The sequence below is a fragment of the Mus musculus genome, chromosome X (genome assembly GCF_000001635.26).
Source record: "Mus musculus strain C57BL/6J chromosome X, GRCm38.p6 C57BL/6J".
Classification (NCBI taxonomy): domain Eukaryota; kingdom Metazoa; phylum Chordata; class Mammalia; order Rodentia; family Muridae; genus Mus; species Mus musculus.
Window position 1 is genome coordinate 12,560,328 of NC_000086.7, and position 72,089 is coordinate 12,632,416.

Consider the following 72,089-nt stretch of genomic DNA (forward strand, 5'->3'; position numbering starts at 1 on the left):
GCACTGTACAAACACTTTCGCTCACTTTCCAAAGTGCATTCCGTTCAACTGACAGTTTTTTTCTTTTTCTTTTTTTCCTTTTTTTCTTTTTTTTTTGGTTTTTCTAGACGTATAGCCTTGGCTGTCCTGGAACTCACTTTGTAGACCAGGCTGGCCTCGAACTCAGAAATCTGCCTGCCTCTGCCTCCCGAGTGCTGAGATTAAAGGCAAGTGCCACCACGCCCAGCTCAACTGACAGTTTAGCCATGTCTGTGACATAAGCACACTTCCTATTGATGGTGGATTTACAAAGGATAAAGTATTTGGGCACCCACCCCCAAATGTTTTGCCTTTATCTCTACAGATGCATAGAACCATACAAACATTCTTTGTTCCTTTTCATGAGTACACATTTATGTATATTCTTCTATGGATTCCCAATGGTAGCTTGAATGTGACTTTTTTCTTTTTAAGTTTGTGGTGGACGTGAAGAGATGGCTCACCAGTTAGGTACCTGTTCTTGCAGAAGACTTAAATTGGATTCTCAGTACCCATGTCTGGCTGCTCACAACCACCTGCAATTCCAACTCTAGGGCTTCAGCGCCCTCTACTGGACCCTTTGGGCACCTACACTCACATATGTACATATAATTCTTTAAAAAATAAAAATCATTTTTAAAACTTGTTTTCAGATCAGTCTAGACTGGCCTCCAACTTGCCATCCTCCTGCCTGAGCTCTGCCTCCCAAGTCCTGGGCTTACTGGCATATGGCAACATGCCCAACTTGAAAAGTATTACGTCTGTCTCTGACCCCTTTAGGGCCTCCTGCTTCAAGCTCAGATGTATTCTGGTTACACCACATGCCCTTCTCAGACTAAGGAAGCTAGGGTTGGCTAGAGAGCCTGAAGAGGGGGTCCTGAAGTGCTTGGTATTAGGGAGCAGCAAAAGAACCACTCAAAGGCAATTGTGGATAGAAGCTGACAGCCTTGTGTTCTGCTGGAGAAATCTCTCTAGAGATCTCCAGACAGCTCAGCTCTTGCAGACCAAAGCCCAGTCTTTTATTTACATATCAATTCAATTGTTCATCCAGGTTCCCTTTTGATTATCCCAGAATCCACATTTTATGACCTTAGCCCCTGAGTCTTAGAAAATAACATTAAGTACATTTTTTTTTAAAACAGGGCAAATGAATTCAGAAATTACCTGCCTTTGTAAGCACAGACAATAAGCTAGCTGAGATCTTGCCCTGTGATTATCACTCCCCAAATCTCTTTACCTCCTTCCTTAATATCTTTCTGACAACCTGGTTCATAGTGCAGCTGCCTCTGTTTTTTTAGGTCCATGGAGCCCTTCATATAATTCGTGTTGCTTCCTCATATTTTGTATCATTGGGAAATTCTGTTTATATATTTTTGAGCTCATGTTTTTAGACTTCTTTCCTATAGCCTTAAGGGCTGTCCTGAAGGTCACAACAATTAGCATTTTGCTAAGGGACATTAAACACACCCTTACCTCTTGGACACATGCTACTTCTAATTATCATGGAGTCATTAACCTTGGCTGGGAGAACTTCTCCCAGAGAAGGAACATAATGCGAATTATGTACATTATTATACAAACAAGTCTCACACCTAGCAACTGTCAACACTTGTGGAAGCCCATGCCCTACTGGCTCTGCTCCAGGGAACCATCATGACACATCTTCCCTTGCTTAGCCATGCAGGGCTCAGGAGCTTGCATCTACTTGGTTGCATTCCTTGAGAAGAAAATTCTGGGCAGAGATGAGTATGTATGTCTTAGTCCATTTTCAATTACTATAATAAAACCCTAGAGGGTGGGGAATATACAAAGAATAGAGGCTAATGTGGTTCACAGTTCTAGAGGCTGGAAAATCTAAGAGCATAGTCTTGGCATCTGATGAAGAACATCATGGTACTTTAGAGCATGACACAGGCCATCACCTAGAACAGACCTACTAAGTGAAGTCTCTCTTCCTCTTATTATAAATCCACCAAGGATGCCCTACCCTCACAATCCCATCTATATTTCTTTCCAAAAGCCTTACCTCCAAATACCATGGACACAGGATTTGAGAAAAGTTCCCAACACAAGAACGTGTTTTGTTTTGAGTTGAGGGTGGGTGTTTAAATTGTTTTATACTTGTTTGAGACAGTAACTTAATATATAGCATGGGCTAGCCTCAAATGCTTGGTTCTTCTGCCTCAGCTTCCTCAGTGCTGAGATTATAGGCATGTGTATCTGTGTCTACTGAACTCAGCCACACAAGAGCTTTTGGGAGACACATTCAAGCTTCTGCAACACAGGAGGCTGATGAAATATCCTTGCAAAGAGAAGGAAGAGGAAAGGGAGGTTAGACAGCCATGATACAAACCCAGGGTCAACCCCCACAGTTAACTATGGAAAGAGAATGGTCCTTCACAGCTGTCCCAAGATATCTGTGCTTTTGTACTCTAGGAACCATTGGTCAAAGAATGTAGACCACCCCCCCACAAAGGCTACAATTTAGATAAAGTTCTCTCTGAAGCTGAGGCAGACCCCAAAGGTACCTACAGCTGAAGGCTATCTGCCAACAGCTCTACTAATAGTAGCCGAAGCAACACACCCTCCCTTGAGGGAGACCATTGTGCCCATCACTCCTAGGCCACCCAGCTTGTGAGTAGCATAGGCTCCAGTTTGAGAGCAAGCCATTTGTTGTTTCAGATCTACAACAGCTTGACTGCCTCCTGTAGGCTTCAATTCTCCCAGAAGCTCTAGGCTAGGGGTCCTCACTTTCAGACTTTCTGTAAGAGAATGAGCTCTTTGGAAATCTAGATAACTTGCTGTTCCTGCTGCTACCTGAGCCATGTCACTTCCATAGCATCTGTCACCACCTTCAATTCTACCACATTCTTTAGTGTTTTACATGGTGGTTTCCATAGTGGTTTAAATGAAAAATGTCTCCAATAGTCTTGGATATTTGAACACTTGGTCCCCACTGTTTGGGGAAGTTTAGGTCATGCTGCATTGCAGGAGGAAGTATGTCACTGGGGATGGGCTTTGAGATTAAAAATCCCCTCACCACTTCTAGTTTCTCTGTCTCTCCTTTGTGCTTGAAGTAAATAAAGGATGTGGCCTCTCAGCATCCCGTTCCTCTGGCTGTGCCTACGATATACTGCCAAACTTCCTCACCATGATGAATTCTCCCTATGGAACCATAAGAAAAAATAAATTTCTTCTATTAGTTGCATTGGTCATGGTGGTTTATCACAGCAACAGAAAATTAAAGGTTCTTGCTGCCAACTCTGATGACCTGAGTTCTGTTCCCAGAAATCACATGCTAGGAAGGAGGATCGACTCCTGAAAGTTGTTCTCTGACCTCAACACGTGCACTGTCATGCATGCTGTGTCATACACACACACACACACACACACACACACACACACACATGCGCACACACATGCACACACGCACACACTAAATGTAGTAAAGCCTTGAAAGATGTTCTTAAGATAAATGAATAAAAATAGCATGTACTGAGTATTCTGCTAGCAGCCTTCAGATGAAGATGTAGAACTCTCAGCTCTGCCTGCACTGTGCCTGCCTGAATGCTGCCATGCTTCCCCCCTCAATGATAATGGATTGAACCTCTGAATCTGTAAGCCAACCCCAATTAAATGTTGTCCTTTATAAGAAAAAAAATCAGCATGCACTGAGTTAAAAGAACTTTCCCAAACCCTAAAGAAATCCTCAGTGGAGAAGCAGAAAACACTGGAAGCACATGGTGACACTCTGTACACTTATAAAGGAGAGTTCTCACTACAGGTTGACAGGCCAGCTGGCTGTGCTGCATCAGAATCTGGGAGATTCTCTTCCTCGGGTCTGTAGGTTTTTGGTTTTGCTTTTGTTTTTAAAAACATTTTTTAAAAATATTTATTTATTTATTACATGTAACACTGTAGCTGTCTTCAGACACTCCAGAAGAGGGCATCAGATTTTGTTACGGATGGTTGTGAGCCACCATGTGGTTGCTGGAATTTGAACTCAGGACCTTTAAAAAACATTTTTAAAAGATTTGTTTATTTCACTTACATGAGTACACTGTAGCTGTCTTCAGACACACAAGAAGAGGGTGTCAAATCCCATTACAGATGGTTATGAGCCACCATGTGGTTACTGGGAATTGAACTCAGGACCTCTAGAAGAGCAGTCAGTGTTCTTAACTACTGAGCCATCTCTCCAGCTCAGGTCTGTAGGTTTTATGCTCTTCCCAGCCTCATGAGCCACATAGTTCTGCACCCTGTCTGGAGTAAGTGACACAAATGACAAGTCACACAGGTAAAGCCCAGACATAACCACACTTTATCCCTCCTCTGGAGGACAGGCCATTCTTTTATTTGGCAAGAGCATAGTTCTGAAACTCAAGATAGCACAACTGGGGCTTCGGGGGTGTAGCATTTCTGGCTGGAGGCTGGACAGCCATGGGTGGGTTGAAGACCAACAGTGATGTAAGAATTGAGGAACAAAGGAAATCAAAGTGAGTCAGAGACAGAGAGGAGTTAATAGCAGCCCTTTGTCAGAGTCCCACACTATACAGCCAAATATTTCAGCCTACGAGAACCAGGACAAACCACACACTTGGTGGCATAACAACAGACAGACATCAGTTCATTCCTCTGGAGGCTAAGATCCAAGACCAAGATGTAAGAAGATTTGCCTGCTCTTGAGACTCTAAGGGGGCAGCTCTTCCATGCCTGTCCCCTAGCTCCTGGTGGTATGCTGGCTATCTTTGGGATTCCTTGTTTGTAGAAGTGCCATAGCATTTCTTATTCCAAACTTAGTGGGCATTCTGACTTTTGTCAACTCAGCATGCCTGGCTGTCTTCTTCTGGTAAGATAACCCCTCTTCTATGAGACTGGGTCCTCCTTTTAATATGGCTACCACAGCATACCATTCTATGGTATAGAGGAATGTTAATACAGCAACATGGCTGCTCTGATCACATCCAAAGACCTTCTAGGTCTGTGTGATCTGGCTGGAATGTTGACATGCCCTTAGTACACATCTTTAACCCCTCTGGAAGACTAATCAGAGAAAGATTTGATAGAATAAGTAAGAGATATGAAGATATGAGCCAGGCAGTGGTGGCGCACGCCTTTAATCCCAGCACTTGGGAGGCAGAGGCAGGCTGAGTTCGAGGCCAGCCTGGTCTACAAAGTGAGTTCCAGGACAGCCAGGGCTACTCAGAGAAACCCTGTCTTGAAAAAGAGAGAGAGAGAGAGAGAGAGAGAGATGAAGATATGATATGGCCAACTCTCAGGAAAAAGCTATTTGATGACCAGGAGAGAGAGAGAGAGAGAGAGAGAGAGAGAGAGAGAAGGAAGAAGAAGGAGGAGGAGGAGGAAGAGGAAGGAGGGAGGGAGGGAGAGAGGGAGGGAGAGAGGGAGAGGGATAGTTTAGTCATTTTTGTCAGTGAGTTGGGAGTCAGCACAGTGAGTGCAGCGCAGTGGAGTTGAGTTCCTTCGTGAGTTCACACAATGCAGTGCAGGTCAGCAGAGGCAGCTGAAGCCAAAGAATAAGGAGGAGTTAGAAGATGAGAACACATTGCTAGGGTTAGTATGAGACCAAGCAGAGCAATTCAGTCAGAGGCTGAGAGAAGCTAGATTCAATTAGTCAGCTTGGAGAGGAGTTTGAACCAGAACAGTTGACTTGAAGCAGCCAACTAGAGTTCAGAAAGAGCTAGAATGGGAGAGCTAACTCAGCAGTGGGCCTCCAAGATGACAATTACACCGAAGGAAATAAAAGGTACTTTTATAGTCTTGCTATATAGCTATAGGCATGTACCCCAAGTTGGCTGGTCAGAGTCTCCCTCTGTCTTTCTCTGCATTTTATAATATCGAAATACTTTAAAGCATGGATTGGGGAGCTGGGGTACTGAGGTTCCTCCTGGCTACGCCTGTCTGTTCGTGGTAGGTACCCACAGCAATTCTTCTGCCCCAGTCTCCACTGGGAGTACAGACACAAGTCAATGTGCCTAGCCTGTGTCTTAGTTTTCTTAGAGATAAAATATGATGGTATCAATGATGTTGAGCTCAGAGCCTTTTGTTAAAACTAAATTCGTTAGTTCTATTTTGAGAAAGGTTTTCTTGTAGTCCAGGCTGACCTTGAACTGAGAATGTAGCCAAAGCCGATCTTGAACTCCTGCTCCTTCTTCCTCTGCTTTCCAAACACTGAAATTATTATGGATGGTATGCCAACAGATGTGAGTAATTAAAAAAAAATTTAGACAAGGTCTCACTGCATAAACCAAGCTGGCCTTACTTGCTTTATCCACCTACCTGAATGCTGAGATGACAGACACATACTACTGTTCTCAGCTTGTTAAATTCAATTCAAATGGGGACAGAGCCTGAAGAATCGTCCGGGAGCAGACAGTCAGTTAAGTCTCACAAGTGACTTCAGCTTCATGTGCAGACAGAACTGAAATGTCGCTTGAGTTGTGCCTTAGTGTGTCTCCCATGATATTACAAAACACTTGAGACTTCAGAAGGCATGACCTGCCTGCCTGAAGAGCCACATCTGGAGAGTATCTTTTGCTCCCCTGCCTCATAGTGGCATGGCAAAGAAAGAGAAGGGTCCAAACTGCTTTTGTCTAGGTCCCACCCCCTGAATACATTCACAAGGGCTCTCTAGAAGGTCCCCTGACTTCTGGTAGTTTTCAGCGATCTTTAGCACTCCTTGGTTCAAAGACGCATTATAATTTCTGTCAGCTGTTTCATGTTCGTGTGTGTGTGTGTGTGTGTGTGTGTGTGTGTGTGTGTGTGTGTGTAGGAGACCAGAGGTCAATGTCAAAAACTCCACCTGTCTCTGTTTCCCTGGTGCTGGGGGTATAGCCATGTAGCACTGCACCCAGCTCTTACCTGGGAGCTAGGAGTCCAGGTCACGCTTGCACAGCAAACACTTTCTGTTGGCATTTAGTCTAGGGTATATCCCACAGTTACCTGGCAACAGACGGGTATGTCTGACTCACTATAAAAGGGGCTGATTGCCCCTCTTCTCTCTCTCTCTCTCTCTCTCTCTCTCTCTCTCTAGCCTTCTTGCTCTTGCTCCTGCTCCTCTTTACTCCCTCTCTCCACATTCCCCCCTTCCTCCTCCCTCTGCATGTGCTCATGGCTGTCTTCTACTCCTCTCTCTCCTCTCTTTCTCTCTCCTCTCCTCTCCTCTCTCCTCCTCCTCTTCTTCCTCTTCCTCCTTCTTTTCTCTTCTCTTCTCTTCTCTTCTCTTCTCTTCTCTCTCTCTCTCTCTCACTCTCTCTCTCACTCTCTCTCTCCTCCCCATGCCCTGAATAAACTCTAATCTATACTATACCATTGTATACTATAGTATGGGCTCACAGAGGCACCCCCTTCCCCCACACCGTACAGTGCCTTCCACCAAATGTATTCCTTCCTTCATATCTTTTTATAAAACACAACATTAGGGCTGGAGAGACGGCTCAGCAGTTAAGAGCACTGACTGCTCTTCCTGAGGTCCTGAGTTCAAATCCCAGCAACCACATGGTGGCTCACAACCATCTGTAATGGGATCTGATGCCCTCTTCAGGTGTGTCTGAAGACAGCTACAATGTACTCATATAAATAAAATAAAGACATCTTTAATAAAAAACCTACAATATTGGTGCCACTTTCCTCACTGAGTTATCACATAGTTTTTGTAATTCTTCATAGTAGAGAAAAACACATGATGTAGGCTTGTTGTGTCAGGAAGCATTTGTGAACCCCAAAAGGCTACCAAGGAGCCGTTTCTGATGTAATAGCATTAGGGTCTCTTTATTACAGACTCGGACTTGAGCCCTCCTCCAACCCAACCCTGATACAGCAGGACAGGAAGGGAAGGCGGAGCAGCCTCGAACCCTCAGCAGGACAAGTTTTTATAGGAAAATAGGAACAAGGGAGGGGGTGAGGGAGGGGGTGTCCACCCTGGCAAGCATCTAATATAGCCGACAAGTGGGTGCTCTGAAGCAAGATCATATGATCACAAATGATCTGAAAGAATCAGACTAATCTTTGAGTAACTGTTGTTACTCAAAGGAAGTAGCTAAGGAGTAACTCTAGCCAAGGACAAGCCATGGGGTCCTTTCTAGTATGTGGGTGCAGCTTGGGTTCTGCTGTGTGTCAAGTTCTTAGGCTTTTCTTCTTTTCTTTAAGATGGTCCCAAGATGGAGTAAGTTTGGCCTCTCAGGCTCAAGCCACCAGACATAGACTTCCATAACGGGTTTTTTCAGATGGGATAAATTAAAGAAGGTAGCTGTGGCATTGTGGTCAGTTTCCTTTGTTCTCGGTCCCTGTCCAGCGGGTGAGAGCCATCCCCTCTACATCTCCAGGTGGAGCTCCTGAATGACTACTGATGGGAACCACCCAATTTCTATTTGCATAACTGTGCTGGATAGTTTTATCTCAACTTGACACAGGCTGAAGTCATCTGAGAGGAAGGAGCCTTAATTAAGAAAATGCCTCCAATCAGATCCAACTGTAGGAAGACCTGTCAAGGCACTTTCTCAATTAGTGATAATGAGGGAGGGTCCAGCCCATTGTGGGTGGTGCCACCCTTGGGCTGGTGGTCCTGGGTTCTATAAGAAAGCAGGCTGAACAAGCCACAAAAAGCCAGCCACTACGCAGCACTCCTCCATGGCCTCTGCATCAGCTCCTGCCTCCAGGTTTCTGCCCTGCTTGAGTTCCTGCCCTGACTGCCTTCATGATGCAGAAGTGTAAACTGAATAAACCCTTTCTTCCCCCAACCTGCTTTTTGGTCACACTGTTTCGTCATAGCAATGAAACCTTAACCAAGACAATAACTAAGCCCTTTAGATTTTTTTTTTTTTTTTTTTTTTTTTTTGGTTTTTCGAGACAGGGTTTCTCTGTATAGCCCTGGCGGTCCTGGAACTCACTTTGTAGACCAGGCTGGCCTCGAACTCAGAAATCCACCTGCCTCTGCCTCACGAGTGCTGGGATTAAAGGCGTGCGCCACCACGCCCGGCGCCCTTTAGATTTTTATTTTATCTCAGTTTACCTTTTAGGCAAAAGTAAGGCCTCACACAGCTGAGGCTAACATCCAAATCACTGTGTAGCTAAGGCTAGTTTTCAACTCCTGATCTTTCGGCCTCTCCCTCCCAAGTGCTGAGATTACAGGTATATGCGACCACCCACAGCTTCCATTTACTGTTCCAATAATTCCTTTAAGGGTCAAAGAACATTCTGCATGTAAGAGAATCCTATGCCAAATATTTGTCATTATTAGAAAGACAAAAGTCTAGGAACAGGTGAACCAGCAAGGAGTTGTTAGGATTTTAGCCAATCATGCTTTAGAGAACTTGTATCATACCTTCTGTCCCACCTCTCCCCCCATCTTGCCATTATGCAGGGCCATGTGATTGATCCTGCCTGCTAGGTTTCTAGCTGAACGGACATGTTGCCAATACCTGGCTTAGAGTCAGGATGGGAGGACTCACAGGGTGTGAGGGCTGGAGCCATAAAGGTTCATTAGGGACCACTCATGGCACTCCACAACACTAGACTCATTCATTTAACCTTTCCCCAGCACTTGGAAAATGCTCTGGGGATAAAAGGGTAAGGAAGTAGGCATGGTAATACAGGCCCAGGCCCATCACAGAAAAAGTTGGCTTTCTCAGTCTATATCACCACGTTGAGCTTACTTAGTTCAGCTTATTCCTATTTGGTGACTTTCCCAAAGGTTCCTTCGTCCCTCCTATGGCAACTGACCATCTCAAGCTACCAGAGAAGAAGATTAACTTTGCAAACATGAGGAGCTGAGTCTCTGGTCCCTCAGTTCCTAGGGATCTCTCTGACTTTCCTACCTATTTGTCCTGGGACAGCCACCTAGTACCAAGAGTTCTCCCCCTTCTGAGAAAGGCCACAAGAAAGGCCTTGCCATAGCCCTTCTCCAGCAATGGCCACTCATAAGGTTTGTAGAGGTAAGGCAGGAGAGCCGAAGAGTTCCCAAAGGTAACCTGCTTCTACTTTGTGACAATTACCTTGATTGTCACCTTCACGGGATCCAGAATTACCTAGGAGACACACTTTTGGGAGGCATATCTGTGAGGGAGCTTCTAGAATAGATTCGCTGAGGCAGGGAGACCCACTCTGCTCTGAAGGTGGGTGGCAGCATTCCTTGGGCTGAGATCCCAGACCGAATAAAACGGAGAAAGTGAAAGTAAAATGAAGCGCCCACTTTCCTGTCTGCGTCCTGCTCCTGCCACCATGCCTCCCCACCCCCCAAGATGTACCATAAGCTCTTCAACTGGGAAGACCTTCCGTCCCTGGCTTGCTTTCACCACATATTTTGTTGCAGTAACAAGAGGATTAAACTAACACATTCCTCTTAGTCGTTTGCCTTCCGATTTTGGTTGTTTCATTGTTCATTCATGTCTTTGTATGAGTCTTGTATTTTTGCTTTTCAAACTTTGAAATAATGGGCTGGGGAGATAGCTCAGTGGGTAAGAGCACTTGCTGCTCTTGCAGAGTATCTAAGTTTGGTTCTGAGTAGCCACACTGGGTGGCTCACCTAAAACTCTAGTAACTCCTCTAGGCTCCACAGACACATGCATGCATGTGGTGCGTATATATATACTTAGGCACAAACACATACACATAAAAAGACCTTTAAAAAATATAAGAGAACAAAAGATGTATAGTTGACTCTCCATACCTATGGGTACAGCATCTGTGGATTGAACTTGCCATAGAAAAATACAGTCCAAATTGTGCCTTTATTGAATATCTCCAGACTTTTTTCTCGTCATTATTTCCTAAACAACAATCTAACAGCCATTTACAGAACATTTATATCATACTAGGCACTACAAATAACTTAAAGAGAGTTTAAAGGCGCTAGGAGGGCGCACATAGATCAAATGTAAACACTGCACCATTCCATACAAGGGGTCTGGAAAGGCCACAGATTCTGGTGTCTTCCGAGGTGAGAGAGTATGAATCTAACCCCTGAAGGATACTAGGGTCCTGAGGGACGGGAGTTACTTAGGAAATAGAGGGGTCATAATAAAGGAAAGGACTTCCTTCCACTACTCTCCCAGTTTAGATTTATGTTTCATTCTGCATGGTACCCAGGGATTTTGAGATCATTTACTAGACCACCTGCACAAGAGTGCTCTGGGAACCATCCCAAATGACACTGTTAGCATGGCTAATGAAGCATGCCTTAAACCCAACCTCCTCATGACCTATGGATCAGAGAGGGTCCCTTTGATCAATGGCCTTCTCTTGGCTGGCACTCCCTTCTCCACCTGCAAGCCTGAACAGTGTACTTTAAAAGTCTCCCCTCAAGGACAGATTCTGTGGCTAAGACCTAACCTTAGTTGAAGATTAAGTAACCTCAGAGCCACAAATCACTCACATGGCTGCCACTAAGGCATAAAGGCAGTGTCACTCAGCTCTCTCCAAGCGAGTCTTGCCTTTCTGGTTAGTCCATTTTCTAACTGTGCTTCTCGCTGACTCACCCTGAAGTTCTTTTTCATGATGGAAGTCAAACTTTAGACCATGCTTGTGTAGATGTCCCTAAGGCTCTGAAGAGAATTCTTGAGGTTGCTTAGCTGGCAACATTGAGCTGTCTTTCTCAATCCTGGTGACAGGACGACCGGAATAGACAGTGCTTCTCCCACCTCTCCCCTCAGCCACCTTGCCCCTCTCTCTCAAAAGTAAGCCATTTTATCAATTGCTTGTGCTTTATTCAGAGATGTCTTCTATCTGTCCAAGCAAAGATGCATTTCTATCTAACCATTGTCTGTCTGCTCCTTTGATAGAGGTAGTGGCATGCACTTCTGAAATTTTTTTCATTCAACACTATATCTTAACAATCAATCCCTAAACCTTTCTGGTTTTACCACAACTGTAGAACATTCCAAAGTGTGAATGCACAGTTGGCTCAGCCCTCTGTAGGCGTAAGCTCCAAGTATAAAGATTTAACCAATCCCATGTCTAAACTCTTACAGGAAAAAAAAAAAAAACCTGTCTTTCCTGAACCTGTACCAACTCTTTTTGTTAGCTTCTTTTCCCTAAACAACACAGTATAGCTACTTAACATTTATATTGTCTCAGAAATGGTAAATGATCTATGGGTCATTTCAAGTTTGCAGAAGGTTATCTGTAGGGTCTATGCAAACACTACGATAGAAGCAAATACTCTTTATAAGAGGCTTGAGCACCCAAGGACATTTGGCTATTTAAGAAAGTTCTGAAAACAAAGTCCCACAAACAGCAGAGGTGCAGTCACTAAGTTATTTAACTGGAAGTCCTTCATCAGTGGGGATGTGCAATCCAACTACTACTGATGTTGTGCTGAATACACTTATAAACAGAAGCCAGGCAACTTTGAACGAGCAACTGCCTTTGCTCAGATACCAACTGAAGTTCCAAACAGAAAAAGTATCCTGCTGTCTAAAGAAGGAATGATAAAGTAGTGTTGCACATCCAAAATCCCAGCATTCAGGGCCCTGAGACAGAAGAATGGAGGTGTTTGTGTGTATATCTGTGTGTGGTGTCTGTGTGTGTCCTGTGTGTGGGGTATGGTGTGTGGCGTATGTGTGTGTGGCGTATGTGTATGTGTCTGTGTTTGTGTGGTATGTGTATCTGTTTCTCTGTCTCTCTCTCTCTCTCTCTCTCTCTCTCTCTCTCTCTCTCTCTCTCTCTGTGTGTGTGTGTGTGTGTGTGTGTGTGTGTGTGTGTGCATGAAAACCAGGGGTCAACCTCAGAGGTCATTCCTCTGGTGCCATCCACTTTAGCTTTTGAGGCACGGTGTCTTACTGGCTTGGAGCTCATCAGTTCAACTCAGCTGTGCCTGGCTAATGAGTTCCAGTGATCCACCCATGTTTGTCTTTGCAGTGTGAGAATTACAAGTACATGCCATCACATCTGGCTTTTTCATTGGGTTCTGAGGATCAAATTGAGGTCATCACCCTTGTGTGTTAAACACTTTACCAACTGAGCCATCTTGCCCTCCCAAGAGGATAGAGAGTTTGAAACCATCCTGGGCTATATATAGTGAGACCCTATATACATAAATTTAAGATAAAGATAAATTATTCTGAAGGACCAGAAAAGTCAGAATTCACTTTCAGGTGGCCTGGGGGACAGGGAAGAAGATCTGTGTTGAGTATATGAATGGAATATATAGGAGGAAAAATCACAAAAGGATTCATTGAGGAAAAAAATTAAGTTACATTTTGGACTTGAATGCAGTTCAGCAGGAGAATATTTGCCTTGATTGTTCCAGGCCTTGGGATAGATTCTCAGCACAGAATAAAAGGAGTTAAGATACACTGAACTATATATCCAACATATGATTCAGGGAGGTGAGTTACGACTTCAGTGAAATGCTCTGTGACTTGAAGCCTCTAGTGTTAAAATGACAACATGGACTGCTTGACTAGCCATGTAAGTTATCAGGCACTCCAAAATAAATTAGTCCTACTCCAAAATCAGGTTTTAGAAATGGTTTTGTGGTATTTTGGTGAAGAATGTGGCTATTTTTGCCCTTGTCTGAAGAGTCTGCTTGAGGCTAAGGTGAGGGGTTGGAGAGATGGCTCAGTACTTAAGAGCACAGACTGCTCTTCTGGAGATCCTAAGTTCAAATCCCAGCAACCACATGGTGGCTCACAACTGTCTATATTGGGACCTGACGCCCTCTTCTGGAGTGTCTGAAGACAGCTACAGTGTACTTACATATAATAAATAAATAAAATCTTTAAAAATAAAAAGAGGCTAAGGTAAAGAGACTCAGATTAATTGCATTAACAAAGGAAGTCTATCAGAGACTTTGTTCTCTGGTTAAGTCGCATAAAAAGTGTTTTGAACAAGCATAACAAGCTTAGAGAGGAAAAATATAAAATACATGGTTCAAGTATTAAAGGGGCACCAGGAAGTGAAATGGACCTGAATCCTATGGTCTAGGAGATAACAGATTAAGGGATTTGAGAGATTTTACCCAGCTAAATTTAGATCCATGTTTGATGGGACACACCCTTAATCCCAAGAGACAGAGCCATGCAGATCTCTCAGTTCAAGGTCAATCTAAAGAGCAGGGAGTTGGAAAACAGAATTCTGGGAATAGAATAAGGGCAGGGGGCATGTTCCAGCCCCAGAAAGCAGGAGAACATTGAAGTTGCCTTGGAGACCCCAAGATGCTCAAAATGCCAGAGCCATGGACAGCTAAGAACAGCTGCTAACAGGGAGTGGAACCAGCCCAGGAGAAAGGAGTTTGTTGCAGTCAACAAATATGAAAAAAAAATTCGAGATCTGAAGACAACTTTGATATCAGCCATGGAGATGCAGATTTTGGAGTTTGCCCAGTTGGTTTCCTGTCTTGCTTTGGGAATTACAGTTAAGTTATTAGATGAATCTCAGAAGAGATTTTGAACTTTGGACTTTTAAATTGTTGAGACTGCTATAGACTATAGGGACTTTGGAAGTTGGACTAAATGTATTTTGCACTATGCTATGTTCAGATATGGCCCCTATAGACTCATATGTTTGCTTGAACAAGCCTATAGGGGCCAGGGAGTGGAATGTGATGGTTTGTATATGCTAGGCCCAGGGAGTGGCATTATTTGGAGGTGTGGCCTTTTTGGAGTGTGTAGTCTTCTTGGAGCAGGTGTGTTACTGTGGGGTGGGCTTTAAGACCCTACTCCTAGCTGCCTGGAAATCAATCTTCCACTAGCAGCCTTCAGATGAAGATGTAGAACTTTCAACTCTGCCTGCATCATGCCTGCCTAGATGCGGCCCTGCTGCCACCTTGATTATGACGGACTAAACCTCTAAACCTGTAAGGCAGCCCCAATTAAATGTTGTTCTTTGTAAGAGATGCCTCGGTCATGGTGTCTGTTCACAGCAGTAAAACCCTATCTAAGACATAGAACAATGTGGAATGCAGCAAAAAGAACAAGTTTCTCCCACAAACAGGAAATGTAAGTCTAACATCCTTTCATATTTTACTAGATGCCCTAAATGATTAAGTGGGCATTGGATATATTTTCCAGTGTGAGAGATTATATTTAACTTCCTATACTGACAGTTTGAGCTTTGGACCTTCCCAGGTTTAAAAATAAATTTGTAAGGATGTAATTTTGTCTGTATTTGTTTTGAGGGGGAAATCATACCTATAACAAAGATGGCAAATCATTTTAAAACTAACCCAGGGAGATTAAAAGCTAATTAGATCCGGACATAGTACCCTAAATAGGAACTAGGGAAACAGTACTACCTATGACTAACTTGTGGCACTTTCTTTTCCAAGTTCAGTGTTCCAGAAACTGCGTTCGGCATGTATGAGGAAACACGTGGGCCTTAGCATCAGCCAGAACTAGGTTCAAGTCTAGATTCTGGTTAAAAAAAATTGTAAGATGCAAAACTATTTGCAGTTATTAAAAAATTATGCAGATAGTTTAAAAATAGATTGTGCTTCAGCATTTCATGTAAGTACAAAATATTGGAAGCATTTTAAATATCTGTGGGAAAAGGTTTGGGAAAAATTAAATTATTAAGTATTATATTGTGAACCAACTGGAGCCGTTTCTATCGGGCATGCCTGAGCCGCTCTTGCAGCCACCATAAATCTGAGCTAGATAGGGCCAATTCTTCCTTCCCTGGACCCTCAGTTCTAGCGAAAGCAGGTACCTGACCCAAACAATCCACTCAGACAGAAACAAACAGCTAGGGCTCTAGAAGCTCTTCCCAGACTCAGAGGTAACCAAGTTCTAAGTGGAGGAGTGACTCAGTGGGAGAACTAACTGGGGCACTGGCTATAGTGTTATAATTGAGACTGTGGCTACAGCCTTGTACAAACAGGAAACTTTTAGCCTTTTAAGTTGTATTTGGAAAAAATAAATAAACAGAATGCCCAAATTCAGGGCTGGACAAAGAAGCAATTCAATATATTTGTTTTATGTTTGGCTTCTCCTGACAAAGAGTCTTACTATATAGCCCAAGTTTCCCTCAGACATAGCATCCTTTGGCCTCAGCTTCCTGGCAAGAGCTACCAAACCTGGATCCCTGTCACAGATCCAGCCTTAGATGCCATTGAGCACAAGACTACCTGCTAGTCTAGATTCAATTACCCTGTCTGCGAAAAAGTGAGCTGTATGTCTGCAAGGGTGCAGCGTGTGTTTCAATTTAACAAAAAGCAGTTTGTTTGTGATGTTGAAGATAGAGCCCCGGGCAATGAACACCTAAGGATGCGCTCTACCACTGAGGAACACACCCAGCCTAAGAAGACATCATTTCTAGTAGTCATTCTGCAGATTGGTCACTATCAAAACATCTAATGTGGTTGGGAGAAAATTTGTGGTATTAGGAGAGGCTCAGTACTGATGTTTGATCCTCCCTTGGGGTATCAGAAGGGCCATTGGGGAAATGTCTGAATGAGCTTAGAAGTCATCTTCCAGGTTAAGAGCACTGACTGCTCTTCCAAAGGTCCTGAGTTCAAATCCCAGCAGCCTCATGGTGGCTCACAACCATCTGTAATGAGATCTGATGCCCTCTTCTGGAGTGTGTCTGAAGACAGCTACATTGTACTTACATATAATAAATAAATAAATCTTTTAAAAAAAAAAGAAGAAGTCATCTTCCTTCCCTTTCACCCCACCTTGTGGCAAGGCAGTTGTTCCTCATCTCTTCCACCAGCCAAACTCATGAATGAAGACTTCAGGAGACTTCTGAAAACCCAGTCTCTACCATCTAAATCTCCTCAGCACGAGACATCAAGGGGGCATATTAAGAAGAAAGACCCAGCCAAGCAAAAGAGAAAAAGAAAAGTTATTATGTCAAGCTCTCTCAAGAAAGAGTTGGGAGAGGAAAAGGGATGTTGAGGAGCAGAGGGTATCGATACCACGCCAATGAATGGAGAGAGGGCCTGAGCCAGAACACCAGGAAGCCAAGCTATTTGGCTTATCTATGGGGCTGCTGCCAGGGCCAACCAATTTCTCACAGAGCAAAGAAACCAATTAGCCTCTGAGTCCAAATTGGATGGTAACGTCCAACACATCCAAAGGGTAAAAGGCTTGGATTTTGCTTTCCTTCAAAAAGCTCTAGAAGAAATTACCATGAAAGAACAAGAGGAAGGGCCGATGACGAAAAGGACCCAGAAGGAAACCCAGGAAGATGGGATTTCTGGAAATAAGAAGGAATTTAAAACATATCTAGGCCTCAACATTTACCAAGTAGCTTTTGAGAATAAAGCACATAAGCCAAATGACCTGTGGTAAACCTTAATGAGGATGGGGACGCTACCAGTAACACCTCCATCACTATATCCATAGCAGGAATGACTGTGTGAGCATTGAAGATCCAGACTGCACTGAATCAAAATGACATTGTCATCGGCAAGCTCATACAGGTCCCATCACATGTAAGATAGAGAGCCCTAAGCAAGAAGGCTAAAGAGAACCTGGGAGAAAAGAGATCTCCAAAAGCCAATATGGCCATTCTTGAATATAGTAGGAAATATATACCTTCTACTACCAAGATGCCTCATTACAAGGACTCAGAGAGATACCAGAAACCAGAGCATCATAGGAAGAGATACAGATGCTGGGCCTAAGAGTGGGAACAAGGACCAGACTGCCAGACAAAGAAGGAAACGAGGAGCTACAGCTGCTCTGAAAAATCAAAAGTGGTTGGTAAGCCCCTGGTTGTTGACAAAGGATCTGCTGCTGCCTGGGAGCTCAAGTACATCAAAAAAATGTTTGCTCATACAGCTGGCTGGAAGACACCAGAAGACAACACTTATCCAGGGTGCAATGCAGCCACAGTGGTTAGCAGAACTGTGGTTAGCAAAGAGGAGAAGGAGCACAGTGAAATGCACCAGGGCGGGCAAAAAGAAGGCTTCATTGAGACTTAGACAGAACATGACAGATGCATGAAAAACAAGGCTTAGCCCACATCTGCATCCCAATGTGGTGTCCAGATGCCTGAAGGACGGAAAACCAGATACTCTGAAGAAAGTAATGACTCAGACAAGCTGTCTCCCCAGGAGAAGAGTGATGCTATCATTAAAAAAAAAAAAAGGTGAAAATCACAAAACAAAAAGACTAACCTCTTTAGTTACTGTTACAGCTGCAGAAGCTCTGCAGAGGAATAGGCTCAACTGTTTGCTTTCTATAAGGCACAATAAGGTTGCAAAGAATGTATGTCCATGCGTGCACATGTGGGTATGTAGATAAGATTTTACTGTGTCATCATTTGGTTCTGATAAAATTGGTTAGCTTGAAAATAACAAATTACAGGAACCACCTGGACTCAGACAATGGGATACTATGTAATTATTTATAAAAAGAATAAGCTGGAGAGCTGGCTCAGTGGTTAAGAGCACTTGATGCTCTTGAAGAAAAACTCGGTTTAGTTCCCAGCACTGACATGGTGGCATATAGCCATCTGCAATACCAGTTCCAGGGGATCCAAATGTTACTAAAAGTGGAATATACTTGGTTGAACAAGTATAGGAGGAAGTCTAGATAGAAAACTTAATGTTACTGCTAGAGAGTGTTAACAGAGGGAAGAAAGGAGAACCGTGGTTTTATCCATGTGCATTACTTTGGTCATATAGATTTTTGTTGGTTTTTCGAGACAGGGTTTCTCTGTATAGCCCTGGCTGTCCTGGAACTCACTCTGTAGACCAGGCTGGCCTCGAACTCAGAAATCTGCCTGCCTCTGTCTCCTGAGTGCTGGGATTAAAGGCGTGTGCCACCATCGACTTGGGGGGGGGGCATCATATAGAATTCTAAAATAAACTTGAAGGTCTAGATGTTCACTGGTACAGTACTTACCAAGTATGCACAAGGCCCTGGGTTCCACACCCAGTAGTGTGTGTGTGTGTGTGTGTGTGTGTGTGTGTATGTGTGTGTGTAACACACACATACACACACACATATAAAGAGAGAGAGAGAGAGAGAGAGAGAATAGCATTTTGGTGATGTTGTATAAAAATGTTTAGTCCTAGCACTTGGAAGGCAGAGGCATGCAGATCTTGTGCCCTTCTCTGGCCTCTGTGAAGACCTGCATTCTCTCTCTCTCTCTCTCTCTCTCTCTCTCTCTCTCTCTCTCTCTCTCTTAGTTCTCCCTGCAACCCAGGGTCTGTGCAGAGGGAACAAGAACTTGGACAACACATGACAAGCTCCAAGATTCCATTCTCCGTCCTCCGTAATGTCTGAGAGTAGCTGCTGTAAGGTATTCCCACAAGCTGAGGAGCAGGATTCCTGGTGTGCCCCCCCCCCGAGATGATAAGGGGATGCTGTGGAGGTCAGAGAGGGTTAGCAGAGAGGGACCACGGGTTTCCTGATGTTTCAGATGGATTGGCAATGAACAATTCACATTCACACACACACACACACACACACACACACACACACACACACACACACACACTACTGGGTGTGAAACCCAGGGCCTTGTGCATACTTGGTAAGTACTGTACCAGCAAACATCTAGACCTTCAAGTTTATTTTAGAATTCACAGTCCCTCAAGTGTGACCAAACTTCTAACATAAGAGGTGAGATTGTCATCTGCAGATGTGTCGATGGCACGTTCCAGAGTTACACAATGAAGTTACAGGAAAAGAAATGACACCCCTTAAAATCTCATTTTGGGTAAGTTAACAATTTTGTGTTGGGCTGCATTCATAGTTGCCATGGGGCTCGTGAGCCACAGGATGCATACGCCTGAAGGGCTTTCCACTTTTGGCCAACAGTACAGCAGTGCAGATACACAAGCAGCTAGCTGGAGCAGTGCGCTCTCCCAAGAAGGCTAGGCATGGAGGCTCCTGCTATTAAGCAATCAGGAAGTTGAAACAGGAGGACTGCTTACAAGTTCAAGGCCAGCCTGGACTGTTACAGCAAGTAGAGAGTGAAAGCCTGTCTCAATTTGTTAATTAATTAATTAATTAATTAAAGAAAATAGGAGCTGAAAGACACTTGTTGAAAGCTTTGTTTGTTTGTTTGTTTGTTTTGGTTTGGTTTTTTGTTTTGTTTTGTTTCGAGACAAGGTTTCTCGGTATAGCCCTGGCTGTCCTGGAACTCACTTTGTAGACCAGGCTGGCTTCGAACTCAGAAATCTGCCTGCCTCAACCTCCTGAGTGCTGGGATTAAAGGCATGCGCCACCACGCCTGACTGAAAGCTTTAAATAGCTGCAAAAATTGGGGAGAAATGGAGGAAATTGTGAGCAGGGTGATTAAGCAGAGTGCAGCTGAGATCTGATCCCAGGGACAGCAGCAGTTCCACCCTGCTAATCAGCAAACCTTTGTAGGAACACTGGCAGACAGCCACATGCTTCCAGAAGACCTGGAAAGGAAGGAAATCAGACTGTTGAAGGGAGAACAAAATGGGAAAGTTAATATAGTTAGGTGATGAGCTCCTGACAGAAACAGGCATGATCCTCTTGGGGCTCCCGTGAGTTCCTGCAGGAGCAAGGCTGGCCCCGGAGTTAGGGAGATATAGCTCAGTAGTAGCACACTTGCCTAGGACTGGGGAGGCCCTGGGTTCAGTCTTCAAGATTCTTAAAGGAGAGAGAGAGAGAGAGAGAAGGGAGGGGAGGGGAGGGGAGTGGGGGAGAGGGGAGTGTGGGGAGAGGAGAGAGGGGGAGAGGGGAGAGAGAGACAGACAGACACAGAGAGACAGACAGACACAGAGAGACAGACAGACACAGAGAGACAGACAGACAGACAGACAGACAGACAGACAGACAGAGAGCGGCCAAAAGTGAGCGAGAGAGTGCATGACCAAAATGGCTGGTTTCTGTAGGATAGGAAAGAGAAGCTGGGGAAGGGAAGGCCTGCCCTTGGGCTGGAGAGGTTTAGAACAGAGAGTAGCAGGATGAAATGTGCAGGGGAGATCTGCAGGCACTGAGTGAGCCGTGTCCCAGGTTTCTTTGGGACCTGAGAATGGTGTCTGGAGCCTTTGCCTCATCCTCCCAGCCAGGACCATAACAGCAGGAACATGGCTTCTCTCTTGCTTTTGCTTTCCAAAATTTCACAAAAATACATCTCAGCACTGAAATCCAAAGCATGCCTGGAAATCTCCAGTGAAAAGGAAGCTGGGTAGTGTAGTTTTTAGCTTTCCAGCCTGAGATATAAGAGAAAAAATAGATGAGGAGGGGATAGGAAAGGATACTAAGTTTCTGGCACACCTTGGAAGTTCTAATTTATGTGCATAACCTGTCTTAGATAAGTCAGCAGCTACATATGCATCTCGGAGACAGCAAATGGCTTTTGAGCCATCACAATTTGCTGTTGTTAGATACAAATATTGACAGGGAAATGGGCTCAGTAGATTAAAAAATGTACTTGCATAAAGACCTGATTATATCCCCAGCACCCACATAAAAGCTGGGCATGGGAGTGCATACTGTAATCCCAGCACTGAGAAAGCAGAGACGTGAGGGTGCCCTGGAGTTCACTAGACAGCTAGTCAATTTGACAAACTCCAGGTTAGGCAAGATTCTGGCTCAAAAAATAAGGTGAGCACGTGAAGAAGACACTAGATATAAACCTCCACACATGAATGCATGCATGAGCACACCCTCATTAGACACAACACACACACACACACACACACACAGAGTTGCCCACACACACACACACACACACACACACACACACACACACAGACACACACACACAGACACACACACAGAGAGAGAGAGAGAGAGAGAGAGAGAGAGAGAGTTGCCTACACATGGTATGGTCAGACCCACTAATTTTTGCCAATCTGGTAATGTGATGTGGCATCTGAGGGCTTCAAAGTTGCTTTTCCCTAACCAATACCAAGGTTGAGTAGTTTGTCATTACATCTAACCGCCTTTGGATTTCCTCTTTTATCAAGTGCTTCTTTCTGCAAGTCTGCTACTCGGTTTCCTAAAAGCTGTGCTGACTGAGTAAGACTTGTCATCTAGAAACTGCTTGTCTTTTCCATTTGGGGCTTGTATTTTTTACTAACTCTACAGTGTCTCCGTTCTTTGCTAAAGAACATTCTGGCATTTACAGAAAATTTGACAGGACAATAGAGAGATCCCTTATATACCTCACAGCCAGTCTTTCCTATTATTTGCATTAATATGGCCCATTTGTCACAGTTAATGACCCAGTGTGGCTACATTATCATTATCCAAAGTCATTGCTTTATTCAGATTGTCCTTTGCTGCTGCATGATTCCACCCAAGACCCCTCAGTACACTTAGTTATCGTGTCTCCTTAGGCTCCTTTTGGCTGTGACAGTTACTCATTTGAGTAACTTATTTTTTGGTGTCTTGACATTTTCAGGGAGGAGTGGACTGGCATTTTAGAGCCCATCTCTTAGACTGTATTCCAGGTTTTCTCTGTGGATTGGACTGGGTTTGTTAGTCACATTTGTGTAACAGTGACCTAATAGAAACAACCTACAGGAGTAAAACTTGATCTGGGATCCTGGTTTCTGAGCTATCTCGCGCCATTGTGGCAGGGAAGCCACTGCAGCAGGAACAGCACCATCCAGGACAGCTGACTGAGGCAAAGTCCATGGGTCTGGACCGGGGTTTGGGTTATTCCCTTTATGTGTGCAGTATTCACATGTGTGTGGGTATTCATGTGTTCACAGGTATTCACATGTATGTGGTGGTGTCCTTGGAAGCTAAAATAGGGCATCAGAAACCCTGGAGTCTAATTTGGCTATTAGGAACCAAACCTATCTTTGGTCCTTGGCAAGCTCTCTTAACTGCTAAGCCACCTCTTTAGCCCTAGCGCCCACTGCCAGTCCCAGTGTGAATGGCACCTTTTGTCTCCTGTCTCCTCTTAGGACAGTGGAGGCCTGGTCTATGCTCTCCCTGGCCTCAGATGAGGGCTTGTGATGGAAGGTTTCTTGTAAGATACTACTTTGGTCCTCACTGCACACATTGCTCTGCCACATTCCCACCTGTAACCGTTTCCATAGAAAGGTGAACTGCACGTCACCGGTTCTTCACTAAAGATCGAACCAGAGGGCTGTGTTCATAAAGCAGAAATGCTGATGAGTCTCTGTGCCCTTGAGGACATTTGCCTTCCCCTAGGTTTCAGCTTCTCCATCTAGGCTACAAAGAGGAGGCTTGCTAGAACAGTGTTTATCCTGCTGAATGCTAACGCCTCTTTGATACCTCAGCTGAAAGGAAGCCTTTGATGTAAAAGACTCACAAGTCAAAAGAAAAAAGGTATTTCTCAAGACAGAGAATAGGCATGAAGTTAACAAGAGAGTCTTATTTTATATTCTAATCTGCTTATATGTTTTTACTATTTCTCAAATTAAAATGAATCAGGATGCCCTAGGATTTTTTTAAGAGCAGAAACGGCTGTATGTTTCTTCCCCTTGAATTTGTGGGAGCTTGGTTCCACTTTACCTGACTGTACTGGCTAGTTTTGTGTCAACTTGACACAGCTGGGGTTATCACAGAGAAAGGAGCTTCAGTTGAGGAAATGCCTCCATGAGATCCAACTCTAAGGCATTTTCTCAATTAGTGATCAAGGGGGAAAGGCCCTTTGTGGGTGGGACCATCTCTGGGCTGGTAGTCTTGGGTTCCATAAGAGAGCAGGCTGAGCAAGCCAGGGGAGGCAAGCCAGTAAAGAACATCCCTCCATGGCCTCTGCATCAGCTCCTGCTTCCTGACCTGCTTGAGTTCCAGTCCTGGCTTCCTTGGTGATGAACAGCAGTATGGAAGTGTAAGCCGAATAAACCCTTTCCTCCCCAACTTGCTTCTTGGTCATGATGTTTGTGCAGGAATAGAAACCCTGACTAAGACAAACTGGTACCAGCAGAGTGGGGTATTCCTGTGACAACCTGACCATGTTTTGGGGAGGTCTGTGGAAGGACTTTGGAATTTTGGGCTTGAAGATCCATTCGTTGTTAAGAGCTCTGTCAGATGTTTTGTAGGAGCTTGGAAGATAATGTTGAGAACAGTGCAGAAGATGGAGGCCTGGCTTGTGAAATTTCAGAGGGAAAATTAAAGACTCTTTTCAGGGCCATTCCTGTTTTGATTGTGAAGATTCTGTAGTTCTGGTTAGCTGGGGCTGAAGAATCAGCTGTGATTAACAAGATACCAGAACTACTAAAGCAAAAACTTTGCATTACTGGGACTATTGATGCTGGTTAGCTGGAGCTAAGAAATTAGCGGTGATTAAGAAGAGACCAGCATCATTGAGGTGACATTTTCTGGGAAGTGTTTTCTGAGAGCACAGTGGCTGTGTTCCAGATATAGCCAAAGTTGTACATTGTGCTGTGGCTGGACTTGGTAATGTGTAAGGGTCACCCAGGTGGTACTGGTTTTGAAGGCATGAAGGAGTTGAGCAGAGCAGCTGAGGCTTGGCACTGTGAGAGGCCATGGAAGGCCATTGGTGAAAGTGCAGCCTCAGTTGCAATTGATGGCCCAGGACTGAAGGGGTCATGCAGTGTTTTGGAGATGCCAGTACCATGAGATGACCACCAAGAGCAGCAGCAGCAGTGGATTACAGGCATCTGGAGCCTAGAGGATGACGCGTGTGCTACAAAGGGCATGGCTGGAGAAGTGACCCAAGCCCTTGGAGGAGCCCAGAAGATCGTGAGTTGGATCCCAGACATTGGACGGTTGGAGATTGACTTTTGCTTTTGATTGTGACTGTGCCCTGATATTTTCCCTCTTGAAGGAAGAAACTGTTTTAGTGGAGCCCACAGTTAAGAGACTTTTAATTGTAAAAAGACTTTGGATTTTAGAAGATATTGGACATTTTAAAGGGATTGACTTTTAATATTAAAGACTGTGGGACTTTTAATGTTGTTTAGATCTTGGGGGTGAATAAGAAATTAAGGGTTGAGGCTTACTAGTGATGTGTTTGTGTGTCAAGTTGACAAGGGGTCAATTGTACTGGCTAGTTTTGTGTCAACTTGACACAGCTGGGGTTATCACAGAGAAAGGAGCTTCAGTTGAGGAAATGCCTCCATGAGATCCAACTCTAAGGCATTTTCTCAATTAGTGATCAAGGGGGAAAGGCCCTTTGTGGGTGGGACCATCTCTGGGCTGGTAGTCTTGGGTTCCATAAGAGAGCAGGCTGAGCAAGCCAGGGGAGGCAAGCCAGTAAAGAACATCCCTCCATGGCCTCTGCATCAGCTCCTGCTTCCTGACCTGCTTGAGTTCCAGTCCTGGCTTCCTTGGTGATGAACAGCAGTATGGAAGTGTAAGCCGAATAAACCCTTTCCTCCCCAACTTGCTTCTTGGTCATGATGTTTGTGCAGGAATAGAAACCCTGACTAAGACACTGACTATATCCCTAAATGAGATTCATTTAGACACATTCTTGCAGGGATACTGGCTCAAACCTGTTCTCCAACAGGCAACAAAATGGATCAGCATGGAATTTTAGTTGGTGTGCACAGAAGTGACCTTATGTTAAATTCTCTTTTATTTCTCTACTTATGTTGTGGTGTGTGTGTGTGTGTGTGTGCGCGCGCGCTTGTGTGATAGATGATAACTTCCAGGGGTTGGGTCTACCTTCCCACCTTGTGGGGCATGGTCTCTCTGGTTTCTGCTGCTATGTTGTGTACTCCAGGCTAGTGGGTCCTGGAACTTCCAGACCATTCTGTCATCTCTGCCTCCCATTTCAACCCAGGAGTGCTGAGATGCACAGCACCAAATCCAGATTGGTTCAGGGATCTAACTTGCATCTTCAGTGTTACACAGCTAGTGTCTTCACCAGTTGAGCCAACTCCTTGGCCCTTGAAAAAGAATTTTTAAAAATTTTTAAAATGTTTGTGGTAATCCTGGCACAGCTTATGCTTTTGAAATTAGCTGCCTTAGACATTTTGGTTCTAATATAATAATTTTACATTCCTAATAGAAAGACAACCAGCCCTTCATAGTCCTTTAAAGACACGTGTGCAAATTCTCTGTTGGACAAAAACACAAAATTGAGAGTTAAGAGCTTTCTGAGGTTGAGTGAGGAAGTCCAGAATGCTTTATAAATTGAGTGGCTTTGGTAAACATAGCGATTTCTAGAAACTGCCTTCTGAGTAAGGGGGCAGGGGTTGATTCCAGTTCTGGGGCTGGCTAAGTTTCACCTGGAGAACTAACTGCTGGAGGTGCTGCAACGCTTTGTTCTCCCGTAGTCAGTTCCAAGAATAAAACAGCCATCTCCCCTCAAGGGCACCTATCTTACGTCTGTGTACTGAACACTGTCCAGCCATTTCCAATGGTTCCTCCACTTGTACTTAATGAATTGTAGTTCTTCTGTGTACAAGTCAAGGTCTTTTAAAAGAAATTATTTTCCTGAGGTATGGCTCAGTGGTAGAGCACTTGCCTAGATTGTGCACAGATCTGGAGTTCCATCCCCAAACGATAAAGGAAGGAAGGAAGGAAGGAAGGAAGGAAGGAAGGAAGGAAGGAACTAAAATTTTAGCTCTATCCTTCTATCCTATAAAATCTCTTTTGTCCAACTAAACATTTAAAAGTTCATCGGAAGAGGCATTTCCCTACCATATATGCTATACTCTTTCTTTACACTTTCCACATCCTCCACTTACATATTAAAATCATATTCATCTTTCAAGGTCATCAACTGAGAAGTTGTTTTCTAACCACAGATTATGGGCAATGTCACTTCTTGCCTTACATCATAGGTAAGAGGCTATGAGCCAAGGGATGATTTTGGTCTAATTAGTGTGTCTAGCCGTCACATAGCCTCCCTGAACTCCTTATTCAGATTAGAAAATATTAATTATTTCAGAACGAAATAATTAATATTCTATCGGATCACTCCTTGTGTACGCAGTGTTTGGAGGCAGAGTTGTTCAATACAGTAAATCAAAAAACAGGATACCCTGTTATATTTCACTTTCAGACAATGGATACTTCGTATATATAAAAATAAGTAAAACAAATATTTTAGACACACTAAAAATCACTCTTTGCAACTCAGATTCAAGCGGGAGTCCTATATTTTAAGTAGCATCTCTTCTAGATGGACAGGGGTTCCCCTAGGCGCCAGGCTTCCTTCCCTCAGGTACTCAGCGTCTGTGTACTCCAGAGAGCAAAACCTGAGCTAGCCCAGCGCTTTCCATCTGTCAGTCGCAGCGGGCGGGAGGTGCAAGACCGGGAAAGACCGAAGCCTGGGTTGAAAATCGTCACCGGAGGTTGGACAAAGAGTCCACACCCGGGAGTAAGCCTCACTGTGGGCTTTCGAGAACCTGCAACCAGTGGGGCCACCTGCTCTAACCGCGGGCCCTACCCTTCATCTCGTGACCGGTCGTTGTGGGCCGGCGGGACAGAACCGCCCTGTTCTTAAAACTCTTGACTCCTATTGGCAGAGCATGCCATTCATCACGTTCGCCTCCGCCCCAATTGCTGACGTCGACCAGGCTACGTCTCGCTCGTGTAGCGGCGTAGTTGGCGATTGGCTGAGACCTTGTCTTGGAGCGGCTAAAGGGGAGGGGCTTGGGGATCGGAACCGTCGGGAGCGCGTCACTCGGTCGAGCTGCAGTGCTCGCTTGAGTCCCGGCGTCCCTTTTCGTGTGGCTCATCTCCGCTTCAGCAACCGTGGCACCATGGCTGTGCTGGTCGTTCTCCTGTTCTTTCTGGTGGCGGGTGAGTAGCTGGGAAGCACTGCGGGAAGCTAGGGGGCGCGGGGACCCTGGGAGGGAGCGGCTGCTGGCGGGGGCCGCAGTGGGGGCGGTCTGGGCTTGGCGGCCCTCTTCGGGGTTCTGGACCTTGATCTGGCTCGGGCGGAGCGGCCTTGTGGTCTCTGGAGACGAGCAGGGCCACCTGGGGGGACTCCGGAGCTGACATCAGCCTTTGGGGGTAAAGGCGCGTAGCCGCTTAGGACCCAGTCCTCCCATTTGTCTGATCACTCCTTCCCTGTTCAAGGCCCTTTGGAGGATGGGTTTGCATTTCTTAATACACCGTTGAACCACAACCCACTACCAAGGAAAGGTTAGCTAACAATTTAGCTGCCGCTTTTTAGCTGCTGTCTTTTTTCCACCTTCATTTCTAATGGTTGTTATTGACAACGGGTGAACCCTTACCTCCCTCATATATACATATCAGGATGTGAAGTTGAGTCATCGTTTTTTAAATAATGATTATTTCTTAAGATGATCGCAATTTCTTAGTATTGATTTCAGTTCCCAATTTGAAGGATTTGGAGAGCAGGGTATGAGTCATGCTTTTAGGATCACATGTCAAATAAATGGTAGCTTTCTTAGTGGAACCTACCTAGGCTCTCTAACATGGAATAAGAAGAATGGAAATGAGCTAATATTTGGCCTGTGGCTTGAGTATCATGTAGTAATGCATTTCGTTTACAGTAATCCTTAGAAGAAAGTATTCCCATTTTGCAGAGTATGAATCAAGCTGGGTATGACAAGGGGAATATGTATCAAAGCTGGGCATGACAAGGGGAATATGTATCAAAGCTGGGTTTGAAGACAGACAGATCAGTTGACTTCCAAGAAGGGGATGGATGCCTTTCCACTCTGTGTGTGTGGCACAGGGAGTGCTGTGTGGCAACGTGGGAGTAGTGGGACAGACGCTGAGCTTGCAGACAATAAGATACAATAAGTCAAGTGAAGCCAGGCATGGCGGTGCATGCTTTTAATCCCAATACTTGGGAGGCAGAAGCAGGTGGATCTCTTGAGTTCGAGGCCAGCCTGGTCTACAGAGTGAGTTCCAGGACAGCCAGGGCTACACAGAGAAACCCTGTCTCAAAAAAAAAAAAATCAACTGGAGAGCACCTTGGGGAGGAATGGGTGTTTTGTGTCAAAGAGATACCTTGTGCCTGTGCTGTGTGAGATGCTGGTCCTACTTTTGGAATGGCAGTTGAAGTGAAAAAGACCTAGTAATGGTTTTGAGCACCAAACCTCTTCTCTGCCCTGGAGGTGCCCAGCCCTCTGTGTTAATAGTTAACATATATTTCAGGCCTCCAAAGTGTTAGGGTCTCCTTCATTGTTGTTGGTTCTGGAAAGGCCATTCTGATTTAATCAAGATACTTTGGGGATTTTTCAAGGTACTTTGGTAACTGCTTGCCACAAAAGCATGAGGGCATGAGTTTAAACCCCAGCACCTGTATAAATAAGCACCCGTGTGTGCTGATAATCTCAGGGCTGGGGAGGTGGAGGTGGGTGGATCCCTACAAGTTCCTTGCTGGCCACTGTAGCCTAATGGGTAAGTTTCACATTCCAATGAGAGACAGGGTGGACAGTTCCTGAGGCAAGACGCTGCAGGTTGACCTCAGATTCCACATGCTTGCACATACATCCATGTGTCCGTGTACACACACACACACATTGGGAGAATTCTTTTGTTTTAATTTGGTTTAAAAGTTAAAAACGAAACCTTTCCATTGACACTGTAGTTCAGCTGGACATCTGTATCCTGCCTGCCATCTTATGAAGACCTAGATGTCCCTGACCTCAGAGAGATCTGCCTGTCTCTACCTTATGAGTACCACTGTGTTCAGCTCTATGACATTTTGAGTCAGGGAGGTCTTGGTTTTTGGTTTGGTTTTTGTCTAAGGTAAAATAATTATTTCTCTCCATGGTCCGGACATGCTAGCCTTGCTAAAGTGGTTTAGTTCATATAACAGTTGTCTGAGCTGCTGGCTCTTGTCAGGTGTCAGTACAGTGTTATTTTCCATGGTGACTAAGCGTGATTTAGTGGAAAACATCTTTAAGAGCTCAGATTTCACTGTTTGCTTTGAAACAGTGTTAGGGAACTAGAAAGAACTAGGGAACCTGGGCTATGACTACCAAGTTCCGAGGCATATTTGAAAAAGTTCAGATTTTAGCCTGGAGAAAAAGGACCAAGAGCTAACACATGGTATTGGTACAGATGCTTGTAAAGGAGGGAGTTGATTTTGGTCTCTGATGTCCTGGAGACAGAAGTAGCCCATATCCCTTTTTTAAGTTGATTGATTTTGTTCCATCATTCATAGAAGCTCACTGCACAAGATCGTGGAGTCTCTGAGGAAGGGACACTAACTCCCTCTCGAAGACAGACTGGAGAAGCTCAAGGAATGTCCCCCAGGGGAGGTGTCTCCCAAGAAGATTATAGGAAAGGCTGAGGTGGGGGAAAGAATTCAAATGGAACAGTGTGTGCATGTGAGCACAGGGTAATGAGAGCAGAAGAGCAGGGGGCTTGTTGAAATCTTAGAAGTCAGCTTGGTGAGCTGGCCAGGGGACATTGTTTTCCCAAAAGACTCTGGGCAGTGAGCACAAGCATTTAAGCCGAAGGGTGAATAAACAGATTTGTATTTTGGAAATATGAAGAGAAAACTGGAGCTGAGGGTAGTATGACAGGGTCATAGGCAGCCAGCTGCAGCAAGCCTGGTGAGGGATGGCCATGGTAGTGGGGGGGGGGTTGGGGGTTTGAGGGGTGTCAGGAAATAATGAGGAAAAGAGCAGCTGAAACCAGTGGATGGTTGGTTGTGGAGTGGCAGAAGGGCTTAAAGAGGAAGCGTTCAAGCAGCTAAATGGAAGAGAGACTGTAGAAGTCTCTGGAAAGCTAGTGAGTCCAGAATCAAACCAACTGTTGAGTTTGAGGGGGCAGTGAGACTTACAAAGAAATGTCAGTGCTGAGTGTGTAGGCCTAAGACTGGGGGAGAGCTAGACGGGGCTAAAAGCCTGGGAGCGGGCAGTGTATCGGGTGTTTAACCCTTAGGGGTAGATAGGCTCAGTCAGGGAGCATGGTGTAGAATTGAGTCTTCCGAGCTTTCAAATAGAGAGTATGCTACATGATTCGGTTGGGTGCTGGGAGGATATACTAGAATTTCCTGTATGTGGGGTGCTTTTAAGCCTTTTATTTTAAATAGGAATGGTCAGATGTTTTAAACTTGGGTTTATATCATGATTACATTGGGAAGAACATTGTAGAGGTTAAAATGTTTTATGGGTGCTTTATCATACAGTACAGATTTGTAATCAATGATTGGCTCTACATGTATATCATATGTATTATAGAAACAGGTAGAGAGAACTGGTATCCGAAGCCCAGCACCATAGCTCTGACGGGTGGAACAGGAGGAGAACGTGGCAGGAGTCAGAGGAATTGGAAAGAAAACCAGGGGCCTTGTCTTCATGAAGGCCAAAGTGGGATTCCAAAGAGGGACTCAGTGTCCCATGTGTGGGGAAGTGAGGCAATTGAGGAAGGAGAACTGTGTCTCAGGCTTTAGTGTGCTGTTTCAGGGTGTAGGCAGAGACTGGGGGCCAAAGCAGGCAGCACGAGATGAAGTAGAAAAGCGAAGACTAGGCAGTTCCAGTTCCAGGGTTCTTCTCCTGAAGGGAAGCATTTCAAGATAGCTTTTGCTTTGGCAAAACACTTGTCTTCGTGGCTCTAAGTTTAGGCAGCAGACAGGACTTGGGTTTGTGCTGAGGAGAAGGGGAAATTGGTAGTTCCGGGTGTGACTTCACTCGCTCATCAGCCCGGCAAACATCTGCCAGGCTGTTGTGTGTCGGGTGCTATTCTCAGCTCTGGGAATGTATGAACAAGACACACTGAAATCCCTGCCTACCTCTATATAGTCACTTAACTCTTGCTGTGTCGTCTATCTAAAAACTGGATCAATAAATGGTAAGTGAATAATTCCTTAGACAGATGAATGAAAGTCTGTGAGCAAGCCAAACAGAAGATTGTGTTAGACACAGTTTTCTTGTGACTAGAAGTTGAAGCAGCTAGGGACTGTAGGAGAGCAAGTGGGTGGCCTAGAGTCTGTAGGCTTTCTCTGTGAAGCTGGGGGCAGGTTATCTGGAGATCGACTGGAGGGACACGAAGCCCATTTCAGTTCAGGACAAGGAAAAGGTTTTCTAAGAACTAGCGTGCTGGGTCAGTGGAGCTGACCTCTGGCAGACAGTGTTTGTAAATTGAGGTGGCACTCCCCCCATCACTGAGTAAGGGACAGCTGGCATGATGCCTGTAACATGCAGAAACTTGGACAATGTTACTCTTATGACGCTGCCAAAGGGTTTCTGAGCCGTGGGACTGTTGGGCAGCTGTGGTTGAAGGTAACCCCAAAGGTGAGGCAGTTACAGCATGCCATGGGAGCTGAAGGTGTGGGGCCACATCTCAGAACAAAGCTATGTGCATGGCCAGAGAGGTGCCTGAAATGGGTGTGTTCTTGGAAAGTATAGGCTCCTTGCCTGTTTTCCCCAGCCTTCACAAAGTAAGGCTGTCAAGATGCCTGAGGTGTTTCATTTTGAGTCTTGCCCTGGAGGCTCTGTGCACTTCTACTGGGTAATAAACCCAGATTTCTGTTGCCTACAGATGACCATTCCATTCTAGTAATTTTTTTTTAAAAAATTTGCTTTCAGCTAAAAATTTAGAAATTGTTGCTCTGGCCCTGGGCTGACTTGAAACTCGTAACTGGGCCTGCATTTGTACTAGCCTGAGGCCTTTTATTTACTGTCAATAACTGCCTGACTAAAACATTGACTGTTGTTGCTTTCTGCGTCATTCGCATAGCATAGGCTTAAGCATTTCTTTCTTGAGCTCGAGGGAATGACACTGATACCCTACCAAAGCCTCATTTTCCCATAGAAGGCCTGGCCAAGATTGGTTTTAGACTTGGAACTAATTTTTTTCCACAGGAACCAAAAGTTTCTATTAACTACTTGTCGTTCTGGGGGTGTGGCTCAGGGGCGGGGTGCTTGCTGTAGCACTTGACCGTGGGGGAACAGATCCTCCATCCTTAGGGGAGGTCTTTAAGTCAGTCCCTTCGCTTCTCGTCCTTCACTTTTTAGCGGCAGATAATGCACACTTTGATTAGTTGGTGGTTATAGGGTCTGCATGTTTTCTCACCATCCTGGTGTGTCAACTGAAAACACTATTCATGGACTTTGATTTCCGAAGACTGAAGTGTTTTATATCCCACCTGTTAACACCTGTGCACACATAGACACACACACACATCTTTGACAGTCCTGGTTTCACTAAGTTACCTATGTGGTGGCATAAGGAAACACCCTGTATCCAGAGATGTAGACTAACCTGTAAGGATGCACTGGCCCACCAGCCTAGTAGTAAAATAAGAACATCATAAATTTGCATATTATAGAACAGGTCTGGAAGCAGAATAATGCGAAGATTTCAGGTTTCCTTCCTTTTTAGTACCAAAAAGAAAAAAACCCTTTTTGCTTTTTAAAGTCCAGAGAACTGCCATTGATGTCTAATTCTTGCTAGTCTGCCACGTTCCCCCATTAAGGGTCATCTGTAGACAGGTATCTACATCATTAGAAGGAACCTCTTTCAGTCCCCCAAGGCTCAGGAACATTATGGGAAAGGCAGAGAGCATGTGAGAGCCTGGGGCTGAAGAGAAGCTCCGAAGTTATGAGCACTCAGGCTCTCCCAGACGACCTGTGTTCAGTTCCCAGCACCCACATGGTGGTTCACAACCATCTGAAACTCCAGTTCTAGGGTATCCAATACCCTTTATTGGCCTTTGGCACCAGGCACACACATGGTGCGCAGACATAAATGCAGGCAAATGCTCTTAGATGTAAAATAAATACATAAATAGTATACGAGCCTGATAGAAAGGCTGCTGTGGAGCACTCTCTTCCAGGTATGTTGTGGCACTGTTAAAGCCACAGCAGCTGTAATTCGATGCACCCTGCCATATGCTGTGCAGGGCTCAGGAAGCTTCACCCTTTCCAGGGTTTATAGGCAGTTAACGGGAGCTGGGGGAGGGAGTCTTATGAGGCCCCACCCATCCCTGAAGACCTCTAGGCAGTGAGTGGTTGCAGGGTATGGGTGGATTTTCTTGGTGTAGCCACTGATAAGGAACCCATACACTTGTAAATAATCCTTTACCCATGCTCCGGGATCCAGGCCTTATTAAGCTCTGGTTCACTACCCCCCCCAAAAAAAGACGTGAAAATAGAGGGTTAATTAGGAAGAGGAAGGAGGGGGGTCTGGGAGAGTGGAAGTGGCAAGAGAGGATAATGGTAAATTGGTCAAAATTCATTATAGCTCTATAAAAATACCATAATGAAACTCATTATGCATACTTAATATTTGCTAATTTCAATTTTTAAAAAGAATATTCTCTGGCAGAGTTAGATATGTACCCTGTTACACTATATATATATAAAATATATATACACACATACATACATACACACACACATACTTTTTAGCTGATGCTTTGGGGGGTAAATTGTTGATGAGTCTTGGAGCATAGCTTCAATCTGGGATTAGGTTGTTTAAAATGTGCAGTAGCACATGCACCTATACTATGAAGACTTGCGTGCCATCCCTAGAATCCCACCAGAAATTTCTCTTATATTTATGATTCAGTATTTTGTCCAAATATAATTTAGCATGTTGACCCAGTGAAGAATGGGGAAATGTACTATGTTTAATAAACTTCAAGGTGGATGCAAAAGATATATAATGATGCTCATTTATCTGTTTTCTCCTTAGGTGCTTTAGGGAATGAATTTAGCATATTAAGATCGCCAGGGTCTGTTGTTTTCCGAAATGGAAATTGGCCTATACCAGGAGATCGAATCCCAGACGTAGCTGCACTGTCCATGGGCTTCTCTGTAAAGGAAGTATGTATACTTAAAAATAAATAGTTGTAACTGCTTTTAAAACATTTTTTTATTGATTTCTTCCTGTAGTCAAAAAGAGCAACAGACAAACACAAGTACATTTGCTACAGATTACAAAACGTTAAAGGCTCGTCAGTATTTGGGGTAATCTTAAGTACATGTTTCTAAAACCAAGTCTTCATACATCATTATCAATAAACCTCTCTTCATCGTGACAACCTTCATGTGTATAGATGCATCTATCCAGTAATTTAAGTATATTTTTATTTTGAATTGACATGTAATTTACATATTACAGGTGTGCTGCTATTAATAGGTTGTCTTTTTTTTTTTAAAGTGCAGTTAATTTGCTACAAATGCTAAAATGCCTACACATCTCATCTGAAGTTAGATAATGTAACAGTGGCTGTTTTCCTAAAATCAGGCTGTGACCCATGGTAGTCCCTAGCTACTGATAGAACTGTAAGAGAGGGGCCTGGACCCATTCAGTCCAAGAGGCCTGAAACTCAAACCTTAGGAGGACGGGGTGCCACTTGCTCTGTCTTGCTTTTACAGCCTCTTGCCGCTTTGTAAGTTGGCTGCTGACATCATCAGTCACTTGAGATTGCTCCAGGCAATCTCACCCCGATAGTTCTGCTTGGGCACTCCTCAGCAGTTGGGCTAAGGGTCCAGCCCACAGGCTCTGGTTTCTTTGGACAGCCTGAGTGAGCAGGCTCTGTTGTTTACACTGAAGGATGAGATTTGTACCTGGTTCTCTGCAAGCTTAAATTTGACTATAAATGACTGTTCCATTAAGCTTCAGAAATAATTATTAGTAAGGCAACATGAATCACGGTTAAAGGCATTTTATGTATAAAGTGCTTAGTGGAGAGAGAACATTTTGACAGTTCTTGCTATTTCTGCAAGGTAAAAGCAATGCTGTGCATAAAGGAAAATGATTCAGGGGAAGAAAATAACAGCTCGCCAGCTGGAAGAGTGCAGAGCACGCAGGCTTTCTTTACTTGCTTCCTTTTTACACAAAAGTTGTGAGTGAACTTTCTGATAAAGAAAAGTTCTTTACGAACATAAAGAAGGCAGGCAGGCAGGCATCCATGACCCTCCTTAGGAGATTGTGACCGTTGCTTCAGTAAGATGCCCATGTCGCCTTTGAGCGTACCTAGCCAGTGTCATCCCCGGACCCCTTCACTCTGGTTAGTAGGTGTTCCTGGGGAGATAGTTTCCATATTTGAGAATTAAGAACTGTGTTGCACATTTCAATCTTTAGGACCTGTCTTGGCCAGGGCTTGCCGTGGGTAACCTATTCCACCGGCCACGGGCTACCATTATGGTGATGGTGAAGGGGGTGGATAAACTGGCACTTCCGGCAGGCAGCGTCATCTCCTACCCTTTGGAGAATGTGAGTATTTTTTACATAAACTTGGTGCACTGCAAACTTTCTCTGTCAACTGATATGAATGCAAATGAGTTCTGTGTAATAGCATAAACAGCACCCAAGATTAGTATTATTCTGTTAAATATTATCTCAGTATTACCTATGCAACCTTATTGCAGTATCTCCATTGAATTTGCATGTGTTTGTGTGTGCATATGTAATTTCAATCTCTGTATCTTTCTTTGAACTGTCTTTATTATCTTGCTTGTTTTCTTATTTAAAAAGTGAACCGTAGTCTAAACCTCTTTTTTGAAAGCAACCTCTCTAAAACACAATTTCCTTTGAAATTCTTTTGAAAGTAGTTCCTTTTGACAAAAAAATTACATGGTGGTTGTAAGTTTACTAGAACGTGGTCATGCTCTAAGGAGGAGAGTTGTAAGGTAAGGGGAGGCTGCCTCCGTTCTTTTTCTATTGCTGTTATAATCTACTGTGACCAAGGCAACACATAGAAGGGCTTTGGGACTTATGGTTCCAGAGGGATAATAGTCATGGTGGGGTGGAGGGATGGTGACTGAGCAGGACGCTGAGGGCTTACATCTTCAAAGCACAAGCAGAGGGAGCAAGCTCAGAAGGGCACAAATCTAGGCTCTGCAAGGCCATTCCAGTGGCACACTTCTTCCAACAGGGTGCCAAAGAGGAAGGTGAGCAGGAGTTGACAGTGAAATTTTCTTTTCTGTAGGAGGTTAGGGACAATAAACTGCTTCCGTTTGTTCTTAGGAAGAAGTCTAGTAAAACTGCAGCTGCCTCAGAAGGGCTGCCCTGCCCTTCTCTGTCTTGAGGCCCCGAGAATCACCTGGAAACTCAGAATTACAGTTAGAGAGAGAGAGGTTCCTCCCACAGTCACATGATCTCCACTTTGGGAGGCATTTCCACAACCAGGGCTCCTTTGATTGAAAATTGAAGATGAGCTGAGCATGGAGGCACACACTTTTAATCCTAGCACTTGGGAGGCAGAGGCAGGCAGATCTCTGAGTTCGAGGCCAGCCTGGTCTACAGAGTGAGTTCCAGGACAGCCAGGGCTCTGTTACACAGGAAAACCCTGTCTCAAAAAAAAGAAAGAAGGGCTGGCGAGATGGCTCAGTGGTTAAGAGTACCGACTGCTCTTCCGAAGGTCCCGAGTTCAAATCCCAGCAACCACATGGTGGCTCACAACCATCTGTAACGAAATCTGATGCCCTCTTCTGGAGTATCTGAGGACAGCTACAGTGTACTTACATATAATAAGTAAATAAATCTTAAAAAAAAAAAGAGAACAAAAATGAAGGTGAGGTGAATTTGCAACTTGAATCAGAAAACAGGTGTAGTAAGATGTTCATTCCTCTGGATCTATAGTTAACAGGTCAGTCCCAAAGAAACTTGTACATGCATTAAGATTGAAGATGTAGTGGAATGGATAGCCTAGTATAAGCAAGGTTATAGGTCCCATCCCAAGCACTGCAAAAAATGTCAACAACAAAACATGCATCAAAACTGGAACTTAAAGGAAAAAAATTATAAGACATTACTGATGGGTGGTATTTTTGTTTATATTTTAATTGAAATGTTGATTGTGATTCCTTAATTCATTTGTTACTTGCAAATATGTTTTATTGCCAAATGTCTGAGCTCTTTTTCAATAATTACTGTTTTAATTTCTGATTGTGTTATGTTGTAAGACTGATGTGTGTTGCTGCTCACTTTGGGAAACTTCTTTTGCAGACTCACTCTGCTGTGATCCTGTTTATAAGTACATGTGGCATGCTTATAGAAGCACACTATGCGGGCTGGAAGTCTCTTCATAGCTCAGTGCTGGAGTACTTACCTAGCTTGCAGGAAGCCCTAGGTCCAGTTCCCCCCCCCCCCCCACGGCCATGACCTAGACCACAAGGCAAAGCTGAGCACAATGAGGAACCAGTGTCTGTGTAATCCTAGCACTTGGGAAGCTAAGGCAGGAGGAGTACTGCAAAATTGAGGCTGGCCTGGGCTATGTAGTAAGTTTGAGGCAGTATGGGTGGCATAAGACCCTGTCCCAAAGACACCCCAAAACCCATGTATTGGGGCTGGTGAGATGGCTCAGTGGTTAAGAGCACTGACTGTTCTACCGAAGGTCCTGAGTTCAAATCCCAGCAACCACATGGTGGCTCACAACCATTCCTAAAAAGATATGACTCCCTCTTCTGGTGTGTCTGAAGACAGCTACAGTGTACTTACATATAATAAATAAATAAATCTTAAAAAAAAAACCCATGTATTTGGGTCATACCCTTTCCCCGTCCACTTCCCAGTCCTGACTTCGATGAAATCGACTACCTTTGATCCTGCACATCAGTGAGATCACTATTTGTTCAGCACCAGGATTATTTCAGTTAGCATAATGTTCTCACCCATGTTGTCAAAAAGATGTCTCCACCCCCAACCCCCATCCTGCCCTGCGGCCCTTGGAAGGCTAAATGGTATTTTTTTTATTTGTGTATTTACTTATTTATTTTCGGTTTTTCAACACAGGGTTACTCTGTGTAGCCCTGGCTGTCCTGGAACCTACTCTGTAGACCAGACTGGCCTCGAACTCAGAAATCCTCCTGCCTCTGCCTCCCAAGTGCTGGGATTAAAAGTGTGCGCCACCACTTCCTGGCTAAATGGTATTTCTATAAATGTTTTGTAAATGGGTTTTGTTTGTTTGTTTGTTTTTTGTTTTTTTTTTCCAAGACAGGGTTTCTCTGTATAGCTCTGGCTGTCCTGGAACTTACTTTGTAGACCAAGGTGGTCTCAAACTCAGAAATCTGCCTGCCTCTGCCTCCCGAGTACTGGGATTATAGGCGTGCGCCACCACGCTCAGCCGGTATTTCTAATATGTATATATGCTACATTTTCTTTTTTTTTTTTCTGGTACTGGGGTAGAACCTAGGATGGCTTGTACACCAGGCAAGTACTGTCCCATTGACCAATACCCCCAGCCCTAGGACATTTTCTTTATCCCCATTTTTAGAAAGATACTTTGTTTGCTTTCATATCTTTGCTTTTATGACTAGTGCTGCAGTGAGCATGGGGGCATAGTAGATGTCTTCAGTGTACTGATTGCTCTTACCCTTATATATGCACCCAGTGGTCCAGAGAGATGGTTTGCGGCTTAAGAGCATTACCTGCTCCTGCAGACCGCTGGTCTCAGTTCTCCCAGCTCTCATATCCAGCCTCTAACTCCAGTTCCAGATGATCCTGTACCCTCTTCTGGCTTTGTCAGGCACACACACAGCTGCATAAAATTTTAATAAAATAATAAACCCTTAGCTATGTCCCTAGAAGTAGCACTACTGGAGCATGCTTTAGTGGTGTAATGTACTGAACGATGGTGATAATAATTAACTTCTGCCTTGGTTTCTTTCCTATTGCTGTGATAAACATCATGACCAAAAGCAACTTGGAGAGGAGCGGGTTTGTGCTAGCTTGTAGCTCACAATCCATCATGAAGTGAGATCGAGGCAGGGACTCGGAGAAGAAACCTTAAGGCAGGAACTGAAGCAGAGACTGGACGAGCACTGCTTACAGGCTGCCTCTCCATGGCTGTTCAGCTTGGCTTTTTATACAACCCAAGCTCTCCAGGTGGTGGCGCTCGCCTTTAATCCCAGCACTTGGGAGGCAGAGGCAGGCGGATTTCAGAGTTCAAGGCCAGCCTGGTCTACAGAGTGAGTTCCAGGACAGCCAGGGCTACACAGAGTAAACCTTGTCTCGAAAAACCAAAAAGAAACAAAAAAAGCCTACCCAAGCTTACCTGTCCGGGGGTGCTACTGCAGTGGGCTGGGCCCCGGCCCTCACGTGAATCCTTAATCATTGCCCCACAGACATGCCTATAGGCCGATCTGATGGTGGCACTTTTTTTCTCTTAATTGAAGTTCCCTCTTCCCAGATGACAATGGCTTGTATCAAATCGCCAGAACGCTAACCAGCATAAACATGTTGTACATTTTTATTTTTTTAGCTGTCTTAAGACACTCCAGAAGAGAGAGTCAGTTCTCATTATGGATGGTTGTGAGCCACCATGTGGTTGCTGGGATTTGAACTTAGGACCTTCGGAAGAGCAGTCGGGTGCTCTTACCTGCTGAGCCATCTCACCAGCCCCATATTGTACATTTTAAATTGTCTGTTAGATTTTAAATATTTTCACCACACAAAACAGAAATCTCATCATTTCTCTCATAAACCAGAGGAGCAAGAAAAGAAATAAAGTATGATTGTATAGTATAAGGCTAGGCAGCAGAAATGAATAACATAGACCTAAGAATGAATGGTCACTGGTTTACTGCAAACTCCTCAAAATTCTCATGTAACTCTTGGAGGTGTGTGGAGGGGACAGAGTGCACGCTGTGGTCGGTGACATGGTGAAGTCTTCATTTGTGCTAATGGATAGTGCCTACTTACCAAGACATATCATGAAAATGTTTTATTTAGAAAGGTGGTGATAGCTGGGTGTGGTGGCGCAATCCTTTAATCCCAGCATTTAGGAGGCAAGAGGCAGGCGGATTTCTGAGTTTGAGGCCAGCCTGGTCTACAAAGTGAGTTCCAGGACAGCCAGGGCTACACAGAGAAATACTGTCTTGAAAAAACAAAAAACAACAACAACAAAAAAACCAACAACAAAAAAGAAAGGTGGTGATAAAAAGGCAGATTCACCAGGACAATTTCTGTCATTTATTATGTGATTACTATGAAAATCACCATGTATTTCATTAATGCATATCTATTGCATTTATGTACAAATATATAAAACCTAGAGCACCATTTAAAATTTATTAGCATAGAAACCCAAATTTGATTTTTGAGACAGGGTCTTTTTTTTAATATTTATTTATTATATGTAAGTACACTGTAGCTGTCTTCAGACACAGAAGAGGGCATCAGATCTCATTACGGATGGTTGTGAGCCACCATGTGGTTGCTGGGATTTGAACTCAGGACCTCTGGAAGAGCAGTCAATGTTCTTAACCAGTGAGCCATCTCTCCAGCCCTTAAGACAGGGTCTTATTTATGTAGCCCCGGTTGGCCTTGAATTCTGTGTTACCAAGACATGCCCCGTCAGTATATGTGGTGCTAGGAATTGAACCCAGGGCTTGCTTCATGTATAACAAGCACTCTACCAACTAAGCCCTGTCCAAACTAAACACTTTGGAGTAGACTAGCCACACACTGCATGGGAAGAAGCTATGACAAGAGCTCACTTCATTGACTGACTTTGAATGGCTGCTTCTGATTATCTTGGAAGAAAATGGGGAAAGAGATAGAAGGCCCAGGGAACAATACACACACACACACACAATCTAAAGGCAGAAATAACCTTTGAATTCTACTTGGCAAGGCTTCCTTTTGTCCTGTTGTAGTTTCAAGTGATCCTGATAAAGAATTTCTTTTTTTTTTTCCCTAGACAGGGTTTTTCTGTATAGCCCTGGCTGTCCTGGAACTCACTTTGTAGACCAGGCTGGCCTCGAACCCGGAAATCCCCCTGGCTCTACCTCCTGAGTGGCGGGATTAAAGGCGTGCACCTTCCTTAATTTGTTCACATTCTTGAACAAACATGCAAAGCTCTCTAAAACAGCGTGGGAAAAGTTACTATGTACCAATCACCCAGGCCTTTTTTACCCGTTGAGCTTAGGAGTCTATATAATTACTATATAGACTGTATAATTATTTCTTTTCCTCCCAAATCTGGTATTTAACTCCTTCATTAGCTTCTCCAGGTTGATTACTGGGGCTATACTCTTCAGCCTCCAACTTTCCTGAGCCAGGTGAATGAGGTAGGCAGGCAAGTTAGTGTCATAGGTGTTTCCACCCAAGCCTGAGGCGGTGTCCACAGAAGGCAGGCACTTGAGAGGCTGCTGACAACAAGCTTTTGTGAACTTGGTTGCTCTTCCCCCTCTCGTTCTTGTGACCTCATTTTGGAAGTTTGGGAAGAGTTTATATGCATGTTGAGTAAGAGGAAAGCATCGTGTCTGTTCCAGTCATGGAATCCTGAAAGTGATGAGCTTCATTTGGATACCAGTATTCTGTCAATAAGCTTTCTATACTTCCCTGCATTTCTGCCTGGACCACATTGGCATTCATTTGCTGCTTTTTGACAGTAGCCTTTATGTGGTACTGGAAGTACTGGATGAAAAGTCACCAAGAAATCTCCAGTAAAACAAAAACATACTGGGTACAGTGTAATTCAGACACTTGTGAAGTGGAGGCCAGGGGTTCACATGTTTGAGTCCGTAATGAAGCTGCATACTAAGTTTGATGCCACTTTGAGCTACTGCTTATTTGAAAAAAAAAAAATACTCCTGCTTTAAACATTCTTTTGTAGCCAGCTATGGTAGTACACACCTTTAATGCCAGCACTCAGGAGGCAGAGGCCAGCAGATCTCTGTGAGTTCAAGGGCAGCCTAGTCTACCGAATGAGTTTCAGCACAGCCACAATTGTTCCACAGAGAAACCCTGTCTCCAAAAACCGAACCAAACAAACCAACCACCTTTGTGTTTGAGTGTATTGTCTGCATGTATGTCTGTGTATCCTTGTGCTTGCCTGGTGTGGTGGAGGTCAAGGGAGGGCATCAGATCCTCTGGAACTCTGGGATTAGAGATGGTGTTAAGGCATCGTGTGGGTTCTGGGAAGCAAACCCGAGTCCTCTGTTTGAAAGGGCACAAAGTGCTTTATTTCCAGACTCTTGTTATTTTAATACTCTAATATAAAAAGTACAATAGTTTTTGAGAGAATTTTTTTTGTAATCTATTTTTTTAATAGTACAGAACAAAACAAACCCAGCATAGCATAGAAGTGCAAATTTTGGTCACACCTGAGGGTAGGGGTGGACAACTTTGTGGGCACTGCTGGTGTTCTTGTCTTAATCTAGTTGGATTAGGAGAGTGCACCCACTTGTACGGCAGGGTTTGTGTACTGTATTGTACGTATGCTGCACTTTAATAAATTCCAGGGGATAGAGAAATGGCTCAGCAATGAAGAGCATTGACTGCTTTTGCAGAGGACCTGGCTTTGATTGCTAGCACCACATGGCAGCCAGCTCACAACCATTCTGTAATCTAGAGCCAACACCCTCTTCTGGTCTCCAGAACCTGGCTTACACCCTATCTTATCTAAGGGACTTAACTCTATCTGAAAAGCACCCGTAAAGATTGTTAGAGCATTATATGAGGCCTGCTTCTCTTTTGTTGAAATTCAGTATCTCAGATTTCCTCAAGCTCTCTCTTTCAATGGAAGCAGATAAAATTACAGTGACATATATGTTCAATTGATATTACAGCCCAAATGTATTGCTGTGTAAAATACACAAAGCTAAGCATACATACCTATAATATATACCTATAAATAAATATATATATAAGATTATACATACATACACACACATATGCACACACATATATAATACACACAATACATACACACACATATATTATACATACACACTCACACACATACATATATATAATATTATACATACACACACTTACATACACATATGTATATATAATATTATACATACACACACACTCACACACATATATAATATTATACATATACACACAGATAATCCTAGAACTTGCAAGTAGAGGTACGAGGACCAGGATTTCAAAACCCCTCACTCCAAAAATACACAAATAAACAACAAAACTAGTTTGTGTTTAATAGTGTCCTATCTTTATGTTTGCAAATTATTTCTCATTTAGGCACTGGGAGATAGACTTAGCCCACTAAGGAGCTCTTGAATCTCCTGTGCCTTCAAAGGGACTCTGTGTGGAAAAGATTTGAGTCTTCTAAGTTTCCATCAAAAGTGCTGGTGTGATTTGTTTATTTGTTTGTTTGTGTGGAGGGTTTTTTGTTTGTTTGTTTGTTTTTTGTTTTTTCGAGACAGGGTTTCTCTGTGTAGCCTTGGCTGTCCTGGAACTCACTCTGTAGACCAGGCTGGCCTCAAACTCAGAAATCTGCCTGCCTCTGCCTCCCAAGTGCTGGGATTAAAGGCATGCGCCACCACCGCCCAACACGTGGAGGGGTTTTTTGTTTTTGTTTTTGTTTTTGAAAGAAAAAACAACAAGGTTGGGTAGGATATTATATGAAAAAATACCACAAAAAAATCCTGGTAAATGTTATGTGGAACCATAAAGAAGATTGAAAAAGCATGTCATTTGCAGGGGAAATTTTAATAGAACATGAAGCAGTAATGTTAGGTGAAAAAAAAAACCCAGAATCTGAAAGTCAATATTACATGTTTTTTATCATGTAGAAACCAGAATCCAACAGGAAAAGAGACAACCGAAAAATAATAGAGGGCGTAGAGAAAAGCCTGGGGAAGGAAGAGTGATGGGAGAGTGAAGGATGGTAGAAGAGGCCCCCATGTTCAAAGCACATGGCAACCTGGGCATCAGAGTGAAGCCTGTAATACGCACAGTTGATATATAGCAAGAATAATGTAAAGAGTTGTCCTCATAGGTGCCTTCCTGAGGCTGCTTGCTTATACAAGCTGGGTTATTTTTCTTTCCACTTTGTTTCAAAAAATAATTGCAGTTTTACTCTTGCATTTCAGGCAGTTCCTTTTAGTCTAGACAGCGTTGCAAATTCCATTCACTCCTTATTTTCGGAGGAAACACCTGTAGTTTTGCAGTTGGCTCCCAGCGAGGAGGTAAGTGACAAAGTTCTTATCTAAGAGCCTTATAAAGAACTGTTATTTAGTGATAGTTTTAAAGTGATTGTGTGAGAACTGCGATGTACTTTGTCTGTCTGTTGGACTTAATCTGCAGAAGGCAGCTAACCTAGCACTCTTGACTCTCCTTGCAGAGAGTGTATATGGTGGGGAAAGCAAACTCGGTGTTTGAAGACCTTTCAGTCACATTGCGGCAGCTCCGTAACCGCCTGTTTCAAGAAAACTCCCTTCTCAACTCTCTTCCCCTCAATTCTCTGAGTAGGAATAATGAGGTAAGTGGTTCATTTGTTGAGTGAATCAAGTAAATGTCATTATTAAATTCCCATTCCATATGCTACTTGAAACCTTAGCAAGACAGAAGTTGTAGAGAATGAAGAATTGGGCTCACTTACTGCTGGGGCACGCTCTTTCTTCTGTTGGGGCAGGGTTCATGACTAAACGCACCTTTTCTGAAGTGCCATTTAGTAAATCATTTTCCTACCAGTGTTGCCAGTTGATCCAGACAGGTCACAAACCAGTCTTCTTGGAGGTTGGTTGAGCTATGAAGATCTGGTGACTCGATGTCATTATTCACAGCTGTTGCTAATGTGGACTCACAGTTTTTGCATCATGTTCTCAGGGTGCTGCAGTAGAGTGACACTCCTGCTTTGTTCATTTGGGTTTTGGAGTTGGTTTTTTGTTTGTTTGTTTGGTTGGTTGGGTTTTTTTTTTTTTTTTGGAGCTACACTTACTATTTAGTACCGGCTGGCTTGGAACTATAGATGGGGCTGACCTCAGACTCACAGAGATGTGCCTGCTTCCTTTTCTTGGGTACTGCATGCACCACCATGCCTGCCAGCCATCCCTGCTTGGATCTCTTGCCCTTTATAGCTATTGTGGGTAGCTAGGAACCATTCTTCCTAATTCTCTGCTTTGGGAAGTGTTCAAGGCAAGTAAGTAAACTGGTCCACTGGTAGGATCTTAAGACAGTGGGGTCAATGCTCAGGCATGGCTTCGTTAGAAGTAAGAGCTATCAAGTGGTAGTCACTAGTATTTATTAGGGAGTGACCATCACCTTTTTGGTAGGAAATAATGGTTCATGTGCGTGCTTTTCTGATAATGGGCCTTGAGCCTTGCAAATAATAAGCATTTCTCTACCACAGAGCTGCCTCGTTTCAATTAGAGTGAACCTACAAGGGGAGGAAAATAATATACATTTACCTGATTAGTATTCAGACTATGTTGTACTTTCCTTGATAAGTGAAGTCCAGATCTCTGCTGTGTATTTAAAGCCATGTCCACTCTTTGGTCTCTGAAGGTTGACCTGCTCTTTCTCTCCGAACTGCAAGTGCTACATGATATTTCCAGTTTGGTAAGTAGGCTGCTTGGACTTTGAAGTCCTATCTGTTTTGGTTCCTAGAAATCTTTAAATAAAATGAGGCCAGTTGAAAAGCTTAAGTATGCCCCACATTTATGATCCCAGGAACACTGAGAAAAAAAAATCTATCTGCAAGTTATCTTGTAGTAAGTGGTTTTTAAAATCATCCTCATGACTGAAATAGATCTTCTTACTTGCCTGCTAGCTTCTGAAGTTCTTTGCCAAACCTTTTTATCTGGGCTGGGTTCAAGGAGTTTGAAAGCTTAGTGCTGGGGGCTAAGGTGGTACTCTGGGTGGGGATGCTGGAGGAAGACACTGATGGTTCCTGAATTCCTCACACCATATCCATCCAAGTAGTTACTGCTTCATGCATTGTCTCACATCTAAGTTTTTAAAACTAAGCAATGAGATTTGTGTTGAATTTATCAGAAACCCATTTAAGGGAGCTCTCTTTGCTGCCATTTTGAACTGTTTTTGTGCTATAGTGCAGTGGTGTGCTTCTGTGGCCAGCTAACGTAGTCAGGTATAAAACTTGACTTGGTTGCATTTGACATCGCCTTTGTTCATTTGTTCTATTTGTTTGTCTGAAGTTGTCTCGTCATAAGCATCTAGCCAAGGACCATTCACCCGACTTGTATTCATTGGAGCTGGCAGGTTTGGATGAACTTGGGAAGCGTTATGGGGAAGACTCTGAACAGTTCAGGGATGCTTCTAAGATCCTTGTTGATGCTCTCCAAAAGGTAAATAGCAATGCTACCTGTAAGAGAGGGTGGCATGTGACCATTTCAGTCTCTTGATGGAGAAATCTTTTGAGGAATGTTGTTGGTTAAAGCCTTTTCTTTTTTCCTCTGTGCAAGGGTGGAACTCTGGGTCTCTCACACACTAGGCAAGCAGTCACTCCAGCACTGAGCCAACTCAGTTCAACTGAAAGATTACTTGATTCTTTGAAGGTTCTCTAATTCTTATGTCTAATAATAGTGTAGTGCTAGGGTTGGGGATATAGCTCAGTGTCAGAGTGTTTACCTAGCATGTGTGAGGCCCTAAGTTCAATTCCCAGGAACACGACCAGAACAAGTAAAGAATGGTATAGGGTCAGAGGTGGATTTGGGGAGGTATGGTGGCATAGGTCTCTAATACCAGCACTGGCAAGGGGAAGACAGGAAGGAGGATCACAAGTTTGAGACTTGTCTGGGCTACATGGTAAGACCCTGTCTCAAAAGACCAACATCAACCAATCCTCAGGTTTACAAAAGTGTGTGTTTGGAATCTCTCTCCAATGCTGGCAGTGGCAGCACTGTGCCTTTGTAGATCCTGACAGTATGTATAACCTACAGCAAACCATTTGAACCGTTTCTAGGTTTGCCTCATTGGTGGTGGTACATATACTAAGTGCAGAACCATCTCCACTGTCTGTCTGCAGAGTGTTTTCATCACCCCGTCGGAAACTCACACAAAGCGCACTAGCGCAGTAGCCTTCGGGCGGTTGATGTGTAATAAGTGGGGGTTTACTAGTCATGGAAAGGAAAGCTCTTCACTGAGGCCTCATTGCTAAACCTCTGTGAGGGCCATGATTAACAGAGAACACTGAAGCACATTTCCTCAGTTCTCCTTTCTGCTTTCTACCCTAGCTTTATATGCCATCAACTTCAATCCCTCATTTATTTAAATGTTTGAATGTATATTAAGGCTTAACTCTTTACTGAATATTTTGTTTGGTTCTTTTTGTTTTTGTTTTGTCTTTTTTTGTTTTGATTTTCAAGACAGGGTTTCTCTGTATAGCCCTGCTTGTCCTGGAACTCACTTTGTAGACCAGGCTGGCCTCGAACTCAGAAATCCACCTGCCTCTGCCTCCCAAGTGCTGGGATTAAAAGCATGTGTCACCACTGCCTGGCTCTTTACTGAATATTTTAACATAAGCAAACCTGTAAGGCTTTTTCCTATCTGAGACACTGCATATTAAAGCTTAAACATATTTGTGCTAATATGCATTAATATTGTATAATATGTAATTTGTAAAGCTACAAATGATTTTAACAAATATGGATTTCTTTAGATACAAAAATAATCAGTATGAAAGGTAGTGTTAATTTGCTAATTTATCCATTCCACAATGTATATATTTTTTGAAACAATACTGTGTATATGACATTTATATCCATTCTTTTTTTCTTCTTTCTTTTTTGTTTTTATATCCATAATTCTTGTCTTTGGTTCATAATCAATATAGTATAACAACTATCCACATAGTATTTCAATAATGTTAAGTGATATATATTTTCTAGAGATGATTTAGGATATACAGGATGCTGAGCATAGGTTCTATGCAAATACTATGCCATTTCATGTAAGAGTATATAGTTCAGACTCTGTAGAAAGTTCTAGAACCCTGTGAATACCAAGGGACAGTTTTACAGAATTGTTAACCAAAGATACAAATGTAAACAAAGTGTATGTATTTTGCCACTAGTCATAATGTTAAAGAAGTGACTTTCAGTTTGCAGATGACATGTACAGTCTCTATGGTGGGAACGCAGTGGTAGAGTTAGTGACTGTCAAATCATTCGACACATCCCTTGTGAGGAAGTCAAGGACCATCCTTGAGGCAAAACAAGAGGTGAGTAACTTTTTGGATCCTGCTTTAATGCATGAAGTTAGCTTACTTTAAAGAAGAAAAGCCTGGGCTGCTAGCAAAATGGCTAGCAGTGAGTAAAGATACTGTGAGATAACAGTGAGTAAAGATACTGGCTGTATGCCTGGCAATCTGGGTTCGATTCTCAGGGCCCACATGGTAGAAGAGGGGACAAAGGGACCCTTGAACTTTGTCCTCTGACCTCCAGACCCACACACTTGCATACATATACACCTAAAATAAATAAGATGTAATTAAGAAATTCGAAATCTTGAAGCTGAGGGTGATGGTGTAGGCCTGTGATCCTAGCATTTGGGAGGTAAAGACAGGCAGCCCAGGAATTGAAGATTATGCTTGACGACATAATAATTTTGAAGTCAGCCTGGCCTGTATGAGAACCTGTCTCAGTAACCCCCTACAGAAAAAAAAAACGCAGAAACTGTTGGTCTGTGAGGGAAAGAAGACCTTTCAGTGCGTTTAAGAGAATTACTGTTAAGGAAGCAGCAGAAGTTAATGAGAGGGGGTGGGTGCCTGTCTCAGCCTCTAGATTCTGCTTTTCTTTTTTTTTTTTCCATTTTTTATTAGGTATTTAGCTCATTTACATTTCCAATGCTATCCCAAAAGTCCCCCATACCCACCCACCCCCACTCCCCTACCCACCCACTCCCCTTTTTTGGCCCTGGTGTTCCCCTGTACTGGGGCATATAAAGTTTGCAAGTCCAATGGGCCTCTCTTTCCAGTGATGGCCGACTAGGCCATCTTTTGATACATATGCAGCTAGAGTCAAGAGCTCCGGGGTACTGGTTAGTTCATAATGTTGTTCCACCTATATATATATATATGTATCTGCCTTCTACTTCATAGCAGGAGCAAAATTACAGTACCCTCACAACACAAGGAACTATATGAACGGTTGCAGCATTAGAAAGGGTGAGACCCACTGACATAGAGGGTCAGAGAGAAGCTTGTTGCCCATGGTAAAATGTGTGTAGGTGCATTGTTTCAAACACAAAGTCTCAGCACATTTGACCATGAAGGGAAAGTGCTGCAGCTGTCACTAGACTGGTCTGACAGTTCACACCTGTAATCCCAGCATCTGGGAGTCCAGAGCAGGAAGATGGAGGACTTAAAGGCTATCCTCACTTACAGGGTGGGTTCATAGCTAACCTGGGCTGGGTTACATGAGACTTTGTCTAAGAAAAACAAAAATTACTTATGGGCCCATTTACAGGGTCCTCCATGCTCAGTCTGAAGGATTAGCATGAGAGTATAGCTATGTATAGCCAGTGCTGATTTAAGGCAGTCTAGAGATGACTGGCTGGATATTGTTGCCTTCCAGGTCCAAGTGAGATGGAAGAGTATCTGCTTAAGACTGCATTTCAGTGAGGCTCATACCTAGAATTCAAACACTCAGAAAGCTGAGGCAGGAGGATTGTCTTAGTTAGGGTTTTACTGCTGTGAACAGACACCATGACCAAGGCAGCTCTTTATAAAGGACAACATTTAATTGGGTCTGGCTTAGGTTCAGAGGTTCAGCCCATTATCATCAAGGTGGGAACCTGGCAGCATCTAGGCAGGCATGATGCAGGAGGAGCTGAGAGTTCTGTCTTTATCCAAAAGCAGACAGGAGAAGACTGGCTCCCATGTGGTTAGGAGAGTCTCATTGCCCACCCCCACAGTGACACACTTCCTCCAACAAGGCTACACCAACTCCAGTAAGTCCACACCTCTTAATAGTGTCACTCCCTAGTCCAAGCATATTCAAACCACCACATTCCATTCCCTGCTCCCCCCAGGCCAGGCTTGGCCCTGTGGGAGTAGGAGTGTAACTGTGGGTGTGGGCTTTAAAGCCCTCATCCTAGTTGTCTGGAAGTCAGTATTCTGCTAGCAGCCTTCAGATGAAGATGTAGAACTCTCACCTCCTGCACCATGCCTGCCTGGATGCTGCCATGTCCCTGCCTTGATGATGATGGATTGAACCTCTGAACTTGTAAGCCAGCCCCAATTAAATGTTATCCTTATAAGGGTTTCCTTGGTCATGGTGCCTGTTCACAGCAGTAAAACCCTAAGACAAACGTCAATTGTCCCAGTAGTCCCTTCTGTTCTTGACTCTAAAGCCAGAGCCACATGGCTAAAGTTGCTGAGTTCTGCTGCTTTCGGGGACTGGATCATGGCCCCTTCTTATTCTAGTACCATCTTTCTGCTTTCCAACTCCCTTATTGCCTAAATTTGGCTGTCCTGGGACTTGCTCTGTAGATTGACCTTGAATTTAGAGATCTGGCTTTTGTCTTCTGAATGCTAGGATTAAAGGCATGTACTACCACACCTGGATTTAAGCTTTTCTTTGCCTGGAATTTGCTCTGTACCACATTGGCCTTGAACTCTGAGATCTGCTTGCCTTTATCTCCAGAGATTAAAGGCTTTTACTGCCACGCTGGGACCTAAACTTAGCTGGGTGGGATCTTGCCACAAAGACACCACTCCCTCAATCTGTTTATCTCCTGGAACACAGGATTCCGCCCCATTTCACTTCCTGGTGCCCTATTTATTACTTGAACCATAAATTTTATGTTTCCTTTCTCAGCTTGCTATGCTTGTTCAAAGTGTTCTTCATGAGACTTAACCAGAGAACAAAGTCTCTGATGGGCATTTTTTTTTTGATACTTCCTTTGTCAATGCAATTACTATAAATCCCTTTAACTTAGCCTCAGCCTTTTCAGAAAAGGGCAGAAAGCAGCCACATTCTTTACCAAAGTATTACAAGACCAGTCCCTTGTCCACATATTAAAATTCTTTTCCTCTGAAACCTCTCCACAGTTCAAATCACTTTCACTAACAAAGTCTTCCATATTCCTACTAGGATGACCCATTAAGCCCCACTTAAAGCATTCCACTGCTTTCCAAATCCAAAGTCCCAAATTCCACATTCTTCCAAACAAAAGCATGGTCAGGCCTATCACAGCAATACACAAGTCCCTGGTACCACCTTCTATCATAGTTATGGTTCTACTGCTGTGAAGAGAAACCATAACCAAGGCAACTCTTATAAAGGACATCATCTCATTGGGGCTGGCTTCCAGGTTCAGCCCATCATCATCAAGGCGGAAACATGGCAGTGTCTAGGTAGATGTGAGGCTGGAGGAGCTAAGAGTTCTATGTCTTCATCCAAAGGCAGACAGGACACGACTGGCTCCCATGTGGTTAGGAGCAGGGTCTCATTGCCCACCCCCACAGTGACACACTTCCTTCAAAAAGGCTACTCCAAATAATAGTGGTACTCCCTGGGCCAAGCATATTCAAATTATCACAAGGTTTGGTGTCAATTCAAGGCCAGGTTCAGCTACATAGCAACACTTAGCCACAGCTAAGTCCTGGAGTTCTTTCTTTCTTCTCCTCAGTTTCCACTATTCAACTTCTAGAAGTTCTAGATAAAAAATAAAGTTTCAAATGCATAGCTCAGCTCTCAAATAAGGCAGTCCTACAAAGTAAAGAGGGGGAATCTGTAGTTAGCAGTCTGCCAGTTGGGTGTGCCAAGAGGCATCGACTCTGTGAGATTGGAACTAACACTTCCTTATAAAGTCAGGGAGGCAGAAACAGCTGCACCTGCAGTAAAGGGGAATCCTGATAGTATCTTAGTTAGGGTTTTACTGCTGTGAAGAGACACATGACCAAGGCAAGTCTTATAAAGGACAACATTTAATTGGGGCTGGCTTATAGGTTCAGAGGTTCAGTCCATTATCATCAAGGTGAGAGCATGGCAGCATCCAGGCAGGCATGGTGCAGGAGGAGCTGTGCGTTCTGCATCTTGAACTGACTGCAGCCAGGAGAAAAGTGACTCTTCTGCACTGGGCAGAGCTTCTAAGCCTATCCTTCGGTGACACACTTCCTCCTACAAGGCCACACCTCTACACGTACCACTCCTTATAGGCCAAACATGTTCAAATTACCAAATTGTTTGCCAACCAGCCAAAGGAAACAGAAAGACACTCAGTGGTCCGCCTCTGCACTGGGAGCAGGACTTATTTCCTGGGACCTTTTTAATCACAGGGATTTCTTTATGTGGATTTGAGGGTTAACTGTATATTGCCTAGGAAGCCTCCAATTGAGAAGTTAACATAAAATCTGCTCCCAGTCCAATGGCAGCTCTCTGGTATTGAGCTAAAGTAAATGTAAAACCTCGGTTAGTCCTTGCCATCAGTACACAGGGCAGAGAGACCCCCACAGCTAGCCCTCCCAAATACAAACTCAAAAAAGTATAAAACATGGGCCCGGCTAATTGACCAAGAAACAGAACATCAAATAACATACGGGCATAACAGATAAGACTTAGAATTGATTAGCAAGATTGTATGTATCTGGGCCTGAAACATTCCTTGGAATATCATTTTAGTGTGATTGGGCACCTACCATCAGCGCCATCACCCCCTACATTCACAGTATCCTTAGCTGTGTACTAGGATGGCCTACTTCACAGAGGACAAGAGACTCCCCTGTGAGGTGTCTTCTGAGTACGTGATGGTCTCAGATTAGACTGTATGTAGTCAAGACTGAAAAATTCTGTGCAATACATATACACTCAGAATGCACATTTTGAAATGGAACCGAATCAGCAAATAAATCCAAGAGAGAGGGACTTAATGGAAGTCCTTTGTATCAGCTTTGAGCTCCCCACAGGAAGGCGCACACAGTTGTGGGCCCATCGTCTCCTCTCTGTCTTCCAGTTGAAATTAGTCTCTTCTGTTACTTTAAGCTGTGGTGAGAGTTTAAGGAATTAAGCCAGGCATGAGAGCACACATCTGCAATCCCAGAATTCCGGAGGTGGAGGCAGGAGGATTGTTAAACGCAGGCTAGGCAAGGCTGAATAGCAAGTCAACCATCTCAAGCAAAAAGACTTTGCATATGTGGAACACTTGCCAAGTCTCCACAGGCTCTCGATTTCTCTCCATTTGTTCCTTAGCACAGGCAAATTAAAGCAGCAACAGCAACTTCAAGACCTGGGTGTTGGGTATGCCCAGAATGCCTCCTGCTGCAATGCAGGAGGAATACTGCCAGACACCCTTGCCTCATGGCTCCTACCTTGTCTTTCTATGTTCCAGGTGGCCCTTTCCAAGTCATCTGCTGCACTGTCACCAGTTAGCTTTGTCTTTGTTTTGAGACAGGGTCTCACTATGTAGCCATGGCTATCCTGGAGTTCCCTATGTAGACCAGGATGCCCTGATCTGCCTGTCTCTGCCTCCGCTGCAGCCACTGCCACCTTTGTTTATAAGGCAAATCTGATTGTATCCCTTACTCTCTGCCTGAAATCAGTCAGTGGTGTCTCCCTGCATATAGGCTCAAGTCCAGATTCTCCATAGCTTCCCTAGTTTTAGCCTCCTCTCCTGCCATCGTCCTACTTTTGAAATTTTCTAGCCAGAGTGAATGACAGACGTGTTCCAAATGATCTCTTTCCCAAGAATAAATTTAGCTTTTCGGACAGTGTACACAAGGGACTGATCCCTGCCCCCAGGTCTGACACGTGTACCACCTCAGCATGGAAAAAAAGGCAGCTGCAACATCACATTTTCCACTCTTAAGTAGCTAATCTATAATATAACTGAAGGTAAATATAATACTCTATCGGGAGAGAAGGCTTGCTCGTGATCTTATCCCTCTGCAAGTTTTCTCTTGCCTTTGACCCTTTCTAAAAAAATGATGCTGGAGACGAAACCAGACATTCGGGCATTGTAGGCAAGCCTCTAGCACTGAGCCACCCCCTACCTCGCTGTCTCCGGTATCCTGGGAAGCGGTCCTTTTTTTTATAATTGGAATGTATATGTATTTATTCTTATTCATGTTCTCTCTTTCTCTCTCTCCCTATCCCCCCCCCCCCAATGCTGGCCCTATAAAGTCTTTTTTTTTTTCTTTTTTTGAGACAGAGTTTCTCTGTGCAGCCCTGGCTGTCCTAGAACTCACTCTGTAGACCAGGCTGGCCTCGAACTCAGAAATCCGCCTGCCTCTGCCTCCCAAGTGCTGGGACTAAAGGCGTGCGCCACCACTGCCCGGCACTATAAAGTCTTAAGTGGTGGTTCATTTGTCCCAGGTTTGTATAAATGGAACCAACCTGCATGCATGCTTACATGTTCTTTGCTCAGTGTTATTTAAAAAAAAAATATCACTGGAGGCCAGGCAGTGGTGGTGAACATCTTTAATCCCACCACTTGGGAGGCAGAGGCAAGCCTGATTTACAGCCTGGTCTACAGAGTGAGTTCTAGCGCAGCCAGGGGATACACAGAGAAACCCTGTCTCAAAAACCGAAACAAACAATGTCAGTGGTGCTGCGTCATCTTCCTGCTCTGTGTCCTACTGTCTGAACAGGCCCCAGTTGTCCATTGTGTTAAAGACAGTCTTGTGCACGTCTCTTGGTTCACATAGAGATGGTTGTGTTCAGGGCTAGGCTTCTAGATCACAGGATCTGCAAACCTTCAATTGCATTGGTTACCACAGAAAATCCTCACAAAGTTGGACTTTCTTCTTTTAGTACCGGTACCGGTACCAGTGTCTTCTCCAGGAAGCTGCCGGTTCCTGGCTCCTCTGCAGGTAGATAGGCAGCTATTATTCCACTTATGAAGTCCTAAGTATCTGTTAGATAGCAAATCATAGACATTTAATCAGAACGATGTTTTAATCTTAAAGTTCTTTCCTATTTATATTTTTTTCCTTTCCTCATTTGTAGAACACCCAAAGTCCCTATAACCTTGCATATAAGTATAATTTGGAGTATTCAGTGGTTTTCAACTTGGTACTGTGGATTATGATCGGCTTGGCCTTGGCTGTGATAATCACCTCTTACAACATTTGGAATATGGATCCTGGATATGATAGCATCATCTATAGGATGACAAATCAGAAGATTCGAATAGATTGAATTTTCCTTATGCTAGACTTAGACAACAGGTTTGGTAATTGGCTGTTTTGTTAAAGTATATCTTTTAGTGTTGTTTAAAGTAGACGGTATACCTTAAGTTTATTAAAAAGAAAACATAGATTTCATTATCTATTTTGTGTGTGCCTATTGTTTCTTTAGAGTGATTTATAGTGTTGACAAGTTGAATTGTGATATAGATTCAATGTGCTCAAATATTGTTGACATAGCCATTTAATAATGTAATTTCATTCCATTTAATACATGTGGAAATACGCACTGAGAGAACTGTAAACCACTTAGTCATGTTACTCGCGCTGGAGAACGCACTGGGTTTCTTAGAGAACCTTAAAATGCTTGACTTCTTGCACAGGCTACGTAGTGCAGCTGTTAGTCACTATGAACTATTTGTAAATGTCTTGATCTGCTGTAAATATCTCTGAGACAGGAGGAAATATGTTAACTAAGAGCAGCCCAAAAATACTGGATATGCTTATCCAATCGCTTAGTTCTGGACGTGTATATGACTAGCAAGCTAGCTGTTTTTAATCTCTTCTGCAAGTTTGGTGATCCGTGTGGTTTAGTAGAGATATTAAAATTATTAAAAATACTATGTTGATTTCAGAAGAGACTAGCTTTGTGGAATATAGATGCTTGTAATTAGGTACATAAAAACAAATCTGTGGGGGATATCTTGAAGCATGAATATAAAATATTTTTATTTCTGTACTTTCCCCCTGTGAAGTTACTCTTGGTTTGTGTGTGGTATGGCTTCAATCTGTAGACTATTATATGGAAGTGGATGATTGCTACTGTTCATGTGCAAATGGACCAATATCTATATAGAATGACAAATAAAGATAATGATTCAAAATCTGTGTCACTGCAATTCTGAATTTATATTATAAAAACCTAATTAAACAGGGTGTTATTTCACCAGGACTGGCTGGTTTATTATACAAAGGGTGAATTCACATTGTTTTCTACATTTGCTTATTCTCATTGCCTCCTAAGACTTTGTACCAATGTAAGGAAAGTATTTTAATTGCTATTCCTGTTACTGAACTTGTGCATAATAAATTTACACTTGACTGTGTAGGAAAGGTTTAAATTTTCCTGTAGCCTTTTAAAAGATGAACAAACACTTGGTTAGAAAATAAAGGGCTTTCTAAGGTGAGGAATTATGGTTACAGTTTTATTTCTTAAAACACATGTATTTGAAATTTTAATTTCCTGCCTGTATTACGTGGCACCCCACCCCCACCAGAACTGGCCCTTAGTTGGCTTGTAGCTGAGTCCACCTCTTTAGAAATGCTCATTTCTAGACAACATTGAGCATGGCAGCTTTGAAAGGGAGTGGTAGTTTGTTTTTGACAGATGTTAAATTTCCACTCAGTGAAGGAAATCTTATTCTTTTTGCATCTTATCAAAGTTAAGCCCTAGTGAAGGTGATGGTTTCATGGAGAGAAAGTGGACGCTGTCCTAAAGCCACACAAGTGTCCTGCATGCTTGCCCCTCACCAAGTTTACAGGGATGGGAGTCATGCAGCTGCCTAGCCCTAAAACCGTTCCCACTCTGGCTCTTGGGTATCTGACCAGATCTGTGGACAGCAGCAAGGGTCTTAGAATCCATTTTCCCCCACAAGTATCTGACATAAACGTTGCCACGAAAGTTAGATTGTTAGGATTAGATACAAAGTAAAACAATGTCTTTGGAATTGAAAACTGATGAAACTAAGTTCTAGGGAAAGAAAACTGAGTTCATGACAGTACTGATCCTTATAGGATAAATGGCCCCGCCAGCACCCCTCTGTCTGCGTTAGGTAGAAAGCAATTCATTAAAATAAGTGTTCTGCCAAGATGATTATGCCTTTTGCTGTCCATTTGCTCCGAAATGAAGTCTAATTTATTGAGGAACATAAGTCACAGTGTGGAGACTGTGTGAAAAGCAAGGCAGACTCATGGCAAACTGTTGGGTCACTTCTAGTGTTGAAGTATCCCACCTTTATAAAGTGTTTGAGCTTCTATGTGTGGTAAATATTGTTGGCCCACCACCAAGGGCTAACAGAATCGATTTTTATTTTCTCTGGCCATGTATTTTTTTTTTTACCCCTCTCAATTGACTAGAAGCCATAAACTGCTTTGCTGACACAGTCTCAGGATGTAATAGATGCTAGATTATGTGATCTGGGGAAATCCTCCTGCCGTAGCCTCCCGAGTGCTGGGATTGATTACAGGTGAGTGCTACCACCATGGCCAGTTCGTGAGCCTTTTTGTTTTTTAGACAGTCTCATATACTTCATTCAAGCTGGCTTTAAACTTGCTATATGTAGCAGAGGCTAACCTTGAACTCATGATGTTCCTGCCACTAGCTCCCAAGTGCTGACATTTTTTAAATTACTTTTTTTTTAAAAAAACTCCAGTCATTACCTCCCTCCCAGTCCACCCTCCCACAGTTCCTCATCCCATTCCGCCTCACCTCTGCCTCCAAGAGGATCTCCCCAATACCTCCACTCCCCACCCATCACCAAACCTCCCCACTCTGTGTGGCCTCAAGTCTCTTGAGGGTTAGGCACATCTTTTCTGTCTGAGGTCAGACCAGGCAGTCCTCTGTTGTATATGTATATGTCAGGGGCCTCAGACCAGCTAGCGTATGCTGCTTGGTTGGTGGCTCAGTGTCTGAGAGATCTTGGTGTGGGACAGGTTAGTTGAGACTGCTGGTCTTCCTATGGGGTCACCTCCCTCCTCAGCTTCTTCCAGCCTTTCCCTAATTCAAACATAGGGGTCAGCAGTTTCTGTCCATTGGTTGGATGTTAGTATCTGTCTCAGTCAGCTGCTGGTAGAGTCTCACAGGAAAGCCATGCTAGGCTTCTGTCTGTAAGCACAGCATAGCATCAGCAATAATGTCAGGCCTTGGAGCCTCCCCTTAAGATGGATCCCAAGTTGGGCCTGTCACTGGACCACCTTTCCCTGAGGTTCTTCTCCATTTTAGTCCCTGCAGTTCTTTTAGACAGGAATAATTCTGGGTCAGAGTTTCTGACTGTGGGATGGCAACCCATCCCTCCCCTCTATGCCCTGTCTTTCTACTGGAGTTGGACTCTACGAGTTCCCTCTCCCCACTGTTGGGCATTTCATCTAAGGTCCCTCTCTGAGTCCTGAGAGTCTCTCACCTCCCAGGTCTCTGGTACATTCTAGAGGGTCCCCTCACCTCCTACCTCCCGAGGTTGCCTGTTTGCATTCTTTCTGCTGGCCCTCAGGGCTTCAGTCCTGTTCTCTGCCCCGCAGGTCCCTCCCTCCCTTTGCCTCCTGTGATTGCTTTCTTCTCCCTCCCAAGTGGGATTGAAGCATCCTCACTTGGGCCCTTCAGCTTGGTAACCTTGAGTTCTGTGGACTGTATCTTGGGTATTCTTTACTTTTTTTTTTTTTTGGCTAATATTCACTTATTAGTACATACCATGTATGTATGTTCTTTTGTGACTGAGTTACCTCACTCAGGATGATATTTTCTTTTTTCTTTTTTTCTGGTTTTGTGTTTTTATTGGGGTTTTATCATGGGCAGGAGCTGCCACCACAAGGTATGTCCCTCCCACCAAGCAGGTCCGTTCTAATCCTCCTGTGCTTTCTGGGACTTTTTCTTTTTCTTTGTGCTGCTCTTTGTGAAGTTAGCAGCAACTTCAGGCTCCTCAGAAAATTTCCTTTTCTTCTTAGGGGTGGTGGGGCTTGCTGCCTCCTCTTCTGGTTCACTGGCCACTTCCTCCTTAGGTAAGGACTTCTTTCTCTTAGCACTGCTAGTGGCCATCTCTTCAAGGTCACTGGCCAACTCCTCCTTGGGAGCTTTCTTTTTCTTGGTTTTAGGTAGAGAGACAGGTGGGTCTTCCATTCCATTTTCCTGTAGGGTCTCCTGGGGTTTTAACTTCTTCTTCTTCTTCTTCTTCTTAGGTTTTTCATGTACCTCCTCACACTCCTCTGGGGTACTCTGTTTTCTGACGTGGCCAGGGCCAGTGCAGCCAGTCGCTTCTTTTCCTTCTTCAAGCGCTTCTTCTCCTGTTTTTCCAGCTTTCTGGTGATTTCAGCAGCCGCTTCCTCTGCCTGAACCACGGCTTCTCTCATGACATCCAGGTTCTTCCGTGGGATCTCTCCAGTCTCATAGAAAGACAGCCGTTCCTCAACTTGTTCTCGGAGTTTTTCCCCAAATACACTTGTGGGGACCTCAGAGAAGCAATCAATTCTCGAGGCAATACTGCATTTGTTTGCTAGGTATCGGGAGATACGGCCTTTGTTCTTTGCAGCTGCTCGGCCAATGAAGGTGGAATGAAAAATGAGTCCATATTTTGGTGTGTTACCCCTTGTCTTCAGGGCTCTGGAAACTTGGTCCCTTTTTGCTGGGCCTTGGGAATCACTCAGACACCAGGACAGGATGACATTTTCTAGTTCCATCCATTTGCCTGCAAAACTCATGATGTCTTCGTTCCTAATAGCTGAATAGTATTCCATTGTGTAAATGAACCACATTTTCTGTATCCATTCTTCTGCTGTGAGACATCTGGGTTGTTTCCTTATCACAGATAAGGCCGCTATGAACATAGTGGAGCACAGGTCCTTGTGGCATGGTGGGCCATTTTTTGAGTATATGCCCAAGGGTGGTATAGCTGGGTCTTCAGGTAGATCTATTTCCAGTTTTCTGAGGTACCTCCAGATTGATTTCCAGAGTGATTCTACCTGTTTGTAATACTACCAGCAATGGAGGAGTGTTCCTCTTTCTCCACATCCTTGTCAGCATCTGCTGTCACCTGAGGTTTTGATCTTGGCCATTCTGACTGGTGTGAGGTGGAATCTCAGGGTTGTTTTGATTTGCATTTCCCTGATCACTAGGGACTTTGAACATTCATTTAAGTGCTTTTCTGCCATTCAAAATTCCTCTGTTGTGAATTCTCTGTTTAGCTCTATACCCCATTTTTTGATTGGGTTGTTTGGGTTTTTTGTTTTTTGGAGGTTAGCTTCTTGAATTCTTTGTATATTTTGGATATTAGCCCGCTATCAGATGTGGGGTTAGTGAAGATTTTCCCCCCTATCTGTAGGTTGCCGATTTGCTCTATTAACTGTGACTTTTGCCTTACAGAAGCTTTCCAGTTTCATTAAGTCCCATTTATCAATTCTTGATCTTAGAGCCTGAGCCATTGAAGTTCTATTTAGGAAATACTCTCCTCTCCCCATGCCAATGAGTTTGAGGCTCTTTCCCACTTTCTCTATTAGATTCAGTGTATCTGGTTTTATGTTGAGGTCCTTGATCCACTTGGACTTGAGCTTTGTACAAGGTGACAAATATGGGTCTATTTTCATTTTTTCTACATACCAACTGCCAGTTAGACCAGCACCATTTATTGAAGATGCTTTCTTTTTCCCATTGTATTTTTTGGCTTCTTTGTCAAAGATCAAGTGTCCATAAGTGTGTGATTTATTTCTGGGTCTTCAGTTCTATTCCATTCATCAACCTGTTTGTCTCTCTACCAACACCATGCAGTTTTTATCACTATTGCTCTGTAGTACAGCTTGAGGTCATGGATGGTGATGCCACCAGAGGTTCTTTTATTGTAAAAAATTGTTTTCGATATCCTGGATTTTTTGTTTTTCCATATGAATATGAGAATTGCTCTTTTGATGTCTTTGAAGAATTGTGTTGGAATTTTGATGGGAATTGCATTGAATCTGTGGATTGCTTTTGGTAGGATGGCCATTTTTACCAATCCATGAGCATGGGCGATCTCTCCATTTTCTGAGGTTTTTGATTTCTTTCTTGAGAGACTTGAAGTTCTTGTCATACAGATCTTTCACTTGTTTGCTTAGAGTTACCCCAAGATACTTTATATTATTTGTGACTATTGTGAAGGTTGTTGTTTCCCTAATTTCTTTCTCAGCCATTTTATCATTTGTATAAAGGAAGACTACTGATTTGTTTGAGTTAATTTTATATCCAGCCACTTTGCTGAAGTTGTTTATCAGCTATAGAACTTCTCTGGTGGAATTTTTGTGGTTGCTTATGTATACTATCATATCATCTACAAATAGTGATATATTGACTTCTTTCCAGTTTGTTTCCCCTTGATGCCCTTTTGTTGTCTAATTGCTCTAGCTAGAACTTTGAGTGCTATATTGAATACACATGGGGAGAGTGGACAGCCTTGTCTAGTCCCTGATTTTAGTGGGATTGCTTCTCTCCATTTAATTTGATATTGGCTGTTGGTTTGCTGTGTGTTGCTTTTACTATGTTTAGGAATGGGCCTTGAATTCCTGAACTCTCCAATACTTTTAACATGAAGGGGTGTTGGATTTTGTCAAATGCTTTTTCTGCATCTATGGAGATGATCCTGAAATTTTTTTCTTTAGTTTGTTTATATAGTAGATTACATTAATGGATTTTCATACCTTGAAGCAACCTTGCATTCCTGGGATGAAGCCTACTTGGTCGTGGGGTATGATGGTTTTGATATGTTCTTGGATTCATTCGGTTTGCTAGAACTTTATTGAGTATTTTTGCATCAATATTCATAAGTAAAATTGGTCTGAAGTTCTCTTTCTTCGTTGGGTCTTTGTGTAGTTTTAGGTATCAGAGTAATTGTGGCCTCATAGAATGAATTAGGTAGTGTTCCTTCTGTTTCTATTTTGTGGAATAGTTTGAGGAGTGTTGGACTTAGCTCCTTTTTGAAGGTCTTGGTAGAATTCTGCACTAAAGCCATCTGACTCTGGGCTTTTATTGGTTGGGAGGTTTTTATGTTTGTTTGTTTGTTTGTTTTTTGAGACAAGGTTTCTCTGTGTAGCCCTGGCTGTCCTGGAACTCACTCTGTAGACCAGGCTGGTCTCGAACTCAGAAATATGCCTGCCTCTGCCTCCCAGGTGCTGGGATTAAAGGCGTGTGCCACCACACCCAGCTTGGTTGGGAGGTTTTTAATGACTTCTATTTCCTTAGGAGATATGGGCCTGTTGATAGTTTGCCTGCTCTTGATTTAACTTTGGTGCGTGGTATCTGTCTAGAAAATTGTCCATTTTATTCAGGTTTTCCAGTTTTGTTGCGAATAGGCTTTTGTAGTAGGATCTGATGATTTTATGAATTTCCTCAGTTTCTGTTGTAATGTCTCCCTTTTCAGTTCTGATTTTGTTAATTCAGATACTGTATCTGCCCTCTAGTTAGTTTTGCTAGGGGTTTATTTATCTTGTTGATTTTCTTGAGGAACCAGCTTTTGGTTTTGTTGAGTCTTTGTATCTTCTCTTTGTTTCTATTTGGTTGATTTCAGCCCTGAGTTTGATTATTTCCTGCCTTCTACTCCTCTTGAGTGAATTTGCTTCCTTTTGTTCTAGAGCTTTCAGGTGTGCTGTTGCTAGTGTATGCTCTCTACAGTTTCTTTTTGGAGGCACTCAGGGCTATGAGTTTTCCTCTTAGCACTGCTTTCATTGTGTCCCATAAGTTTGGGTATGCTGTGTCATCATTTTCATTAAATTCTAAAAAATCTTTAGTTTCTTTCTTCATTGAGTAGAAAGTTATTCAGCTTCCATGTGTATGTGGGCTTTCTGAAGTTTTTGTTGTTGTTGAAGACCAACCTTAGTCCCTGGTGATCTGATAGGATACATGGGATTATTTCAATCTTGTATCTGTTGAGGCCTGTTTTATGACCAAATATATGGTCAATTTTGGAGAAGGTACCATAAGGTGCTGAGAAGAAGGTATATTCTTTTGTTCTAGGGTGAAATGTTCTGTAGATACCTGTTAAATCCATTTGGTTCATAACTTCTATTAGTTTCACTGTTTCTCTATTTAGTTTCTGTTTCAGTAACCTGTCTATTGGTGAGTGGGGTGTTGAAGTCTCCCACTATTATTGTGTGAGGGTCCGACATGCTAGGCAAGTAGTTCATCAGCTGAGCTTTATCTCCAGTCTATAAACTTTCTAATGGGTTAGTAAATGAACAATTTCATGGGCTATGCCTAATAGTAGTGGTATAGGCAAAAGGCTCTTTTGCAAAAAGCAGTTTATCATATGTTAGCCCAGGCTCCTGGGGTGGGAATGAGGGTTCCCACTCTCCCAAGACAGCCCCGATACAGTGGAGTAGAGTTTTTATGTCATTTTGGTTTCTTTGTCTCCCATATAGGATAACCTACATTCTGACTGGGTATTTTTAAAGTACTGTGCAGCAAGGCTAAAGGGATGGGAATGATGGAGGGGAAGGAAGTTACAGGAGACAACAGGATTGCCATCCACTTAAGATGCTGACCAGCCTGGGTGCCTGTTTCCTGTTTTCTCCCTCTTACCTACACCGAATGCTCAGGGAGCTATGGCAAGAGAATCATAAATCCAAGTATCTCCTACTACCAAATGCCTCTGTCCTGGCAACAGGCCTCTAGCCTTACAATTTGCTAAGTTATTTTTTGGACCTGTGTTGGTTTCTTTTGAGACCCATAATTCGGGTAGGCTATTAGCAGTACCATGATGAAATGTATTGCAGTCACACAGATGGAATTTGTGGCTTCACTTACTAGCTGACCAATTTGGAGCAAATCCCAGAGTCTCAGAATCAGTTTTTAATCTGTGTAATATAGGTGGCTAGACCCCAGGTTTGTGAGAACTGGCAATAGGTGGGGAGCACATTTTAAGATGTGTGGATGCTTAATAAATATAAACAAACTAACAGCAGTGAGTTCCAGGAACTCTGGCTCCCCACTGTGCCATTGATGATGTCTTGCTTGTAAGCAGAGGTACAAACTACCCTTCAGCTTTGTTGGTTGCCCTAATGTCCTCCTGTTTGATTGGGGTCCAGTCCAGGAGCACATGTCCTATTTAGTTGTCATGTTTACTTAGTCATCTTTAATCTGGGACACATGACTGTTTTTGAAAATCGGCCAGTTAGTTTATAGAATGCTTTCAGTTTGGGTTTGATGTTTGATCATGGTTAAATGGAAGTCATGGTGCTGGAGAAATGGGAAACGTGCTTGCTGCCAAGCCTGTCCCCTGAGTGCACTCCATGTGACCCATACTGTGACAAGTGAGAACTGACTCTTATAGGTTATCCTCTAACTGTTGTACAAATTATTTAATCCTGATCCGGGGGTATCCACCTTGCCTTTGACCATTTAATTCCTGGATAAAAGATACACACAAGAGCTGGGCAGATACCTACCCTCTATGCTGTTAGAATATACTTTTTTATTGATAACCCCAAGCTATTACTCACTATGTTTCATCTGGGCTGCTCTTCACTCCAGTTGGCCAGCCTTCCGGGCCACTCTTTCATGACACACCTAACCCATGGTGACTTCTCTTCCTCCTCCTCCATCACCTTCTTCTCCTTGGGTTTCTCTGACCCCAAAGCCCAGGAAACCTAAACCCCACCTACGTCTCTTCTGCCCAGCTATTGGCTGTTGGCATCTTTATTTACCAATCAGGAATAACTGGGGGACAGGATCACTTAATCTGCATGTAGACTCCAAGTCCTAGGGGCCACACTTAGCATAACAATAGACAGCAAGACCAAACCTCAACATCTGACTGCCATTCCTGGGCCATGGCTCACACACCCATACACAAATTTTAAAGAGTGTAAAAAAAAAAAAAAGACTAATGTTTAGCTTTCTCTCCCAATTCAAGAATTTTCTCCGTGTTGGGGGCGGGGGGGGGGGGGGGAGGGTGAACAGTGTATACTCCCTCATGAGGTCCCAACAACCAAGCCAAGTTGATTCCACCAAAGTTCACCCTCAAGAACCAATGAATCTATTGGACTTATTTACAAAACACGGGCAAGGGATTACCTACAGGAGCATGGGTGACCCCAAAGTATTTCCACTGGAAAGTCTTCAGCCAGCATGGAGGCGAAAGATGGCTTCCCCAAAGCTGCATCCACAGAGCCACCTTCACCGAGTCTTCCGCAGCATATGCACTCCAGCACTTCTCTAGAACCCCCAAGCCACGTGGAATTAGAAAGACTTGCATGTAACTGACAGGGGTGGAGGTGGCTGGATACTCAAGTGACAGTGACAAAAAGCTGCTCCACCTCTTTCTATGAGTGATTGTCAGCAGCCCAGCTGTGATGCTCCTTCGAAGGCAGACACAGATGTTCTTATGAAGGTGATGGCTATTTGGCTCAGAGGACAGTGCTGTGTAGCATCCTGTTTTAAAAGTCATACCTTTGGCCGGACACTGGAACATCAGCATCCATCACTGAATTTTGCCTAACACTGCTATGATGTTTTCCAAGTTCCCACCATTTTCCATATATTCATTTTAATTGTATAAAAAAGGAACTTTCTCCATTAGCTAATTTCAGTCTTCATAATGGAAATCTGTTTAAGTCTCTTCATTGGAGTTATTTCCAACACTTACTTTGTTACTCATTTATCTAAGATTATAGACCATCACGGCCCCTCTAATGGCCCTCGTGTCCTTCTGTTCATCATAGTTTAAGCATTTCACTTTCTGGTACTACATATTTTATGGTCTGATCTTTTATTGAAAGAATTTTTTTTTCATATACTGTATTCTAATCACAGTTCCCCTCTTCGGAAAAGAATCAGGCAAAAAAAAAAAATCCAAAATTTAAAACACACACACACCTGAAAGCAAAGCCCATAAAAACACAAAGTCAGAAACCATAACATACTGGCTGTATTAACCACACTTAAGGGTAGGCTCCATGCTCAGCAGTAGATGGCCAACACAAAACAATGCTATTTATGTAGACTTTTTGTCTCATATCCTCCCATGCTAGTCTCCCCATCTCTCCATAACTATATATTCTATTTGCTAGTCTCCCCATCTCTCCATAACTATATATTCTATTTCCCACTCTTTGAGAGATCCTACCTCTCTGAGTCTCTTACTCTGTACCTAACTAACCTCAGTGGTTACATGGACTGTAGCATGCCTTTTGAAGGCATAAGAGCTAACTAACATCCACATAAAAGGGAAAACATACAGTATTTGTCTCTTTTGGGTCTGGGTTACCTTACTCAAGATGATTTTTCTAGTTCCATCTATTTACCTGAAACTTTCATAATTTTTAAAATGGCTGAATTGAATGGAATAGTATTCCATTGTTTAAATGTACCACATTTTCATTATCCAGTTATCTATTCATGGACATCAAGGTTGTTTCTAGTTTCTGCCTACTATGAATAGGACAGCAATGAACACAAATAACTGAGCAAGTGTCTCTAGTAGTCTTGGCATATGCCCACAAGTGCTATAACTAGATCTTGAGGTAGATCAACTGCCATCTTTCTGGGGAACCAGTGCACCGATTTCCACAGTGGCTGTTCAAGTGTTTACTTCCACCAGCAATGGATGAGTGTGCTCCTTATTCCATATCCTCCCTAGTATGAGCTGTGGCCAGTCTGACAGGCATAAGATAGGATCTCAAAGTTATATCCCTGATGGCTACAGACATTGAATATTTCTTTGTTTCTCAACCATTTGAGTTTCCTCTTTAGAAAACCCACTGCCGGGCTGGAGAGACGGCTCAGAAGTTAAGAGCACGGACTGCTCTTCTAAAGGTCCTGAGTTCAAATCCCAGCAACCACATGGTGGCTCACAACCATCTGTAACGGGGATCCAAAGCCCTCTTCTGGTGTGTCTGAAGACAGCTACAATGTACTCACATACATAAAATAAATCTTAGGGAAAAAAAAGAAAACCTATTGCTTAGGTCTGTACCCTACTATTTAATTGGGTTACTGTATTCTTGATGTCCAGTTTATTTTTTCACTCTTTATTTGTTTTTGATACTAACTCTCTACTGACTGTATAATTAATAGAGATCTTTTCCATTCTATAGCCTGCCACTTGGTCTGAATAATGGTGGGGTTTTTTTTGTTTTTGTTTTTTTTTTTTTTTGTTTTTTTGCCATACAGAAGCTTTTCAGTTCCATGAGGTTCCACTTGTTAGTTGTTGATCTGGTGCCTGCACTACCAGTTCAGGAAGTTGTCTCCTGTACCAATGAGTTCAAGGCTATTCCCCACTTTCTCTTGTATCAGGTTCACTGTACCTGGATTTCGGTTGAGACCCTTGATCCCTCTGTATTTGAGTTTTGTGCAGGAGATAAGTATGGATCTATTTGCATTCATCTACATGCAGACGTCTAGGTTGACCAGCACCATTTGTTAAAGATGATGTCTTGCCAGGCGTGGTGGCGCACGCCTTTAATCCCAGCACTCGGGAGGTAGAGGCAGGTGGATTTCTGAGTTCGAGGCCAGCCTGGTCTACAGAGTGAGTTCCAGGACAGCCAGGGCTACACAGAGAAACCCTGTCTCGGAAAAAAAAGTCTTTTTCCCAGTGTGAATTTTTGGCTTCTTGAGTTTTCAAGTTAACCATAGGCATATCTTGGGGAGAAAGACTTGGGAGGGTGAGGGGAAGGGCTAAAAAAGCAAAAGTGCTATCTATCAGTTGGAAATGAACCTTCCACCCAAAATGAGGAGGTAGGGATGAAAGATCCTGACAGAATGTAAAAGGTCACAGAAGCCCTGAAATTGGCAAAATAGATTTCATTGTTAGCAGAACTAGGTTCACTGATTTAGAAAAATAGAGGTGCACAATGCTCTGGCCGCTCCTTGAACCCAGGTGTGTGCCCACTGATGAAGCCCATTGCCAGGTGTTTGTGATATTGGTTGCTGAGAGTCAGAAAATCTCCCCAGCAACCACAGCCGGGCCAATCCTGAGTTGCTACACCTGCACCAGACTCTTTCCTTGTACCCCTCCCATACCCATTTCTTGAGAATACACATTGTTTAGATCTGGAAATCCCCTAATCTCCCCCTTCTCCTTTCCCCCCTGAGGGCCTATAAAAACTGGGACCCCTTTCCCCTTGGGGTCGACTCCTCTACCCCTGCGTGGGATATGAGTCGTCCCCAGAGCTCTGGCTTTCCCTGAATAAAGCCTCATGTGGTTTGCATCAAGCTTGGTCTCTCTTGAGTTCTTGGGGGTCCGCTATTATCCCGGGACTTGAGTGAGGGTCTTCTTTCGGTGGTCTTTCAGGGAGGCACATTCGTGTTGCTTTAAGAGACAAGGTCACATTTCTGTTTTACAGCATTTTTTGTCTGCAACTCCTTCATGTTCTCTTTAATCTCTACTGACACTTCCAATAGTTCTCATGTCACTGACACATCTCTATCCCTGAAGACAGAAGGCGACTTCTAGACTAGGAGTCTACTCAAAATGGACTGGCACAGTGGGTAAGTTAAAAAAAAAAAACAATGGAATAATGGAGCTAGTATTTAGAAGTTGTGTACAGACACACTACCCTGAATATCCCTGATGGGCTACCATGCTGGTCTAAACCTTGCTATGTAATCTAGGCTGTCTTCAAACTCTTTAGCCTCCTCTGTCAGGCTCTTAATGCCAGGATTGCAGGCATGTGCCACCACTCCTGCTATAACAGTTTGACATTTTGACAATCTGTGATTTCCAAGCAAAACAATAGACTTGTTGAACGAGTTTGGTTGTTGTAAAGCTTGCAGTGATTCATATACAGAGTGACCTTATATAACCTAGTCACACACAATGAAGCCATGTTATTAAGGCAAATGAGTTAAGTTAAAGGCCATTTGCCAACTATGTCCACAATTACGTAAAATTCAAAATGTATATTTAACTCTAACTTTTGTTTTGTTTTGAGACTGGGTCTCTCTATGTAGTCCTGGCTGTCATGGAACTTGCTTTGTAGATCAGGCTAGCCTTGGACTCACAGAGATTGTTCCTTCAGCCTCTGCCTCCTGAATGCTAGGAGTAAAGGCACGTACCACTTACAATGTTTGAGGCAGGGTCTGTATATAGTCTAGGCTGTCCTGAAACTCACCTTTTAGCCCAAGCTAGTATCAAATCTATGACCCTTCCACCATCATCTTCTGAATGCTAGGATTACAGTTGTGTGCCATGGCAACTTGCTTAACTCCAACTGTTGGGGGATGGGAATAGTGGGAGGGAGGCAGGGAGGAAAGGAGAGAGAATGCATATATGTGTTCAAGAATATATAAATATGTGTTTTACTGGGTGGGGTGTTTTAAATAGGTTTGCCACCAACAGGGTGTGGTGGTGCACGCCTTTAATCCCAGCACTCAGGAGGCAGAGGCAGGCAAATTTCTGAGTTCGAGGCCAGCCTGGTCTACAGAGTGAGTTCCAGGGCAGCCAGGGCTATACAGAGAAACCCTGTCTTGAAAAACCGAAAAAAAAAAAAAAGAATCAACAAGCTTAATAATTGCCACTATAAAAAGTTTAGTGCTATACACCGGTTTTGATCACAGTGAGCATATGGGCATTTAATATGGTGAAACTACTCTGACTCCTGTTTAGTTGTATGTGTAGGGTGGAAAAGCTATGAATAGTGTGTGTGTGTGTGTGTGTGTGTGTGTGTGTGTGTGGTCCAGAAGTCAACGCTCTTTCCTCTAGTGTCCTCCATCTCGGTGTTTTGAGGCAGAGTCTCTCCTTGGTGTGAAGCTTACGACTGAGCTAGGCTAGCTGACTAGCAAACCCCAGAGATCCACCTGGCTCTGCTTCTGACTTCTGGCTTTACGTGGGTTCTGTGGCTCAAACTCAGACCCTCATGCTATCCCCCCAGCCCGCTGGTCATCTGTCAGTCTCCTTTCTTCCCTTTCACAGCCACAGGTTTTTATGTTTCTTCTAATTACATTTATTTAAAATGCAACAGTATCTCTTTAAGTATAAGAAAATAATTGAGCTTATGTTTTATGTTATTTTTAAGATTTCAGCAAAGTAATCAATTTTATTGTATTTTACCAAAATATTGGTGTACCTTGGATTTGAAGTTAAGAATAAACCAATTGGTCCTTGGAGCTAGAAAGATGGCTCAGTAGTTAGGACCACTGGCTCTTCTCACCTCCATGGGCACTGGGTACACATGCGGTATACAGACATTTGGAGGCAAAACATCCATATAAACAAAATACAATTTAAATAAAAAAGACTGGTCTTTTACCAGAGTGTGTCCAAGGACTGTCCCAGTTGATCCCCAGCCTGTCCTGTTCTCCCGTCACCTCATCTCACATGAAGTCTATCTCCTCGAGGAGGAGAAGAAAGTACAACCTTCTCAACTAGAAGCTGTTTGCAGAAGGCAAGAGAATCAGGGAGGTGAAACCCATGTATTGCTCTATCAGGAAGAAAAGCAGTAGGGCTGTCACGTTGGCTCAGTGGGGAAAGTGGGGAAACCTTGTGACTTGAGTTCAATCCCTGGGATGCATGTGAAGGTAGAAGGGGGAAACTGACTGCACAAGTTGTTCTCTGACCTCCTCGCTCATGGCTGGGGCCCATACCTACCTCCCCTTCACCCCCATCCACACACTAATAAGAAGTGATTAAAAAGGAGAACATGTCTGGTATGATGGTGCACATGTGTAACGCTAGCACTTGGAAGGCAAAGACAGGATGACTGCATATTCAAAGCCAGGCCTACTCTACAGTTTGTATTCCAGGCCAGCCCAAGCTACCCAGCGAGATCCTGTCACAAAACAAACAAGCAAACCCCAAACAAGTACAAACGATGAAGAAGTAGCTACTTAATATTAAAAATATATGATAAGGTGGGAGAGATGGCTCAGCAGTTAGGGGTTTGGTTCCCAGAACCCGCATCAAGTAGCTTGTAATTGTAAATTCATCTTCAGGAGACCTAATTCCCTCTTCTAGTCCCTGAGGGCACACACAGTAATTTGTGGAGCTGGAGAGAGGGCCCAGAGGTTAACTATGGTCGCTGCCCTTCCAAAAGACCTGAGTTGAGTTCATCCCCATTTGGAGGATTGGGCTGCTCTTCCAGGCAGCACAGATTCAAATCTGAGCACCTACATAGCAGTTCACAACAGTCTGTAAGAACAGTCCCAGGGGATCCAACACCTTCTGCTGGCCTGCAAGAGCACCCATACTCACATGCCACACAGATAACACAAATACAAATAAAATATTTTTTAAATCTCAAAAAAAAACCAAAACAAAACAAAACAACTAAAAACCCCGTGTCTCACTATGTGAGACAGTTTATTGGCTTGCCTGGAACTCATTGTGTAGACCAAGATGGCCTAAGACTCATCTGCCTACCTCCACCTCCCAAGTGCTGGGATTAAAGACATGCGCCACTATACCTGGCCCTTTAAAAACCGTAAATTGCAAATTAAAGTCTAAGAATAGAAAGGGACAAAAAAAGGGGAAGGGCAGGTGGGGAGAACTCAGGAAAGAAAGTAACGGACAACTACCTCCTCGGCAGTGAAGAAATCGCAAGCCATTCGCTAAGAAGACATTTTAATGAAATGTAAGAAAGAATGGTGACTAGAGTGGGAATTAGAGAAGAACTAGACACAAAGAAGTAAAGAGGATTCGAGGAAAATGAAATGGAAACGAAAACTGCACAAAATCACCAACGAGAAATAACAGGAGAGAGCTAATTTCCAGAGACTAATTCAAGAAAACATCCTAGAAATAAGAGAATTACATCTCAAAAGGGTCCCTTAGGAACCTGGAGAACTGACCTGTATCAGTTAGCTGTGAGGCATACTTTGATACAGTTTTTTT

General features: G+C 43.5%; 1 protein-coding gene and 2 pseudogenes across 1 annotated transcript; 2 read left to right on the forward strand and 1 right to left on the reverse strand.

Moving 5' to 3' along the window:
- On the forward strand, positions 16,660–18,079 carry Gm17861 (predicted gene, 17861; annotated as a pseudogene).
- On the forward strand, positions 27,432–56,724 carry Atp6ap2 (ATPase, H+ transporting, lysosomal accessory protein 2). Its single transcript, NM_027439.4, has 9 exons — positions 27,432–27,608; positions 34,434–34,564; positions 35,829–35,960; positions 44,540–44,635; positions 44,791–44,928; positions 45,954–46,007; positions 46,604–46,753; positions 48,508–48,627; positions 55,355–56,724. Exons 1-9 carry the CDS (start codon positions 27,569–27,571, stop codon positions 55,544–55,546), a joined length of 1,053 nt encoding a protein of 350 aa, NP_081715.1. The 5' UTR covers positions 27,432–27,568; the 3' UTR covers positions 55,547–56,724.
- A 2,402-nt stretch (positions 56,725–59,126) lies between these two features.
- On the reverse strand, positions 59,127–59,979 carry Gm9432 (annotated as a pseudogene).
- Positions 59,980–72,089: the final 12,110 nt, after the last annotated feature.

Bases quoted from the DNA above. Each gene is read 5' to 3' on its own strand.
- Atp6ap2 (NM_027439.4), top strand. From the start codon at position 27,569: ATGGCTGTGCTGGTCGTTCTCCTGTTCTTTCTGGTGGCGG. The intron at 34,565-35,828 runs GTATGTATACTT...TTCAATCTTTAG, and splicing joins TGGGCTTCTCTGTAAAGGAA to GACCTGTCTTGGCCAGGGCT. The intron at 46,754-48,507 runs GTAAATAGCAAT...AGTGACTTTCAG, and splicing joins TTGTTGATGCTCTCCAAAAG to TTTGCAGATGACATGTACAG.